General features: G+C 41.7%; 1 protein-coding gene, 1 long non-coding RNA gene and 1 pseudogene across 2 annotated transcripts; all 3 read left to right on the top strand.

Annotated features, from left to right (window-relative positions):
* The first annotated feature begins 20,774 nt into the window (after nt 1-20,774).
* On the top strand, nt 20,775-29,312 carry LOC134363136 (uncharacterized). The gene is made up of 3 exons (XR_010021687.1): nt 20,775-20,942; nt 23,073-23,219; nt 29,256-29,312. It is a non-coding gene; the product is annotated as an uncharacterized LOC134363136 (long non-coding RNA).
* Nucleotides 29,313-35,457: 6,145 nt separating this feature from the next.
* LOC134363135 (putative zinc finger protein 833) lies at nt 35,458-36,701 on the top strand (annotated as a pseudogene).
* A 29,253-nt stretch (nt 36,702-65,954) lies between these two features.
* Nucleotides 65,955-66,831, top strand: LOC134363098 (histone H3.3A-like). Its single transcript, XM_063078661.1, has one exon. It carries the CDS (start codon nt 65,969-65,971, stop codon nt 66,377-66,379), a length of 411 nt encoding a protein of 136 aa, XP_062934731.1. The 5' UTR covers nt 65,955-65,968; the 3' UTR covers nt 66,380-66,831.
* Nucleotides 66,832-72,089: the final 5,258 nt, after the last annotated feature.

Below are 72,089 nucleotides of genomic sequence, written 5' to 3'. Positions count from 1 at the left end.
GTCATGAAGCTCTCACCTCTGACACAAAGAGAGTTCAAAAGAATGAATAGATAATCACATGTTGAATAGAGTGTCTAGGAGAAAACATCAGAATTAAGGAAAACAGTAAAAAAGACTCCTTGAAGTTCAAAACTCGAGATGTCAGTATAGAAGGAAAAGTGTCCAACCACAGCAACCTTGCCGAGTGGTTCACTCCAGCTGAGAAGCTGCAGGGTCTCTCTCTGGAGTCTGAAAATCCAGCTGTGGCACCAGAAACCCCTCCCCCAATGTTGCCAACCCCAGCTGAAAAGCTAAAAAAGAACCCCAGATTCTCTGCTGAAGGTGCAGTGTCCCACTTGAATTCCTTGTGACCCTACCCAGTGTGCCAACTTCTGCTGAGGAGCTGCTGAGTGCCTGATTGTCTCTCTCAAAATCCAAAGTCCTGGTCCTGACCCCAACAATTCCTCGAGTGTTGCACATTTAAGCTGAGGAACTTCAAAAGTACCCAGCATCTCTCTCAGGGGCACAGATCTTAGATGCAACACTAGCAAGCCCACCCAGGGTCCCTCAGTCCAACTGAGCAGCTTCAGACCACCCCAATGCCTCTGCAGAGAGTCTGAGGTCCCAGCTGCAGCCCCAGCAACCTTCCCTAAGATGGGTCACTTCAGATAAAGGGTGAAGACTACTCCAGTACTTTTCCCAGAGGTCCTCAGTCCTGTCCATTACTCTGTAGATCCCACCCACTTTAGCCGATGAACAGCCAAGTGCCAAATCACCTCTCCTGGAACACAAAGTTTAATGGCAACCCCAGCCACCTTGTTGCACACTTCATCTGAGGAAGCACTGAGCACACTAGCACATCTCCCAGGAGTTCAAGTTTCCACTTGCAGCCTCAGGACCTCCTCCCCGTGTCACTTACTCCAGCAATAAGCTGCCAAGCACCCCATTGTGTAGGCAACAAAGGTTCCAGGCCACAAAACACACATTAGGAAGTTAAAATAATGGAAATCATACGACCCATGCTCTCAGACTACAATGAATTTAAAATATGTTCTCTGATACCACAACTGTGCTATCAGAGCAGAATGATAACTGGAAGATTGCCAAATAGAGTGGGATTAAACAATATATTTTAAATAATACATGTATCAAAGAAGAAATCTAAAGACAAATTTAAAAATATTTTTAACTAAATGAAAATGGAAGCAGAACTCACAAAAATTTGTAGAATACAGCAAACACAGTGCTTTGAAGGAAACATATGTAATTGAATGCATATATTAGCAAAAGGTCTAAAATCAATAATTTAAGTTTTCATTTTTGGAAATAGAGGGGAAAAGAGCAAATTAAAGGGCAGAGGAATAGAAATAATGAGAATTAGAGCAGGAATCAATAAAATTGAAAACAGAAAAACAATAAGGAAAATCAACAATAGCAAAATGCTGGTGCTTTAAAAAGACCAATAAACCTGACAAGCCTATAGCCCACTTAACTAAGAAAAAAAAGACAGAAGACAGAAATTACTATTATCAGAAATGAAAGAGGAGACATCACTACACATCTTGTGGACATCCACATTATAATAAAAAGAGAAATACTGGGGCCGACCCCATGGCGCACTTGGGAGAGTGCGGCGCTGGGAGCGCAGCAGCGCTCCTGCCGCGGGTTCGGATCCTATATAGGGATGGCCGGTGCGCTCACTGGCTGAGCGCGGTGCGGCTGGTCACAAAAAAGACAAAAATAAAGAGAGAGAGAGAGAGAGAGAATTACTGTTAACAAGTGTCTGTGCACATATTTGATAACCTGGATGAAATGGACAAATACCTGGAAAGACACAATTTACAAAAATTCACACCAAAAAAATACCTACGCAATCTAAATAAGCATATGCCTATTAAGGAAATCAAGTAAATAATTAATAAACTGCAAAACAGAAAGCACCCAGCCTAAGTGTGTTCACTGGTGAAATCAAGCAAATCTTCTAAAAAAATTATACCAATTTCCTACCACATGGAATACTTCCTAATTCTAATTAATAAAAACAGGATTACCTGTATACCAAAACCAGATGAAGGTATTAGAAGAATAGAAAACTATAGACCATTTTTTATCATGAATATACATGCAGAAATCCTCATCAAGATATTAGAAAACCTTATCTAACAACGTGTAAAAATTATGAAAAATCCCAAAGTATAATTTATCACAAGCATGCAAAACTGGCTTAACATTTGAACATCAGTTAATGTAATCCATCACATCGAAAGATTACAAAAAAAAAGCAGATGATCATATCAATAGAAGCACAAAAGCATTTGACAAAATATAGCACCTAACATGATTAAAAACTCTCAGAAAATTAGGTATAAATGGAAAGTTCTTCAACTTGATAAGGACTATTTACATGAAACTATAGCTGATATCTTTAATGGTGAGAAACTAAAAGTTTTCCCACAAAATCAGGAATAATACAAGAATGTACCTTCTCACCACTCCTTTCAATGTCACACTGGAAGTATTGGCTTGTGTAATAACACAAGAAAAGAAAAGAAAATGTATAAAGATTGGAAATAATTAAATAAAATTGTCTTTGCTCCCGGGTGACATGATGATCTATGTAGAACAAAAAAGATAAAAACAACAATAAAAACCCACTTGGAACTAGTAATTGATCATAGCAAGATTACAGAAAACATAGTTAATATACCAATGTCATCCTCTTTTCTATATAACAGTGATGATCAAGTTAATTTTGAAATGAAAAACACAACATTATTTACATTAGCACCCAAAAAATAAAATTGCAAGTCTTTAGAAGTTAATGTTTAGAATACTTAAAGAATTCCCACAACTCAACAACAACAAAAACAACAAAGACAGACGACAACCTCCTTAAAAACTGGGCAAATGACTTGGATAGACATTACTCCAAAGAAGATATTAAAATGGTTAACAAGCTTGTGCAAAGATGCCTAACATCATTAATCATTAGAAAAATGAAAATCAAACCTCAATGAGATATCACTTTATACCAAATAGAAAATAACAAATGTTGGTGAAATTAGAACATTTGTACAATGCTCATAGAAATATAAAATGGTGCAGCCACTATGGAAAATAGTAGAATGGCTTCCCAAAAAATTAAAAATAGAATTACCATAATATCTATAAATATAACTTCTATGTATGAGGGTACTTCAAATCATTCATTAAAAAATAGAAGTAAACTATAATATGAATCTTTTCACGAACTTTTGAAGTGCCCTTTTATATATCCAAACTAATTGGTAGCATGATCTCAAAAATATATTTGCACACCCATGTTCATAGCATCATTACTCACATAGCCAAGAGAAGAAATCTAAATGTCAGTTGATGAAAGAACAGATGAGCAAAATGTGGTATATACACACACAAGAATATTAGTTCATCTTAAATACAAAGAAAATCCTGACAAATGTGACAACATGAAAATATGAGGATGTTAGAGTGAGCAAGACTGAAGCCATGATGGGACCTAGAAAACTGCTTAGGCTTTAGAAAATTTTTTAAAAGACAGCGTTATCTATTCTCTTTCCTCCAACCCTCTAACTTACCTTTCTTGCTAAGTGGGAAAACAAGGCTGCTAAAAGCTAATCAGTGCCTTGAAAAACTAACAATTCTTCTTTAAAATTTGCAGAATTCTGAGAAAAAGCTGAGCAGAGGCACCAACAAGGAAACACACGACTGACTATGAGAAAACAGCTCGCTGGACTGTGCAGAAAAGGAGGGGCTGGCTCTCTGTTAAAACTTCCCCCTGTTCACTCCCCTCACCTTCTCCCCTAAACCCCTTTGATAAATCTGAGCCTTTGAGAAGCATTTGCCGACCATCTCCTCAGGTCACTGGTGTTCCTCAATAAAGCTCTCTTTCCTTTTCACCAACATTTGACTTTTGAGTATGTTGTTTCTGTTTAGTGGAAGGCAGCCAGACTTGGGCTTGGTTAACAAGGACAATTTTTAAACTAAAACAAGCAACTCCCAAAATGACAATATTCTGTGGTCCCACTGATAAGTCAAATTTTAATAAATAAAATGTAGAACAGTGGGTGCCAAGTACTAGGAGAAGGGAAAATTTGAAAGTTGTCACTTAATGGGTACAAAGTTTTAGTTTTCCAAGACCAAATACTTAGGGGAGCTGGCCAGTCAACTCAGCCGGCTAGAGTATGTTGTTATGACAAAGGCCGAGGGTTCAGATCCCTGCACAAGCCAGCCACCCTCCACTCAGATGTTCGGAATCTTGCCGAGCATTTGCTGTAAATGTCCTCAGGTGTTCCTTGTTACTTCTTAATGTAATTGCATATGGGCACCCAGGTCTCCAGGGTTGTGGACTTAAGTATAAAAGACTCACAGCTCTGATCCACAGTGTTTCTCAGAACTATCAGAGAAGCCCCTAGGACAGTTGCTCCTAGATCTGAATAAAACCCATTCATTTTTCTATACCCATGGCTCCTAGAACTTTTTTTCCCTATTACCTAACTCACAGACCTGAGTGTGGAGGGTTTGTAACCCAATCTGTGCAACAGACTCGAGGGGTCTGTAAGCCCTAGCTTTACAATGTCTCAAGAATGAAATCTTATGAAGTATGTTCTCTGACCACAGTGGAATTAGATTAGAAATGAACAACAAAGAGATATCCAGAGAAGACTCAAAAATTTAATCATCCGATGACAAAATTCCAAATAAACTGTGACTAAAAGAAGTACTCACAAAATAAGTTGAAGTGTTTTTGAAACAAAAATATTGTAACGATAATATTTCTGGCAAATTAAAGGTGGCTGCAACTTCTTTCCTACTTTTCACTCTGTGGTAGAAATTAATTCCCCTTGAAACTTGCCTAGACCTGTCAACTTCTTTGGCCGACAGAATGTAGCAAAACTCATTTTGAGACTTCACAGGCAAGGCTGCAACAGCTCCTGCAGCTTCACTTCTGTCTCTAGGAATGTTAATTTTGGAAATCATCTTGTAAGAAATCCAACCACCCTGGTGGAGGAGCACATGGAAAGATGACGAGCAGCTGTGCTCACTGACAGCCCCACAAGTCTCCAGCAGCCCCTGCAGCCACCAGTGAGCCTTCATGGGCAGCAGCCCAGCTGTGCTTCCACAGGATCCACCCCAGCTGCCACCTCACTGCACTTGTGTGGGAGACAAGCCTGCCAGCCAGACTACCTAAGCCAAAGAAGCAGAAATAATAGTAAATTGTTTTAAGCATTCAAGGTTTGAGTGTCAACTTTTAAGCAGAATAAAAAACTGAAACAGAATTTGGTGCTTGGGAATTGGGTGTTATAGTGATAAAAAGCTGAAACATGTGGCATTGTCTGTGAGATTGAGCAGAAGCTGGGCCTCAAGGAGAATGTGCCAGCTGGAAGGGCACCAAGACTCTTGATGAAGCCTGAGAGACAGTGAGATAAATTGCACTGGAAATGAGAAAAAACCATGTGGGTCAGGTACTGGAGGCTTGTGAGCCTCACTGTTGCCTCCCACAAAATGGAAAATTGATGGGGTGTCTCACCATCAGGGGTTTGCTAGAAGACACTTCTGGGAAGAATGTGTGGAATTTGCTATCTGATCTCCCATTTCTGCCATTAAGAAAATATGAGAGGAGAGAGATGAACTAAAAGAAAATTCAATTTTTGAATAGAATTTAGAGAAAATATAAATGAGCCAGGGAGCCACCTGGTTAGCTCAGTTGGTTAGAGCATGGTGCTGTAACATCAAGGTTCAGGGTTTGATCCCTGTACTGGCAAGCCACCAAAAAAACAAAACAAAACAAAACACACAAACAAACCAAAAACAAAACAAAACAAAAAAATGGGCTAGGCCTTGCCGGGTTTGAAACAAAACTGTTTTTCAAGACCAGCTCCACCTCTTTTCCCTCAGAAAAGTTTTAAAGTAAGAAATGGCTTTGTGGCAAGGATCTACCCCAGTGTTTTGCAAAACTATAAAACATCAAAAATATTTTCAGTCTTCTAAGGATCTTAGGGTGTGAATGAGAGAGTGCCTGGTAAACAATAGGGCTTCTGAGGACATTATTTCATTGCAGCCTTGGAAAGAAGGGGAGGCCACAGAACAAAGGGTTTGCCTCAGAGTGTGGGGGGTAGGTTTCATCTAATGGATTTCAGGACATAGGAAGCCCATGATTTATGAAGAAAAGATAACACTAAATCATTTCTTATATCAAAAGGCAAGAGTCAAAAAAAATAATGAGAAATAGGACGTTGGATCCCCAACTTCCTATAAGCAAGAAATAGGCAAAACAACATCTCTTGCTTTATGTACATAAACTTTATGAAAAGTATGCATCTTGAAACCAAACATTTTTGGTCAATGATGTATAGAAAACAATGTACATAATACATATTTATTGTAATACAATTTTCCAGTAGTGGTTGCCAATGAAACATCTTTCTGTGTCCATTTCTTCATGAATTTTCCTCCCCAAATGACCATGGGCTTTTCCATTGCACTTACTTTGGCCAATGGGACACCAGTAAATGAAACACAAACATAGTTTTGAAAAGTATTTGCCCAAACAGAGTTTCCCTTCTTGGAATACTGTCATCTTGGGAAGAAGCTCAGTATTCACCTGTTGGATTTACAGGGACCAACCAAGAGTCAGCACAAACCATCAGACATGTGAGTGAAGTCCTCTTCTAGGAACCAGCCTCAGTCAAGGCACCAGAAGACTCCAGCCTCAGCTGTGCTCCAGGTGACACCAGCACAGGTACTGCCCAGCCGAGCCCAGCCCAAAAGGCTGACTCAGAATCATGATAAGATAAAATGGTTGTTTTTAAAGCCAGGAAGTTGATTTGATATACATCAAAAGCTGGTAGCTCTAATTTCCCAGAATTCAGTATGTTTTTAACATATTGGTGAGTAGGAGAAAGAATTAACTACATGCCAATTACAATCAATAGAGCTTCACAGTCATACATGGAGGTTTTCATAAGCATGATAAGTGTCACCAGGATGGACATCAGTGAGGTGCTGGCACTAAGGCAGGTCATGTGAGTCACACAAAGAAATTGTCATGAGATCATTGCGACTATGTTTTAAATGTTCACATCATAAGTCTCTTACTTATACATGAGTGTGGTATTATTTTATTTATATTTTAAGAAAGTAAGTAGGAGTAACAATGTGATTCAGTCTAATTTTCTCATTTTAAGTAGTGGAACAAACTTCTAGTAGTCTGCTGTAGAATTTATGGTTTTCAAGAACAGATTACTGACATTAAGTGAGAAAAAACTTGTATTATTAACCCCATGAGCTCATACAATCCACAGAAAGCACTGGGGAAAAACAGTAATGTTCAAGGCAAAGTTTTGTAAAACACCATTTGTCCTAAGTTGACTGCAGTTTCTCAAATTGATCTCAAAAACAAACATGAGTTTTGACTTAATTGTGTAAACGCAGATAACACTAGTCAAAAAGTCAGGATGCCTGACATCTACAAATCAAGTGACCTTGGGCAACTTGCTCCTCCAACTGTTTATTTATTTATGTTTCTTATGCAGCAGAAAGACCCTGGAAAACCCTTCCTGAACCACCAGGAAGAACCATCAGGACAGAGGAAGCATCAGCACATCTCTAGATACAAAACATGGTGCCAGAGTAGGTCTGAGAGAGCTCCAATTCTGGAAAACGTGAGGGTAGAGTGAGGTAATGGGAGTGTGCTAGGAAGCAATGTAGTCACATCTTCTCAGCTGTGACATGTCATTCCTCCATCCCAGACCACACCCTGAAGACCCCTCCAGTGAGTCACATTTTCTAGGCCCTTGTCTATCCCTCAACCAACTCACATCTCCCTTCTAAAAGTTAGTCCGAATGTTCCAATATGACCCAGTCTCTGGCAGCTTCTGGAGAAGGCCGTCACACTCACGTCCTGCTCACTCTAGGCAGGAGGCTCAGTCGTTACTTGGGTCACGTGAAGATAAGATCTTCACCTTTCTGCAGTTCTTCATCTGCTCTGAGGGCTGGTGAGAGGGCTCAGCTCAGAGAGATGTTCTCTCAGGCGGAATTCCTATCCACAGGGTCCCCCTGTAAAGCTAGGGCTTACAGACCCCTCAAGTCTGCACAGATTGGGTTACAAACCCTCCACACACAGGTCTGTGAGCTAGGTAATAGGAAAAAAAGGTTCTGGGAGCCATGGGTATAGAAAAATGAGTGGGTTTTATTCAGATCTAGGAGCAACTGCCCCAGTAGCGTCTCTGAGAGTTCTGAGAAGTGCCGTGGATCACAGCTATGAATCTTTTATACTTAAGTCCACGACCCTGGACACCTGGGTGCCATATGCAATTACATTAAGTAGCAACAAGGAACACCTGAGGATATTTACAGCAAATGCTCGGCAAGATTCTGAACATCCGAGGGGCTCTGACATTTTCCTATTTTTCCCAACACCCCCTTCACAATGCATAAGAATGACTCTGTTCCAAAGCAAATGGGACTGTCATTCTCTTTCATAGAACACACTGTCCCTGGAAACAAGGCCTTCATCCATTTTTGAAATGTCAAATCAGGGGAGCTAAGCATGGTATAAACTAGAGGAGGAAAACAGAAACTTCACTGCTGGAGAGAAACCGACACCCACAGACACAGCTGTCACACGGCAACTCAGTCTGCACACACTGCACAGTCACTTCTCTGGGAATTTGGGGCATTTCCTAGTATTCCTAATATGCTCATGTTACAGATGGGCAAACTGAGTCTCATGTACATTACTAACAGGCTCCTTCATGACAGAGCTGGAATGTGGCCTCACTGCACACCTCCGTCCCCTCCACCATTTTGGACTTGACCACCCTGTTCGTGAACATTCTGGAACCAGCTTTTGTAGCACACACCTGGCCTAGCAGTGCACCGTCTTCTGACAAAGCATTTATTGGAAGCACAGCCTGAGTCGCCCCTGCCCCAGCCCCGGCCTGTGGGTCCAGGTAATGTCACTGCTCCATCCCCCTAAGTTCCTACTGTCCCCTCCAGAAGCCACCAATGCTGGATGTCCCCATCATCCCCTCTAAACTTCAACACCTCCTCCACACCGCACTGTGCCCACGACCCAGCTCTGGTCTTCCTGCCCCTTCCTCAGCTCACCCTCGTCCCACCCACATCCTCCAGCCCTTGGGGTTTGGGGAGGGGACGGCTCATCACCACCTCAGCCTTGGGCAGATGGTGCCAAGGCACAGTGGGAAGGGCTGGGCACAGGCCCAGGCGCAGGCGACAGCGGCTGCTCACCTGAAGCTGTGGGATGAGAGACACGGCCGCGGAGAGAGGAACACAGACACACGACGCCACCCGGAGCTGGTCACAGGCACGTCCAGAGTCAGGGCCGGCTCGGAGTGGGCCCCAGAGAACACGGCCACAGAGACGCCGTCACTCCTGGAGACGGACAGCCAGGGCCGCTCCTCCCGGGCTGTCCCCACAGACCCCGCAGCGCTGCAGGTGGAGGTGGCGCGGGCTCGGCACCAGCTTCCCTGGGGATGAAGGAGTTGGAGGCCTCCCTGGCGGAGGCGGCCCGGCTGCCCGCGGTTAAGAATCGTCGTCAGCCCGAGAGAACCTGCTCTGCGTGGCCGCAGCCTCATCCTCGGGAAGGTCAGTCCTCATGTCTGCAGGGTGCTGGCTGCCGTGAGGGGCACAGATGGTGAGGTCGCCCAACTCTTTCCCTTGTGTGCCCCTTGTCCCTGATGGCTCCTCTTCACCCTCCATCTCACCGCCTCGCCCCTACCTCAGATGTCCCGGGGCGGGTGCCTCCTCCCCACCCCACTTCTCCAGGGCAGGCAGGGCTGTGCCATCCCTGGGGCTGCTGTAATAGGCTCCTGTGTTTGGTGCCCAGTAGTGGGGTTGTGGGGATGGACCTGGGGGGAGGGGAGATTGTGAGGGGAAGGGACAGCCCTCGCGGTGGGGCCGGCAGGCTGCCATCCACTAGGCAGAGTTGAGTTCACTGTGTCAGTGAAAAAGGGAAGGACACCCACAATTAAGTGACTGGGATGATGCCGACCATGCCTTAGAGCGCCCACCTTGGCTAGAGGCCAAACCCCAGGGGCTGCTACCCATACGGGTCATATCTGCTGTCACAAGCCGCCCCAAAACCATCTCATTTGCTTCTGATTCTGTGGTCAGCAATTTGCTGGGGCTTGGCTTGGGTCTGTCAAGGGCGGCTGCATCATCTGGCAGCTGCACCAGGGCTGGGGTCTAAGGTGGCCCTGTCCACATCATTCCAGAGCCTCTCGACATCTCACCGGGAGCATCAGTGAGGGTGGGCGTAGGGAGGCTGCTCCTGCCACTCCTGCCACAGACTCGTGTCACTACACAGGGACTCTGGAGCAGAGGATATGTTCACCTGCCCATGTACTTCTCGTTTGACTGACTGAATGACATCTGGGACCCTCTGGACATGGACGATGACCACTCTGTCCCTGCAGGGCCATGCTGAGGGGTGGGGTGGGAGGCGTGGCTGCTCACGAGGCTGTCATGCCAAGGTCATCAGGAAAAGAGAGGACACACTGGGCTGTGGTGTTGGAGCTGGGGTGCGTGTCCCTGTGTTCCCCATGAGTGAGGGTGCCCTCTACTCAGAGGCCTGGGGGCTGCTGAGCTCTCAGCTGCTCAGAAGCAGTGAAGCCTGCAGCAGCCCCGCCAGGCAGGAAGGAGGAGCTCTGGCAGCCAGGTGTCCTTCCATGCTGCCACCTTCCACCCCTTCCACTGGCCCGTCCACACCTGCAGGAGGAAGAAGTGCTTCTTGATTCCTCTGGGGCAGGAATGAAACAGAGCTCCCTACACCCTCATAACTACGCTATCTGCTTCTGTAGAATTGCTTGCTTAACCTAAGTAACTCCATTATGCCCCCTGTCTGACCTGCAGACTACCCCCCTTCTACATGAGAAACCATTGACCTTTTCATAGAAACAAAAAACAATTAGAAACAGGAGCCATACGCAGTGAATTATTACCTGGGAACAGGAACCAAACACAATGAAAACCGGTATGCTTGACTGCTTAAACAGCTCACTCCTGGCCCCTGTGACCTAGCTCCCTAGCTTGCTTTGTGCACCTGGACAAACCCGTGTGCCAACGGGATGTAGTTTTCACCTTTAAAATCCCCACAAGACCAAAGCCCAATGCCGCTCTTCCTTGGTTGCTCTTTGGGAGATGGACACTGGCCGGCTGGATTGAATAAACTGCCCTCTTCTGCACAAGTGGTGTGTAAGTGCCTTTCTTGTGGGAGGTTGCCTCACAACAGGAAGAGGCCCGATGGCACTGCTGTGGTGGCCTGCACTGTGACATGACCTCCTCCAAGCACCTCTGTGTCTTCCCACAGTGCTGTGCAGGCCAGGTAGCTGCCCAGAGGCCACGCAGGAGGCCACGGTGTCTGTGCCCAGTGGGTGGCAACAGCCAGTGCACAGCCCAGGGAGGTGGGCACCCCACCTGAGATAAGCCTGAGGCTGCAGGGGCCCCTGCTGGCAGCAGCCCCTGTCTGCAGCAGGACAGCAGAGCCGACCTCCTGACCATCCCTCTGGGAGATGTGGCATGGGGAAGGGCTTCCCGCAGCATTGCTGAGGTCCTGGCCCCTCTATGTCACTCCCTACCATGTTCCTGCCATGGGCTCAAATGCTTGGGGTCAGCTGTGGGCTGCGGGACCCCAGCTCAGCACCCTCTTCCCTGCTGAGCTTGCACCATCAGGAGGTGACAGAAGGCTGGAGCACATGGCATGTCCCACGTCAGCACCCCAGGGCACTGGGCCTGGTACAGGAGGCCTTGGTTGGTGCCCACAGAGATGGCGGGGATTGAGGCAGTGCTGGCTGTGAGCTCCTGTAGCACCATGTCCCTTTAGCACCTGCCAGAGAATGGGGCACCCTAAAAGGGGCAGCCAGAAAGCAGCCTCCCTGCTTCAGGGCCCCCCAGAAATAAAACTGGTCCTCACCTGTGTGACCTGAGACATGCCCCCTACTGGGCCTCATGGCCTCAGCATCCCCAGGGACAGCTCTTCTGCTTAGTATCTGATGGGGTCCTGGAGACCATGGACAATTCCTGATTTCCTGTTCTCAGATGAGGCCCAGCAAGGATGGGGACTCTGGATACACTGAGAGGGTGCCCAGGTGAGAGCATGTTGGTCCCTGTGACCTGCAGCAACCCTGCCAGGGACCAGATGCTGGGTGGTGGTGTCAAGACTTGGTTTTTTAGACCCTCCCAGCATTCTCTCAGGTGAAGGCCAGTACATCTGAGTCCACAGGGTTTGGTCTGCATGCTTCTGGAGGCTCCTCTGTGTGGTCCAGTCCCGTCCCCTCATCACATGCACCTTCCCTAGCCCTCTTGCCCATCTGGCTCTGCCTCCACATTCCCTGGGGCTGCAGCAAGGCAAGGAGGAGGTGGGTACAGTGCTGCAGGCCCACATTGGGCATGTTGAGCTGGAGTAGGTCACCTGCATCTGGAGGCAGAGGAGCTGGGGACCGAGAAACACCTTCCAGGTCCTGGTCCAGCTGTACACCCAGGATGGAGAGTTGGTGCTGTGGGTGGTGGGTGGGCGGCACAGTCAAAAGCCTGGGCTCTCCTTCCCCATGGCCCCACATGACAACTATTGTGCGGGCTGTGCCTGACCCACCCAACCACAGTCCAGCCCCCCACCCTAGCCCACAGGCTGTCCTGGCAGTGGCAGTGCTGGCCACCAGCCAGGGGCCGGCAGATAACCTCCATCGAGGGAGTGCTCCATCAGTGCCCACCTCGCCTCATCATCAGGGAATCCTGTCACACTCCTGTTTGTCTCCTGGACAGGGAGGGGTGGTGCCTGCTCTGTTCCTGCACTGACTGCACACAGTAGGTGACTTGTCACTCTCTGAGAAAGAAAACAAGCAGAGTCCATCCCTGTCCACCCTTCACAGGGACCCTGAGGCATCTCAACCTGCAGTTGATGCACCAATGTGCTCCCTATTATGTAGATTCTCATCTTCCCACTGAGGAGATTCTCAGGACAGGTGGGTGCAGCCACCCCAGCCCCATATGCAGCTGGGCACAAAGGACTGAGGTGGATGGCTGATGTGAGAGGAGGAGGCTCACCACGTCCCTGTCCTGGGCCCCACATCAAGTCATGGGTGAGGATTGATATTGGCAGGGCCTGGCTCTCCTCCCCAGGGCACCTGTGACCCCATTCTTAGGTCTATGACTCCTTCCCTCTGGCAGGAGGAACCCCAGACCTCAGCCCTCCGGTAGGAATGACAAGGTGTGTGGGGCCAGGGTACTGCCAGGACCCTCCGTCATGACCCAGAGTCCACTTACATTTCCAGCTGGTCCTGGTGTTGGAGCGAGCAGGACTGAAGCCATGTTGGGAACTAAAACCCTCTGGGCTGCAAGGGGCAGGGGATCTTTAAAAGGACAGTTTTTTCTTTCTCTCTCCCCTCTTTCTTCCCATCCCCTGACTTTCTTATCTTGCTTGTTAAAGAGGAGAACAAGGCTGAGAAGCTAATCAGTACTTTGCAAAGCTAACAGTTCTTTCATTGACACTTTTAGAGTTTTGAGAAACGATTGAGGCCAAATGACTGGAAGCTGACCTTGGGCACCAGCCAAGTCAACCAGAGCTCTGTGAAGTGAAACTATGCAAAAGACTGCAGGAAAGATGATTCTACACTAGAGTAAATCAAAATTTTGCAAGGTCCTGAGATAACAGTGAAGGTGAGAACTGGAACCAGAAGAAGTCTTGGTGAGACCTCCTGACTCATAGACTTGGAACCATCGTAGCTCAGGTACCCTTCTCTCCTGCTTTTCAGCTCCCATGTTCCATTTCTCAAGCCATCATTTAGGAGCCCCTAAGTAAATCTAAATCTTTCAGATGGGATAACCTGCCATCTCCTTCAGCTGAATACATCTGCTTTTCTAACACCAACCATTTGATTTCTGAGTGTTTTTTCTCCTCCAGGGAGTGGGCAGGTGGACCTGAGTTCAGTAACACTGAGAGCAGCCATCCCCATCACAACAGGGGTGGCTGCATCCAAATCTACAGAAGGGTGGCACATCTGTGCTCTGGACAAGACCTGCTATGACCCCTACTGGGAATGGCTGACTCCCAACTATAGGGGAAGCCCAGGAGGACAGGAATTTGGTCTGTCCTGTTTGATGGCTTATGCTAAGTGCTTACAAAAGTGACTGTACATGGCAGGCACTTCATATATGCTTGCTGAATGAATAAACCCCAACCAGCACCTCCCAGATACCCGAGTGGACCTGGGCCCATCTGCCTGCCCCCCAGAGGCCTCTAGATGGAATCCCAAACCTCTTACAAATGAAAAACCCAGTGCTAACCAAACCCAGTGGCCAGTGTGAGCTGAGGCAGGGGCTTCTTCATGGGGGAAAGGGAAATAGTTAACACGAGCAAACTTCCAGTCCTTTCTGCAGGGGCAGACACTGGGTAGGCACTTTCCATGGCTCATTCTATCTGATTCCTGCAATGACCCTCTTGGCCTGGTCCTTTTGGTATCCACTTTTCAGAGGTGCAAACAGCTCAGGTGCAGTGACAATCTTAAGCCACAGCTAGTTGGAGTCAGATCACCTCTGTGCCATAGAGGAGTGGTGCTCACCCTTCCAGCAGCAGGTCCAGCACCCAGTGGGTGAAGGTTAGGGCTCAGCAGGAGCACAGGAAGGTGGGGGTGTGGGAGGGGTCACTGCCCAGGTGGCCGCAATTGGTGCTCCAGCAGCTTCTCCAGCGTGTCTGGCTGGACCATCCCGATACAGCAGACCTCCCCTCTCTGGGGTGGGACAAGGTGGGGTCACACTGTCAGGGCAGCTTGGATGCCCAACCTCCTCCATGGGAACAGAGTCACTGACCCCATGTCATAGAAGGCACTGAGGCTCCAAGAGGTCTTGACATGAGCTGACTTGCCACAGGGCTGAGACGTGGCCAGCTATGAGCTGCAAGAGTAATAGAACCACACTTGTGTCACTTCACATGATGTGCAGCTAAAGGCAGAACACTGGCATGAGTTGCAGTGAGGGAAATTAAGCTTTCATTACAAGGCCAAGTAATGGAGTGCAGGTGGCTAAAGCTCAGAAACATCCTGATCTCTGAGAATGCTTACAGGCAGGGAGTTATAAAGAAAGTGCTGGGGGTGGGGGAAGGGGCTGTGTTAGTCACCAGTTGACTGTTCTTAGCGGCTGGATCTTTGAACACAAAGAAACAGGATCTCCATGAACAAAGACACAACTTTTAGTTTCCTTTATCACTTACCAGGCTCCTATCAGTCTGGGTTCTTGACAGTTCACCTCCTCAGCAAATTGCGAGGGCTGGGAATGTTCTGGATTTTTGTCCTATAAAGACATCCTGAGGATGTGTGTCAAGATAATGTCTCCTGTCCCTGGAGCTTAGCAACTCTGTTTTATGTGGCTCCTCCTCCTCATCAGTTAGGTTACATCCCGTCCTGCCCAGCTGTCTTCTTTGTACTTCCTTACTCAATTGCTAGTTGTAAATCCCAACTTCTTAATTAGAGAGTCTGTTCCCAGGTCCTAAGTCACACCAGCTTGAGGGACCAAGGCCACAGCTCACTTTCATTAAACTTTTGGGAGGGATTTACCCAAATGGGGTGTCCACTCAGTTATAGAATCCAGGATAACTTGACCACAAGGCTGTGTTCAATAATTATTCAACAATGACAAAAATGAAAATGGTAATAATTACAACGGTGACGATTTTAACAGTGGCAGTGACCATGTTGGTGATAACAACAGGAATAAATGTATACCCAAGGAGGTGGCAGAGGAGCACAGACCTCCCCAAGTGAAGCAGGACCAGGGGTGCTCTGGGACCAGAGCAGAAAGAATGCAGTGTGAATCGGTTCTGTGAAGGTGAAGGACAGAAGATAGGTGGGAAAAAATGCAGGAGAGCGGGGGACAACAGGAGACTCGTGTGGAAAACTTCGGGTGAGCCTTGGGAAAAGAGGAAACCACTCCCAGAGCCCAACACCACCCAGGTAGAGTGAGGGTTAGGGTTGGTGTTGATGTTGAGTTTCGGGTTGAATTAGGGATGGGGGTTGGAGGTAGGATTGGGGGGGTTAGGATTAGAGGTTATGGTTGGTTTTGGGGAGTAGGGTTAGGATTAGTGGTTAGGGGTTAGGTAGGTTGGGGTTAGAGATTAATGTTACAATTGGGGTAGGGTTAAGTGCTAGGGTTAATGTTAGTGGTTAAGGATAGGCTTGCTGTTGGGGTTAGATTTAGAGGTTAGGGTTAAGGCTTATTATTAGAGTTCAAGGTTTAGATTTAGGGTTAGGGTAAGGTTAGGGTTAGGTTTCAGTTTAGGGGAAAGAGTTGGGTTTAGGGGTTAGAAGGGATTGGAGTTAAGTGGTAGGGTTTAGGGATAGGTAATATGTATAACCTGTTAGGCATTAAGGACTATGGTAATAGGGTTTGTTTATTGTTTTTTGGCTTAGGCTCAGTGGATAGAGTTGAAGATAATGTTGTGTTAGGGAAAAGGTTAGGGGTTAAATATTAGGTGTTAGAGGTTAGGGTTAAGAATTAATAGAAGGGGCTGGGTAGTTAGCTTAGTTGGTTACCACATTTTGCTGATAACATCAAGGTCCAGGGTTTGATCCTTGTACTGGCCAGCTGCCAAGAAAAAAAGAGAGAGAGAATTAGATGCAAGGCCAATTGGAAGTTGGTATCATCCCAATCACCAAAGACAGTGGCCAAAATGAGAAATTTATGGATGGAAAGAAAGCTCTTTAGGGCAGAACTGGTGGCTATACAGGTGTGGGCAGTGAGGATAAAGGAGATATTGGAGATAAAATCTGGACATCTATCTCCACTGAGTGGTTAGATGCTGGTCTTGCTGTCTGAAGAAGGGGATACTGACAAGGTCAGATTCAGGTAAAGAGCTTGAGGGCCTGTTTAGTGACACTGAGGTCCAGGTGTCCTCAGAGCACAGATTCCCATTCTAGAAAGAGCCAATTAGACAGGCTCTGTTCTTCGACCCAAGGGCATGTTTAATTCATGGTGAGAGGTACTCAGGACTTCTGCATCCCACCATGCCTGATGTAATCACTATCCAGTGAAGTCCAGCCTGAGCACATCCACACTGTAGGTGGAAACTCCACTGCCCAAGTGGCCACCATTGTCCTGCATGTCCAGGACCCAAGCCTTCTGGGGCACCAGAACCTTCCATGTGTAGAAGGGCCTGGAAGTTGAAGTGACCAGTGAGGAGTGGCATAAGTAGGTGAAGAGAGATGCTTAGGGGGAAGCCCCTATTTATGTAAATGAAGATGGTCCTTTTCAGGTACATGGGATGACTCTGAGTCAAGGGCATTGGTTGCAGGGAAGCCAGAGAGAGTAGGTTCTGAAGGGTAGGACCACCAATCCTCCCAGGAGGAAGTCCTGCCCAATGGAACCCTTCATACCCATGAAAGATCTTGTTAGACCAGGATATCAGGAACTTCTCAGAACACAGACAGTTTGTACAAAAAAGAAAGATGAGACATTTGCCTAGTGAGAAACACAGCAGCAACCACTAGGTGGGAGGTAGGGAAGTGTGGCGATCTGGGTTTACAAGACTTCTGCTTGAGAGAAGAGTGCCACCTCCAGGAGAGGGGTCACAAGAAAAGTGTGTGTCTGAGTCCAGGATATGACCTGCTCGGCCTGAGGGGCCTGGCAGATATCTGAGCGGATGGGCATAGTTATAATCTACCTAAATATTAGTAATGACACAGACACCACCCTGACTACTGTATGGGCTAATTTCTGTCCTATCCCAACCCCCCTGAAAAAATTATTTTACAATCTTAAACCCAGGAACTTCAAAAGGTGATTGCATTTTGAGATAGGGTCTTTAAAGAGGTGGTTAGGTTAAAATGAGTCTGGGCCCTAAAACAATCTGACTGTTGTCCTTACAAGAGGGGATTAGGACATACGTAGACACACCAGGGGTGATTGTGCACAGAGGATGACCATGTGATGAGGAAGAGAGAAGGCAAACATTTGCCAGCTAAGGAGAGAGCCTCAGAGAAAACCAATCCTGCCAGCACCTTGATCTTCAACATCCAGCCTCCAGAACTGGGAGAAAATACATGTCTGTTGTTTAAGCTGCCCAGTCTGTGGTGATTTGTATGGCAGCCCAAGCAAACCCATACAAGTAGCCAACATGAAATCTAGAGTAATGTGATGGCTGTCTCTATTCATACCAACAGGAGACTTGTTATATTCCATTCAGTGAGGGGGTGCTATCATTCACAGCTTCTGCCAAAGTTACTGATAAGTGTCCATTATGAGTTAAATTGTGTTCGCCCTTCCCCCAAATTTATATGTTAAAGTCCTAAACCACAGTACCACAGAATGTGATGTTATTTTGCAACACTGCCATTGCAGTTGTAATTAGTTAATCCAGTATGACTGATGTCCTTATAAATAGGGGGAATTTGTGCACAGACCACACAGGGAGACCATTATGGGAAGATGAAGGCAAACATCAGGGTGATGATTCTACAAGCCAAGGGATGTCAAAGATTGTCAATACACTGCCAGAAGCTAGAGGAGAGACATGAACCAGATTCTCTAGGGTCAGAATGATTGAGATGACCTCCTTTTTGAACTCCCATGTGAATTTTAATTGCCAGCCTTATCGATTTATAGAATTAAAATTTCTGCTTACAGACAAGACTCAAAACATGAACCCTAAAGTGCATGAAGTGTTAATCTGAAACACACTGTATCAGGTGCCCTTGCTGCAAAGGAAGTGGTTTCTAGTAAGAATATAGGGAGACCCAGGAGAAAAGGGGGTGTTCACAACAAGAGACAGAAACCAAGGTCTCATGTTAACTGGGTTACTATGAGCCTGGTTAGTATTAGTCTGTTTCAGGTGGCAAATACATGGCACATTGCCCTACAATGGCTGTAGGGTTAAAATTTAGAATTTAATAGGTTCATATCAATAGATTGTAATAATAACCAGTTCTTTATCTGGGAAAGAGGGACAAACCTTTTCCAACTGTGTAGTACTATGAAGACAGACAAATTAGTTTATTGGATGAGAACAAACATTTTCTAATGGCTTGGAAGAGAGCTACTGTAGAGCTAGGGCTGGATCTGAAGCTCACAGACTCCTCGAGCTCATTCACAAACCCTTCACATGCAGGTCTATGAGCTAGGTAACTGGACACAACAATCCTTGGAGTCTTGTTTGAAGAAGGAATAGTCTTTATTCAGCACACACTACACTACAAGCTAGGCGGTAAAAAGCAGAAACTCAGAAACTCAACTGCTACTGGCAAAGTCCAAAGGAAAACTGAAACTGAGCAGCTGCCAGCAGGGTAAACATGCTCTATTGTTAGACATGAGCTCTCTGCCACCAGCCTGCTTCACAAACTGCAGAACACACAAAAGCAATAACTAGAAAGACACACGGGTGCACACGTGCACTAACTCCACCCACACACAACTTGGTTACAAGAAACATCAAGGAAGCCTGACTAAATTATCCTATTTTTCCCACTGCTACCATATTAATTTCTCATTTGTTTAACCATTTAAAAGAAAATAGATACATGATTTTTTCTTCCTCTAAAATGCATCTGCAAAAATAAACATGGGTTCTATAATAGTAATAACTATATGACAACTAAAAACAGTAAAATTGCTTGTTATATATTAATATCATGCGGTAATTGGCCTACACTCGAATTTCCCTGTTATACCCACAATGCCTCAGGTTGTCAAACCAGGATTTAGTAAAGAATCAGAATTCTACTTCGTAATAACGTGGAAAGACACCAGTCTTGATCCATCAGGTCCTGCTCTCCTGGTAGCAAAAATCCCTGCTGGGAAAAGAAACAAAATCTTCTCCTTCGCTCCCTAAAGGATGATGACAGAGGCTTGTGGGAAACGTAGTCTTGCCCTCCCGAACGTCACCAGCACAGGCGCACTGAACAGCTGCTCCAAGTTCCTTCTGTACTTGTGAGGCTCCGCTCGTGCTGCCATCTGGGAAATGTAGTTTCGCCCTGCAATGAGATAACAGCACAGGACTATGGGAAGGGCTTTTCGGGGTTCTTTCTGCGCGCATGTGCGGCTCCTCCCACTCCGCCATCTTTTGTCTGGAAATTAGGGAGGCTTCTGCTGTCCTCACTCTGCTCCTCAGATCCTGGGGTTGGATTGTGAGTCCCTGAAGGTGGGTGGAGGGTGAAAGAGGAGCCCGCGGGCCTCGGGGGTCCTGGGGAGTGGGACGGTGTCCCGGCACCTGGGGGCAGAAGCGCTGCGGGCCTCAGGTGGGCGGGGCCTGACGTGCAGCGCGAGCGCGGACCTGGGCCGGGTGGGGAAGGGGCGCCCGGGCCGCGCTTTTCAGATGGTTCAGTCAGAGGACGGCGATGCCGGAAGGAGGGCGGGCGCTGCCGGGTGTGCAGAAGCCGGTTCCAGATGTCCCAGGACGGGGGCTCAGGTCCCTGGTGGCGATGGGAACGTGGTTGGGGGTGTCTGAAGACCGCAAGCCTGGGAGGTGTGGGGAGGTCAAGTTCCAGCTCCGCCATCAGGGACCTGGTACCAACCTATGGGACGTTCACTTCACCTATCTGTAACGTGAGCGTGTGGACATTAGTGTAACACCCCAGATCCCAGGGCTGAATCTGAGGATTGTGAGGTGTGTGCAGACTGTCACTCTGTGGCTGCTGTGGTCGTGGGTGTCTCCGTGTCTCTTCAGCAAGTCACGTTTCTGGTCCCTCCTGCCCTGTGTGGCCTGCCTAGCGCTCCTGGTTTGAGTTTACAGAAGTTGATACACAACCTTGTTTCCAGGACAGTGACTTCTAGGAAGGACATTGGGGCACTGGATGTTGGTTCCATTTTCTTTGGAGTGAAGGAGGTGTGACAAACGTTGAAGGACGGTGTCCTGTGAATATGAATCCCACCTGGGGGGGCATCATTGTGCCCGGAACCCTCTCAGTACTGCTTCAGGGCAGAGGCAAAAGAACCCCAGAAAGGTGAGGATCCCAGCTTTGAACAGTCTAAACAGTGATTGTGTCTAGTGCTTAGAGCGCACCAGAGTTGACTGATAATGGCTCATTCAATGGATATGTGAGACTGGATGGTATCGGAAGGTTTGGGCCAACTTTTGGAAGGGAGAAGTGAATTAGACTGAGAAAGAGAGGCAAGGACCCAGGAGCTGTTACTTATTGAAAAGGGTTTGAAGGTGTTCTGTGGGGTGCAATAATAACCTGTCACAATTGAGAGGATCTGTCTGCAGTGCTCTCTGAACACACTCCCATTCCTTCAGTCTTCCCTCATTGTTCCCAGTGACTGAGCTCTCTCAAATCCAGCCTATGGCCAAATTTGGCAACTAGAGATATGCTTATGGTTCTCTATCTTCATAGTTCTTTTCTGGTCATTCAGGAATAGTTTTCCCCCATATTTCTACCTTGTAAGAAAAGTCAAAATAATTGGATATGAGGAAATGTGACTTGCTCAGGGTCAAATGAATTGTTGATGTTAGACATCCTGACTTTTGGGCTAGCATTTTCCAATTTGCCACATTTAAGTCAAAACAAGTGTTTGTTCATTTTTGAGATTATTTTTGTAATGCTGAAGTCAACTTAGAGCCAACATTGCTTTAACATACATTGCTTCAAACATCTCTATCCTTTTTTAACTCCAGTACTTAGGATTATGTCACCTCAAAGGGTAAATTATGTAAGTATTTCTTACATAATGTCAGTAACCTATTCTTTAAAATCAGAACTTTTGCAGGAATATATTGGAGGCAATTTTACATTATTTAAAATGGGAAAATTAGACTGCACTTCCCTTCTACTCAAAATCAGTTTCCTAAATGTAATTAAAATGCTAGTGTGCTTCAAAAAGTTCATGGAAGGATTTCTATTCTCTTCATTCTATTTTCCCCCAAACTTTTGAAAGTACCCTGGTACAGTGCATTACTCACTTTTTATGTTGTATGTTTTTAAAGTAAACAACTTGTATGTGATGTAAAAAAAAAAATACAAAACAAAACTTACAACTTAGTTTACTGATGTGCAAATAATTGTGTTTTATGAATCCCATAGCCTCTATTAGGGCTAGAAACTTCACTGAAATACACGTGGTGAACATTCATTGTGATCTTTCAAAACTTCTACCTGTGGTTGTGAAGGTATATTGAATGTATTTGACTTGTAATTTAAGACTTTCTTCTCCACATAATTTTGTTAAATATGTTTTGAGTTTTGGGGACTTAGATGTATCATTCAGTATTTGCTGTGTAAGAAACAAGTCAAACATCAATGGCTTAAAAAACCCAGCCATCTAATTTTTTTTGAAGTTCTATGGATCCCCATCTTGGGGTGCATTTAGCAGGGCAGTTCTCATTCTAGTGTTCCCTTGATTACACGTGTGGATTTAGTCACCTTGTAACTTGACTGAGGCTGTTTGGTTAAAGATGGCTTCACTCACATGTCCTGTGGTTTGTGCTGACCCTTGGGCCCTGTGTCTCCCCAGCCTTCTTCACAATATGACTCAGTTTAAGAAGCAAGCACCAATGGCCAGTACTTTACAAACGTATGTTTGCATGACATTTTCTAATGTGCCAGTGTCCAAAGCAGGTCACATGACAAAGACTAGTTTATTGTCAGAACATGCTATATGAGGGCTTGGGTACATGAAGGTCAGTGTACCAGAAGAAATATACATTATATGTATTTTGTTTACCTATATAATCATGGGCAGCGTGTGCTGGGTTACAAGATGCACACTATACAGATATTTACATACATAAAAGGAAGATGTGTTGTAATGGAAACAATTTTCTGGAGTCATGTGTGAACTTAATACATTAATAGGATAACAGTTAATACAGCCAAATGATTTCTACGACATTAATTCTAGTGATGTCACAATGTGTTTTTCTTTGGTTTCAGGTGTTAAGTTATATGTTTAGGTAATATTGAGTTGTGCTAAGTCAGTAGGCTACGTATGTTTTCATTGACCCAAAAATAAATTGTATGTGTAATGTGTAGCTATTAATGTTCTTGTAGCCGCATCTTTAATGGGGTCTTGTTGCCCCTTATTGAGGCATGAAGGACTGTTCTCTCACATGAAAGCTTTTTGTTTCTCTTTTTCAGCTAATAAATAGAGAGTTTTCAGAAGGAGAATGTAGAACCAAGCCACAACAGTTCTCTCTTTAGTCCGTTCCATTCTCTTTTCTCCCAGCTATGCTGCCAGAGTGTGCTATGGGTTTACAAGAGCAACAAAAGATTAATAAATCTCTGGTGAGTTTTTTTATTATTTATTACTCAGTTTTTTTTAATTATGTGAGCTTTATGGCATGAATAAATTAAAATTGAAAAGTATAGATGAGAAAAACTCAACTTGAAAGAAATGTACATTCATAAGATAAAGTTGGCATGTAGATACAGCAGTTTCTAAGACCTCAGAGTCACCCAAGTTGAAAAAAAAAATAAAATTTTTTGCCTGATCTTTGTGATGTCGTGGAAAAAAGGCAGACACCTTGTTTACATGATTGGAATGGAACCTGAGAAGAGAATCTGCCAAATTCTCTTGGGATGTGAAGACTTGGTGGCACCAAATTCTGCAACACCATCAATGTTAGAAAGTTTTTCACTGTTTACCTGGAAATAAACATTTCTCACTTTCTGCAGTGGAAATTGTTACCTAGTTCTAAGGCACAAGTAGCTTGGTAAGCTTTTTATAAAGTTTCTAAAATAAATCTAGTTCCATATGGCTTTGGAAGGCTGTACTAGATTCCCAGGCAAAACCTAGAATTATAACCTAAATTACAGTCAAATCCAGTGACTATTCTCTAGTCTTTTTCTAACTTGAGTCTTCTGCTACATTTTGAACTACTGTTCATGATATTCTCCTGGAAATTCCTCTGTGTTAGTTTATTACTTTCTCTCATGACTTCACTGATGGTTATTTCTCTTCTGAATTCTTCCACTTTCTTCTTTAAAACATAGCTTATCAAAGTGCTTCATCCTGGGCCCTGTTCTTCTCATGTGAAATTCTTTGTCACTGATTCAGTCCTCTGTACTTTACACTCCTCTTTCTCTCCAGGTGGTAATTCCTCCCTAGTCTTTGATCATAGGTTGAACTCTGTTGAATACTCATTTGTAACTATTCATAATGCACCTCAAGGGGATGGCTTGTTAGCTCAGTTGTTTAGATCATGGTCTTTTAACACCAAGGTCAAGGGTTCAGATCTCTGCACCAGCCAGCTGCCAGGAAAAAAACCCAAAATATCACCTCAAGGTCAACAAATCTAAAATTAAAAACACTTCTTCTTCTGTTATATGTGTTATCACTACTACCCAACCACTGACACAAGCCACCAAAATGAAATTTCCCCTGGACTCCTTCCTGTTTCTTGTGTCTAATTTTATCTTGCATTACGTCCTGCTACTTTTGTTTGTTTGGTCTTTTCATTTTATTCTAATTTCTATATACACTGCCCGTATAGGGAGAGATGTTTGTACTCATAAAGACAGTAACTTTGTTCCACTGGAAATATCATTCTTGTAAAAACCTGAGGGTAATGTTTGCTGGGCTATGAGGTTCAATCCCTAGTGAGCTGTGCTTCTAGCCAGCACCTGTGGTGACATCCTTAGGTGTCCATGGGGAGAAAGCCTTCAGGAGTGACTGGGACATGTTTGAACAACAGTCAGTAAAAAGACATGAAATAATAAAAACAAAGTACAGATTTTTATAATGTCTACTTTTTGCTTCTATAAATGTAGAGCAGTGATTCTATTTGTAGTTTTTATTAATATACAGTTATCTGTTTGCAGTTCAATACGACCCATCATGTTTTCAAACTTTCTTACAGATTGTGTTTTATTCTTCTCCTATTTCAGTTAATTACTTAAAAATGAATGAGAAAAATGTGTGTGTGTGTTAGTCATCAGTATGTTTTTAAAGTAGAACTGTAGCTAACAGCTAGTTAAGAATAAAAATTGACAAGCCAGTTAACTGAACATTTTCATTCACAATTGTAGTTTGAGACCTAACATAAGATGTGAAATGCTTTCATTCTTTTTTTAAAATCTAATATTCAGTGTGAATCTACAGTCTGCATGTTTAGAATCAAAGTACTACCTAAGTTCTCTAATAACTTTTTTGGTGTTCCAGTGATCTGCTGTGCAAGAAAGTGTCACAAAACTTCATGGCTTAAAATAAGAACATCTTATTACATGTCACAATATTTTCAGTTAGTAAATGAGACAGAGTGGTGTGGGTTCACTGCTACACAATATCTTTTCTCTGAGCTGGAAAAACTAGTGGCTGGGAACACTGAACAGACATCCAACCCTCTCTTTGTGGCCATGTTGGACTTCCTCACAGAGTGGCATTCTCAGAGTAGTCAGGTTTCTCTGGCTTCTGCCAGAACAAGTGTCCAAGAGGCCCAGGCAGAAGCTGCAAGGATTCCTGTTATCTCCACTCACATACCAAAGCATCTCTTCCAGTGTATTCTTGTAGTCAGGCACATCACTAAGACCAGCCTTGATTCAAGGGGAAGGCAATTAGATTCCACCTGTCAATAAGAGGAATAGCGAGACTTTGCAGCACTGTTTAATAGACCACAGTCTGCTCTCTGATCATAAATTTCTACTGCATGCAAAATGTACTTTGCCCCTCTCAAGAGCCTTAGAAATATTTTGGCACTGTGCAGTTGACAAAAAGCCAAACTAAATAAGCTCCAGTGTCCTGTCATCTTTTTAACACACATCCAGCTTACAGTGAACAGACAGGCATGACCATGTGTGCACTTTTCTTCAGACAGGGTTGGTGAGAAGGGGCAGCACCCTGAGGGCACTGGTCTGAGTAGTTACTTATTCCCATCAGGCGCCTGCTTTAGTATTTCATTAGGGCCCAGTCCTGTCCCTGTAGAAGATGCTTTGTGCCTCTTCACTGTGTCCTCTGGGCTCTCCCCATTCTCTGTCAATCTCTTCCTTGAAGAGTTGGGTTTGCAGTTGACTGACTTTCTTTACCTATTTTTGGTTATTATATGTTGGATCCAACATCCTTCTTTATTTTACTTTTTTCTGACTCTGGCCTTTTGATACAGGAAATTATCTGGTGTATTCACTGCCATAAAAACATGGGTTTCCATTGTGCTAAAATCCATTAGACCAATGCTACCCTCACACATTCTGAGTCAGGCCCTTTGTTCTCTGACCTCCTCTTCTCTCCATGGTGGCTATTTCCTTAGAAGTTTTATTGTTTACTAGGCACTATCTATGTGTCAGATCCTAAGGTACTTAGAAAGCTAGAAATGTTTTTAGTCTTTTATCTTTTTTGGAAAACAATGGATTTGATTCTTGCCACAAAACAGTTTGGAAATATTTTTCTGGGAAAAATGGATGGAAAAATAGCTTTATTTCAAACTCAACAAGTCCTGGCTCCTTCATATTTTCTCTAAATTCTGTTTGAAAATTGAACATACTTCTTTTCTCACTGACAGAGAGAGGAGGCCAGGTAGCACTTTTCCTTTGTGCCCAAAAGTCTCCTTTGGCAGACTGAGATGGTGAGATACCCTGTCCATTTTCCAAGTTATGGGAGGTGGTAGTGTGGCCCACATCTTTCAGTATTCCATTTATTTCTAGTAATATAATTTGACTTGAAGATTCTTTTGCTGGTATCAATATTTCCACTTAAGCTTTTCATAATTTATGTTGCTATGTTAGATATGTTTCCATTATTTTACATTTTGTCTGTTTCTTTGTATTTCAAATGTAGTTCTCTAGACAGCGTACTGTTGGGTCTTACTTTCCTATCAAGTCTGACAGTATTTGCCTTAAGTAGAATATTTAATGCAATTACATTTAAACTAGTTATTGTTAAGGTTTAATTTAAGTGTGCTGTTTTGCTGTTTTCTATTTGTATTTGCCTCATCTGTCTTTTAATCATCTGCTTTTCATTTTCTAACTTTTTATCAATTAATTCTTAAAAAATGTTTTATTTTGGTTCAGCTATTGGCTTTTAAAATAATTTATTTTTAATTTTGGTAAAAAGCATATAGCATAAAATTTACCATTTGAATCATTTCTTAACCTTTATGTAGTTTTAAGTATATTGACACTGTTGTTCAGGAGATATCCACAAGTTTTTTATCTTGGAAAATTAAAACTCTATATCCATTAAATGGCAACTCCCAATTTCCCCCTTTTCACACCCTCTGGCAACCACCATTCTACTTTGTGTTTCTAATACTTTGACTCTAATCAGTGGGATCATACAATACTTGCCATTTTGCAACTGTCTTGTTTCACTTTGCATAATGTCCTCAAGGTTCCACGTTATAGCATCTGTCAAGATTTCCTTTCTTCTTAAGGTTAGATATTATTTCTTTGTATGTATAGACCACATTTTATTTATCCATTCATTCATGGCTGAACATTGAGTTGCTTTCACCTCTTAACTCTGAGTAATGCTGCTGTGAACACAGGTGTGGAAATATCTTTTTGAGATTCTGCTATTAATTATGTTGGATATTTTTGCAAAACTTGGATTTATGAATCCTATGGTAATTCTGTTTTTAATTTTTTGAGAAGTCACTGTACTTTTTTCTAATAGGGGCTGCATCCCTTTATATACTCACATAAAGCATACAAAGTTTCCAATTTTGCCAATACTTGTTATTTTCTATTAGGGTGAAATGATAATTCATTGTGGTTTTGCATTTCTTTAGTGATTAATGATGTTAAGTGTCTTTCCATGAGCTTGTTAGACATTGGTATATCATCTTTGTAGAAATGTCTGTTGAAGCCCTTTGCTTATTTTTTAATCAGATTATTTGTTTTGTTGTTTAGTTGTAGGTGTTTTTAAAATGTATTCTTGATGTTAATTTCTTAGGAGGTAGATAATTTTCGACTTTCTTTTCTCTTTTTTGGTTGCTAATGTGAATAGTATTGTGTTTTTTGTTTTAAATTTTACTTGGTCATGGCTGGGGTATAGAAAAGTGATTGACTTTTGTATATTAATGTTGTATCCTGCAACCTTGCTGTAATCAGTAATTAATTCCAGGAGGTTTTCTATTTACTTGCTAGGATATTTTATACAGATAACCATATCATCTGCAACTAACAACAATTTTATTTATTTATTTCCCAGTCTGTAAATCTTTTATTTTATTTAGTTGTGTTATTGCACTACCCAGTACTTTTAGTATGATGTTGAAGGAGTGATGAGGATACATTCTTGCTTTGTTCCTGATTATCTGGGAAAGCTTTGAGTTTCTCACCATTTAGGGTAATGTTAGCTGTAGTTTCCTGTAGATAATCTTTATCAAGTTGTGATGTTCCTCTCTATTCCTAGTTTTTATGAGAATTTTTATGATGAATCAGTGCTGTATTTTTTCAAATGCTCTTTCTGCATCTATTGATGTGATTATGTGATTTTTTGTTTTTTCTTGTTAGTGTTTTTATGTTATCAGTTACACTAATTGATGTTCATATGTTGAACCACCTTTGCCTATCTGGGATAAATACCACTTGGTCATGGTGCATAATTCTCTTTAGACATTGTTGGATTAGGCTTGCTCATATTTTATTGAGCTTATTTGCATGTATTTTCATGAGAGATAACAGTTTGTAGTTTTCTATTCTCATAATGTCTTTGTCTGGTTTTGGTACTGAGGTAATGCTGTTCTCATACAATGAGCTGGGAAGTACTTCATCTTCTATTCTCTGCAATAGATTGTAGGAAGGTGGTATATTTTCTTCCTTAAATGTTGGCTTCAGTTCTCCTGTGTACATGTCTGGGCCAGGTGCTTTCTGTTTTGAACATTATTATTTTCTCAATTTTCATAAAAGATACTGGCCTATTCACATTGTGTATTTTTGTTTGTGTGAGTTTTGGTAAACTGTCCTTTAAGGAATTGGTCTGTTTCCTGTAGGATGTCAAATGTGTGCAGAGTTGTTCATAGTATTTATTATTTGTTTAATGTCCACAGGATCTGTAGTGATGTCCTGTCATTCTTTTCTCATATTAGTAATTTTTGTCTTGTGCTCATTATCTTTTTAGTTAGCCTGGCTATAGGCTTTTATTTTCTCTCCAGGTTTTCATTTTCAATTTTATTTCTTTTCTAGTTTTTATTTTCTTCTGCTTCCTTTCAATGTAATTAGCTCTTTTTTCCCCTTTGTATCCAAAGGTGGAAACATAGATGATTGATTTTAGATTTTTTTTTAAGTACACATTCAGTGTCATAACAATTTGTGAGAACACTGTTATTTCTGTATCCTACAAAGTTTGGTGTCATTTTCTCTCTCTCTCTCTTTTTTTTCTTCCAGTGGCTGTCCAGTATGGGAATCAAAATCCTCGACCTTGGCATTACAAGGCTGTGCTCTAACCAATTGAGATAACTGGTCAGCCCCATTTTCACTTTCACTTATTAAAACTATTTTTAATTTTCTTAGTTTTTCATTTTTTTTCTTTTTTTAGCCCATGTATTAGAGTGTGTTGTTTAATCCTACTCTCTTTGGGGATCTTGTAGTCATTGCTCTGTTAGCAATTTCTAGTTTATCTTTTGTGGTCTGACAGCACATATTGTATGATTTCTATTATTGTAATTTTCCTAAAGTGTGTTATGTGAATCTGAATATGGTCTTCTTAGAGATTTTTCTTATGTGAGTTTGAGAATGTCTATTCTGTTATTGTTGGAAGTACTTTGTAGATATCCATTATATCCAGATCATGTTATTGAGTTTAATTATGTCTTTTATGGCTTTCTGTCTGCTGAATTGGTTCATTTTTGATAGAGGGTGTTGAAATCTCCAGTTTTGATGGTGGATTCTTCTATTTCTCCTTGAAGTTCTATTACGTTTGGTGTCATGTAGTTTGATGATCTATTGTAAGGCACATACACATTAAGAAATGTCCTCTGGGAGAACTAACTCTTGTATTATGATGTAATGCCCCTTTTTCTTCCCCTCTATCCTGTGTTTAAAGATAAAGTGTTTCTGCAGATTCTGTACTTGTTCTTTTTTTACTTTCAACCTCAGGTTCATTCACTCTGATATCTTCATATAACATGGAAATTTTGATACTTTTCAAATCTTTGTTGTCAGCTTAACTTTCTCTCTTGAATGTTGGAATAATACATCCAATTGCCACTTGGGCAATTCCACAGATATTTCAAGTATTATGTATTCAAGTTTGTTTCACTTTTGCTCTTTGTATTTTCGTCCCATTTTTCAAACGTTGCTTTGCAGTTCCAGGACCTAACTAGCTGTACTTACGTAGACAGCCTGAGAGTAAAACTCTTCTTTTTAATTTCTGCACAGCAAATTACTATCATGTTCTGTTTCTGCTTTTTCATTCCCTGTTTCTTTTTTATAGTGTTGTCTCTCTTCTGTGTGCTTATTTCTCTTGTGTTGTAATGTAGTTGGTCTTCTGTCACCCTGTTTTCTTTTTCCTTCTGACTCTCTGTAAAACCCTTTTCCATTCTCCTTGTAGTGTATGACTATTAAAATACAAATAAAGTTATGTACTTACAGGACCACATTATTTGCTCCCTGTGGTTTAGAAAGTTGCAGCGTGTACAACCTGGTGTGGACACAAGCAATCCTTTGGCACATAGGAAGGAAATTTTGGAATGCCTTTTTAATGTACTTTTAATTCATAAGTAGTTAAAAAACAATTACATAAAGTGTTTTACTGTTTGAAATAGGTCCCATATTTAAGTGAAGAATCATTCTATAATCAGTTGTTTCAATATTGCTTTTCCCTTATGCTGCCCAAGATCATTCACTCAGACATGGTGCTGTGTGTAGTTCCATTAATGTGGGGTGTGTTCTTTGTGTTCTTGTGACTGGGCTTTTGCTGTTGCCTCATATTTATGAGACCAGGCAGTTCACATGGAAGAGTTTAACATCTTTGGCATTTCAGTGAAGTGCAAACTGAATACAAAATAAAACTATATTTTCTATTTCTTTCTTGTGCCAGTCTATATTGAATTTGTGTTTAAATTCGTTTAACACAGTATTTCAGGTATGTATGTATGTATACTTATGCCTTCATTCCTGTTTATATTTTCCTTGGAAGAGATAAATTTCATTCACACTTTTATCACTAGCAACAAGGATATTTATTAAGGTATAAACTAAGTTTTGTAATATTGTATTTATTAATTGATAACTTATTACAGTGCCTGGATATTTGTTTTTTGATTTTTCTTCCCATTCTGTGGAGTACAACAAAGTGGCATCTTATATAAGACACATACAACACATGCAGACACAGAGGTGTGAACTCCCAGGTTTCTGTTTTGTGACCCAGAAATGTTGACTTGAGTTGAGAACAATGTCATTCCAGGACGTGGTATCATTTGAGGATGTGGCTGTGGACTTCACCTGGGAGGAGTGGCAGGAACTGAATGATGCTCAGAGAACTTTGTATAGAGATGTGATGCTGGAGACCTACAGCAATCTGGTGTCACTGAGTGAGTAAAACTCCCCAATAACTTTCAGGAGAAACAATTTCTTTTTTGTTCATAAATATAGGAACCATTTATAGGATTTTATGCTGTTTTGGGAAGATTACATTTCTTGTAAAAGTGTGCTCTCTTTCTCATGAGGTTCAAATTGGCCTCTTTATCACACAACAGCTGAAGCTGAGCACTTGCCATTCTTCTGAGGATAAGACTTAGCAGTTTTACAATTACTTCCCATTAACAGAATACTGCATTAACAAAGCTGAGGTGAGGGCCGAGCCTGTGGTGCACTTGGGAGAGTGTGGCACTGGGAGCACAGCTCCCGCCGCGGGTTCGGATCCTATATAGGAATGGCGGTGCACTCATGAGTGCTGGTCATGAAAAAAGACAAAAAAAAAAAAAAACTGAGGTGATTGTAAACTTAGAAGGAGGAGCAGAGCCATGGGCAATAGAATGCCCAAAGCAGATCCTGCAATATTTGTCAGCACATATAGTGCAAAAGCCAAGAAAAGTAAAGCTCATTACATATTGGCAGTGTTCAGCTGTTTCTAGCAATCTTTCCCGTAAGTCCCAGATTTGAGGATGGCTCACCTGCCATCCTGTATTACATAATGTCCAAGGTGGGGTGTCCCATGTACATCCCAATATTTTATTTGGCTGAATCTGTTTTGTATATACCCAAAATCTATTTCCTAAATTTCTCTTCTTTGACATTTATTTTTCCTATTTGCTTTCTTAACATTTTCGGTTGTGCTTGTGTCTTCAATTCTCATGTACTTTTTTTTATATGTATGTTTGTTTTCTATTGTTTCTGACAGAATACCTGTAACTGTAATTTATAAAGAAAAAAATCTTTTTCTTACAAGTCTGTTCTGGAGGCTCAGCATTCTAAGTTCAAGGGGTTGCATCTGGTGTGGGCCTTTGTTCTTGTGGGAACTCTTCACAGAATCCCAAAGTAGTGCAGCATATCACATAGCAATTCACTAAGAGAATAGGAAAAGAGGTACAGCAGTGAGCCTTGTACCACATCAAAAATCATGAAGTTGAGGAGAACCCTGCATGGGAGAACAAAAGGGGTGTCCATGATTTTGAAGGAAAACCAGAAGATTCTGGGTGCCAAGACCATGTGAACTAAGGGTTCCATGTTGAGGGGATAAGATTGTTGATTGGGGGTGGTTTTGTTTCCTTCTTGGAAATTATTCAGTTTTCTGTTTTCTTCCTGGAAATTATTCAGGAAAAAAACCAAAATGAGAAATGTGCAGGAGACTCATTTTATGAGAATAGAAGACCACCAAAACTTCACTACACAAAACAAACGATTTCACAAGAAATAAATTATCAAGTGGTGGTCCATGTACCAGAAATTGGGGATAGAGTGCAAGTTGATTTGAGAAGGAATCAGAAGAACATATTTCAAAGATGGTGGGAACAGCCTTGGATAAAGAACCAAATATTTTAGAACAGAAGTGGATGTCTAGGGTGGAGAACTGATGTTTCCTTTATTCTAATGGTTTATGAGAAGTAGAGGAAGTCAGGTTAAGTGGAAAACTTGGAGGAAGCTATCTTTATCTAGGGTGGAGAAAAGGATATTTTATTCTTTGAAAAACTTCCACATTCCTATAGTCATTTTCTAAGGAAGGAGTGTAAAGCATATAAACATAAATGCAAAGTCCTTATCCTCAGCCTTGTTCCTGCATATGTGATAAAAAATTGGCTCACTTCTGTACCTGAAAGTGGCTGATGATGGAAAATCTAGCCATCTTTGTTGTGAAATAATGAGAAAATATCAGCAGGAGACACCATTCTTGTAAAATGAAGCAGAGAAAATGGTGTAAATAAATGAAAGGTTCTTAGTTGAAAAGTATGTGTAGGCATAAATTAAAAATTCTTAAATATTTACTCGTAAATTAAGATTTAAAAATCAACAGCAAAGGAAAGAAAAACATGATATAACATTAGAAAATAGTACAATATTACATTGTCAGTAAGAAAAAATTCCATAAACTCATGAAACCAACATCTATTATTGATTTTTAAATAAAGTCTTTTGTTACTAGGATTGGAAGGCAGTTCTGTACCTTTACTTGAGTAATCAATGAGCTGTGCTTATGTGTAGTTCATTATTAGTTACTTTTTTCTCATTTCAGATGTCCAGATAGATGATGACCTCATGGAGAGGAAGCATGAAAATCACAGTAGATGCTTTCAGCAAGTTGTAATCACCAACAGCAACACATCAGCTGAGGAGAGAGTTGTGTTAGGAAAATCATTTTATTTGAATTCATATCATGTTTTAAATCAGATTATACATAGTGGAAAATATTCAGGAAAGGGAAATGAGTTTTACATATGTCAGAATGCACTTCTTCCTAGAGAGCCTGATGAGATGCCTGCTGGAGAGAAATCTGATGATGATCATATAACTAGAAAATTGCCCAGACATCATGAGCATCTTAGTCAGCATCCCGATATTCAAATTGGGAAGCAGATTTTAGAATACAGTGGAAAAGGGAAATCCTCCAACAGAGAGCCAATAATATTTACACATCAAAAGATTCATATGGATGAGACCACCTATAAGTATAATGAGTATGGGAAAGGTAAGTCAGCTGTCATCGTCCAAGAAATAAATCAGGTAGAAAGGAAAGCTCTTCAATGTGGTATATGTGGGAAAATGTTCTGTAAGAAGTCTGAACTCACTAAACATCAGATTACACACACAGGAGAGAAACACTATAAATATACTGAATGTGAGAAATCTTTTGCTAAGAAATTATACCTTACCTCACACCAGAGAACAGCTACACAGGAGAAGCTTTATGGTTGTAATGAACATGAGAAAAATTTTTGTCAGAAGTCAGACCTTACAGTGCATCAGGGAACTCACACAAGAGAAATGTATTATGAAAGTATTAGCTGTGGAAAAAGCTTCTGTCAGAATTCACTCCTCAGCCATCCTGAGAGAATTCACCCAGGTGAGAAACCATATGAATGTAGAGAATGTACAAAATTTTTCTACCATGTGTCAGCCCTCACTGTATATCAGAGAGTTCACACAAGTGAGAAACCACATAAAGAATATAATAAAACATTTTACAGTAATAAATGTAAAACCTTTCTCCAGAAATCACACTGCAACGGTCATCAGAGAACTCACACAGGTGAGAAACCATGTGAATGTAAGGAATGTGGAAAAACTTTTAACCAAATGTCAAGCCTCAGCATTTATCGCAGAACTCACACAGGTGAGAAACCATATGAATGTAAAGAAACCAGAAAATCTTTTAACCTAAAGTCAGATTTCAGCAGGCATGAGAGAATTCAGACACTTGAGAAACCATATGAATGTGGAGAATGTGGAAAATCTTTTAACCAAAAGTTTTACTTAAGCATTCATCAGAGAACTCACACAGGTGAGAAACCATATGAATGTAAAGAATGTGGAAAAGCTTTTAGCCACAAGTCAAGCATCAGGAAGCATGAGAGAATTCACACAGGTGAGAAACCATATGAATGCAGAGAATGTGGAAAAGCTTTTAGCCAAAAGTCAAGCCTCAGCACTCATCAGAGAACTCACACAGGTGAGAAACCATATGAATGCAAAGAATGTGGAAAAGCTTTTAGCCACAAGTCAAGCATTGGGAAGCATGAGAGAATTCACACAGGTGAGAAACCATATGAATGTAAAGAATGTGGAAAAGCTTTTAGTCTAAAGTCATACTTCAGCATTCATCAAAGAACACACACAGGTGAGAAACCATATGAATGTAAAGATTGTGGGAAACCTTTTGCCCATAGGTCAGACATCAGGCAGCATGAGAGAATTCACACAGGTGAGAAACCATATGAATGTAAAGATTGTGGAAAAGCTTTTACCCACAAGTTATCTTTCAGCATTCATCAGAGAATTCATACAGGTGAGAAACCATATGAATGTAGAGAATGTGGAAAAACTTTTAACCAAAAGTCAGGACTCACCATTCATCAGAGAACTCACACAGGTGAGAAACCATATGAATGCAAAGAATGTGGAAATGCTTTTAACCAGAAGTCACACCTGAGCAGGCATCAGAAAATTCATGCAAGTGAAATACCAGAAGGATGTGATGAACATATGAAATTTTTCTACCATGAGTCAGCCCTTGTATATCAGACAGTTCACACAAGTGAGAAATCACATAAAGAATATAAAAAAAATTTTTACAGTAATAAATGTGGTAAAACCTTTCTTCAAAAGTCACACTGTAGCAGTCATCAGAGAATTCACACAGGTGAGAAACCATGTGAATTTAAGGAATGTGGCAAAACTTTTAACCAAAAGTCAAGCCTCACCATTCATCAGAGAACTCACACAGGTGAGAAACCATATGAATGTAAAGACTGCGGGAAAGCTTTTACCCACAAGTCAGGCATCAGGAAGCATGAGAGAATTCACACAGGTGAGAAACCATATGAATGTAAAGAATGTGGAAAAGCTTTTAGCCAAAAGTCAAACCTCAGCATTCATCAGAGAACTCACACAGGTGAGAAACCATATGAATGCAAAGAATGTGGAAAAGCTTTTAGCCAGAAGACAGGCCTCAGCAGGCATGAGGTAATTCATACAGGTGAGAAACCATATGAATGTAAAGAATGTGGAAAAGCTTTTAGCCTAAAGTCATACTTCAGCATTCATAAGAGAACTCACACAGGTGAGAAACCATATGAATGTAAAGCCTGTGGGAAACCTTTTGCCCACAAGTCAGACATCAGGCAGCATGAAAGAATTCACACAGGTGAGAAACCATATGAATGTAAAGACTGTGGAAAAGCATTTACCCATAAGTCATCCTTCAGTAGGCATCAGAAAATTCATGCATTTGAGAAACCACATGAATGTAAAGACTGGACAAGCTTTTACCCACATGTCAGACATCAGGAAACAGAGAATTCACACAGGTCAGAAACCACATGAATGCAAAGAATGTGGAAAAGCTTAACCAAAAGTCACACCTCAGCAGCCATCAATTCACATAGGTGGGAAACCATGTGAATGTAAGGAATGTGGGAAAACAGTTTACTGGAACTCACTAGAATAGACATGAACATATTCACACATGGGAAAATCCCAATTCATGTAATGGCCATGGAAGAAGGTTTTGCCATAAATCACGTCACATTTCATCAGAGAACTCACACCAAGAAGATGCTCTATAAATGCACAACTGTCCCTTGGTATTGGAGGGTGTTTCCAGGAGACTGTTGATGAAAACACTTGCAAATGATGATGCCCCTTCTATAAACGGTGTACTGTTTCAATATTACCTATGAGCTTTTTTCCATGTCCTTTACATCTTGAGTAGAATATGTTACTGAATACAGAAGAATTCCTTATAAATAGTTGTTATACTGTGTTGTTTTTTAATTGTTATAGTTTTTAAGTTTTTATCGGTGGTTGAATCAGCAGATGTGCAACCCTCAGATATAGAAGGGGGACAGTAATTCTGAAAACATCTTTTTTCAGCAGTTACAGGGCTGGCTACAGTTAGTGTACTGTTGGTTAGAGCATGATGCTGATAACACCATGGGTCCCTTTACTGGTCAGCCACGGGGGGAGGAAGAAAAGAAAAATAAAAACTCACACTGCAGCAATCATGAAATAATTTACATGGGAAATTTTGCATGGATGAGACTGAGTATGTATTTTCTAAAAACACCTTTTTTCTCTTGTACACATGCCTGCAATCTCAGCATTTAATTATTGTGTGTGGAACCATGTAATTTAGCTGTGTTCAGGGGAGTATAGTGGTTATAAACATTACTTCCAGGCCAGGCAATAAAAAAAAAATGCCATTGTCCCTGATTTCTCATTCTTTGGGACTGAAGGGCAGATGACTCCTAGGGTAGAGTTAGGCCATAGGTGGGAAAAATTCACCCTAATTTAAGACAGACTGAATTGAAGAAATGATAGTTCTTTCCAACTCTATCCCCAAATCTTGTATTCATATTTTATGTAAGAAATGCTTACTATTGTTTGACATTTCATGTGTGATCTCTTTGTGTTCCAACACAAATAGCCCATTGTGGTAACTGACTTTATGAACTTTCTGAGAGAAGTTACCAGTTCTTGAATGAGAATATTCACACAGAAGAGAAACCTGTATTGTCACCTTTTACACCCAAGTCTGCTTATGGGAACGTTCAATTATGGGGAGAAACAGTGCAATACATATGGAACAACTTACCAGGCAGGGACTTCTCATTGAGCAGTGACACTAAGTTTATCTTTATTAGTATCTTTAATGTGTCAAAGCTTTCAACATAACTTTCATTTTTATATATCAGATAATTTGAAATGAAAACTCTATGTTATGTGAATGCAAATTTTCCAATAGAGTTGATAAATGTAGGATCAAAACTATTTTAAAAGTTTTGACTATCTAACAAAAGTTAAATATAAGTGGTGATATTACCTGCTGAGGGACATTTGGCTATGTCTGAAGACAGTTTTTTTTGTCATAAAGGGAAGTTAAAAGGTCTAGTGGAAAGAAGCCAGAGATGGTGCTACACAGCCTACAATGCACAAAACAGCCCCAAGTATGCTGCACTTATGCATATGAGTAGTATTTGGTAAAAATTTATCTTGATAGAAGCCAGCACACCTACAGATTGGAAATACTTACACATAGGATAATAGTGACTTAGATCAGAATTTTTCATTAGCCTATTATTCATTGTTACAAATCATACTTATTCTTTATGCCCCTTATCCAATCTCTACCCTTCCCCTTCCCCTCCCATTTCTAGTCACCATAGATTTGTTCTATCCATCTGATAGATTAGCTGATCCTCTGTTGGCTTGTTGCATAGATGATCTGTCCAGTACTGAGACAGACGTGATCAAGTCCTCCCATTGTCATAAATCAGATGCTTCTTTTACTCTGTAGTGTGCTTTTTTTTTTTTTTTTTTTTTTTTTTTTTAAAGAGATGACCGGTAAGGGGATCTCAACCCTTGGCTTGGTGTTGTCAGCACCACGCTCAGCCAGTGAGCAAACCGGCCATCCCTATATAGGATCCGAACCCGTGGCCTTGGTGTTATCAGCACCGCACTCTACCGAGTGAGCCATGGGCTGGCCTTGTAGTGTGCTTTTTGAAGAGAGTGTTGCTTTTTTTTTTTTTTTTTTTTTTGTCTCCACTGGTGCCTCTCCTTGTGTCAATGCAGTTGGGAGTGTGGTGTATCATGCACAGTGGCTGTGACTGCTGCTATAGAGTGTAGCTGATTTCGCAGTAGCCATGGCAATTGTGTTGGCTATGTGGGCTGCCTGCATGAAAATGGTGTTTTTGGTATGCTCTGTACCTGATTGTGGCTGGGTTCATCTTCCCTTGACTACATGCCTTAGTACCCTGGTGTGGCCCAGGGTGGTGGTGGTGGCCTTCCTAGTTCCAGCTTGGTTCAGCTTTCCCTAGCTCCAGACCTCTGGACCCTAGCAGGGCCCAGACAGTGGCAGCTGCTTGCCTAGTCATGGCTGTGTTCAGCTTCCTCTGACTCCATTCCTCATTCTAAGATGTTGTGGAGCAGCTGGGGAGGAGGGGGAGAAATAGGGTGGGAGGAGGGGGAATGAGGTGGAGCATGATTGAAGCTCGTGGCCTCTGTCATTCCTTCAGGGGAGGCCAGGGGGCTTCTAGCAGTGACTGGATTGTCACTGGGCTGCATGCAGATGTTGGGGGTGTGGTTCCAGCCCTTGGCCCCCAATTGCCCCAGCTCAGGAGCCTGGGGTGCTTCCTACAGCAGCTCACTGGTTGTCACTGGGATAGTTTTGATGTCCAGGTGATGTGTCTGAGGCCATTGACTCACCATTGCCCCAGCTTGGGAGACCAGGGCACTTTCTGTGGTGGCATGATGGTCATCCCTGGGCCGGTTGCAGATGTTAGGGGGTGTGGCCAAGGCCCTCAGCCCTCCACTGTCCCAGCTTGGGATCCCAGGGCACTACCAGCATTTCCTCAGTGGTCGTCAGTGGACAAGTTATGGATTTTGGGGGGGCATAGCTGAAGCCCTTGACACCCTACAGTCCTGGCTCAGTACCCCAAGGTGCTTCCTGCAGCAGCTCGGTGGTCATCACTGGGTTCATGGATGTCAGGGGTAGTGGTGGTTGAGACCCTTGGTCCCCCACAGCTCCATCTCAGGGGCCAAGGGTGCTTCCTGTGATGGCTTGGTTGGATGCAGATGTTGGGGTGTGTGGCTGAGGCCCTTGGCCCCTCAATGCCCTGGCTCAGGGGCCCAGGATGCTTCCTGTGGAGGCTCAGTGGGTTATCACTAGGCTGGTTGTGGATGTTGGGTGGGCATGGCTGAGGCCCTCGGCCCTCCCACCTCCCTGGTTTTGGAACACACGGGCTTCCAGTCCTTCTAGGTTTTATAGGTGTTCTTTGGTGGTCTTAGACCTTGACTAGTAAAGATCAAGCTTTGTCTCTGATCTGAGGATATATATTTTTTTCTTCCACTTCTGTGTTGGATTACTCACTGTTCCCACCACTCAGACTCTGCACTGGAATTAATTTATTGTCTTTGGCTTACTTCTAAAATGGAGGAACTTCCTGTGGGGACCAGCACTTGAGCCCTGTGGTTTAGCTAAATTGCTGCTTTGCTGCTGATTTCCTGGGAAAGGCTTTCTGTGCAGCTCATATTTAATGGTTGACCTTGTATGTACTTCCTAGTCTCATGAGGTCTGGTTCACCTGGGTTGTGTCGAAACTCTTGTCTGGGCCTGAGTCTTTTCAGCAAACTGCAACCCCAGCAATTTTATATTCCTGACCAGTCTACAGAGTGGTCCTGTGCTGACTGGAGCAGATCAGCTCTCTGTGCTGTGCACCAATGTTCCCCTGCTGAGCCATCTCTCCAACTGCCCACACTCCAATCACTTCCCATACAACAGACCATGCACTGGTTCCTTTTCATGACTCACTGGCCTCTTAGTGGTTACTTTTTTCTGTTGTCTGTGGCTCCTCCTATATGGGTCCACAGAAACCCTGTTAGTTGTCTTGCTGACCTGGTGGCCACTAAGTTCCTCTTCTCCCTTGCCAATTTCAAGCAACTTCATACAAAGGGCACAGCTGTGGCTTTTGACATTTCTCACTCCATGTGTTCACAAGCTCCAGCCTTAAAGTGGCTGGGGCTCAAAATGGTGGGAATGATCCTTTCTTTCTCTCATTATGGCTTCTCCTGCCTTCATGAACTCCATGGATCTCTCCTCCTCTTCCCCTGAGCTCTAGCAGCACCAGCTTGGCTGTCATTGCTTTTTAATGGTTGTAAATTTGTTGATTTGCCAGACAGAGTGATGCTGGGGATCATCTATCAGCACCACACTCTCCCAAGTGAGCCATGGGCCAGCCCGGGGATCATCTATTCAGCCATCTTGACTGGAAGGCTTACCTCAGAATTTTTGATATTAAATGCCTCTTTATATTTTGTTAAATTTATTGCCTAAAGTACTGTTGGATCTGCTGCCGGCCAACCCGAACAGCCCTAGCCTCATTATCAGTCTCTCCCTTGGTGGGCAAGCAAATTGCCCGGATTCCTCTTTCCCTCCAGTCCCTGTTGGGAGGAGATGGGGGAAGAGAGCTGTGAAGAGAGGTGAGCACAGCCGCCGGCCCCAACCAGCCCGTTAAAGGACACTCAGATGCAGCAGGTATTCTGTTGAGCAGTTCCATTTATTATCACACAAGCACTTGCTTTTAAAGGCAAATGGAAAAGGGAGGTTTGTACATCCTTCAATCAGCTTAAAGGTTACGAGAGCATGCATCCTGTCTCAATGCCTAGCTATTGCAATCACACAGTGTTCACGAGCACGGAAGCGTGTATTTGGCCAATAAGGGCTAAGGCAAGGTTCCCACAGACACTCCCACCCTACTTCCTCCCAGCACTGTCTTAGGCTGCTGTCGGGCCTTAAAAATTAATGCCACCTTAAGTGACATTACAAGTGGCACCATTATGGGCCCATAAGGGCGTATTAATGTGGCAGCCTAAGATGGCGCCAGGAGGAAGTAGAGTGGGGGTGTCTGTGGGAACCTTGCCTTAGCCCTTATTGGCCAAATATGTGCTTCTGTGCTCATGAACACTGCGTGGTTGCAATAGCTAGGTGTTGAGAAACGATGCATGCCCTTGACCTTTAAGCTGATAGGATTATGTAAAAAACATTCCCTTCCCCATTTGCCTTTAAAAGCAAGTGCTTGTGTGATAATAAACGGAACTGCTCGACAGAACCCCCACCACTTCTGAGTGTCCTTTAACTGGGCTGGTTGGGGCCGGTGGCTGTGCTCACCTCTCTTCATGGCTCTCTTCCCCCATCTCCTTCCAACAGGAACTGGAGGGAAAGAGGAATCCAGGCAATTCACTCGCCCACCAAGGGAGAGACTTATAATGAGGCTAGGGCTGTTTGGGTCGGCCGGTGGCAGACCCGACAGGCTGCCACATTAATACACCCTTGTGGGCCCATAATGGTGCCACTTGTAATGTCACTTAAGGTGGGGTTAGTTTTTAAGACCCGACAAAGTACTTTGCTTCTTACCTTATTCCCACCCTCCTATTGTAGGTGATTTGTAGGAAATTTGTATGGCCATTATTACAAAACTCTCTCAAGTAAATGTATGTTTTCCTAATGTTTGAAGCTAACACAGAACTAGTCAGTGGGTTGAATAGAAATACTTCCATGAGAATGCACACATCAGGCACATAACTGTTAAGAGATTAAATCTGCAATCATTTACACTGCTATGAACAGTAGTAGTTATCATATTCTATTTAGTGGGAAGTAGTGTCTGGAAGGAAGATGCATCCTTTATTCCTATTACTCATGTTTTTAAATGAGACCACATAATAGATATGCTTCAGGAATATCTTTTGTTTACATCCACAGTGATGGAGTGCTATGTTTGTATCTTGCCACTGAGGGGCAACAGAATAAATCCCAGTTCTACTTTTGTATTGCCTTGTGCGTGGTTCTACTTGTACATAGGTCTGCAGACATAGCAATGGCCCCAGAGCCTGTTTTCGATGAAGGAGCCTCCTGGAGTCTGCAGTGGCCCCTTCTCTGTCCTCAGACCCCTAGTGAGGGAAGGAAACCCAGGCCCCAAGGAGGAGTAAAAGTAAGACAAAATGGGGTCCAGCATAGAACCTGAGGTGTGGCTGAATGCAGGTGTTACAGGTCCCTGTTGGGCAGAGAGGTCACTTCCACCCACACCCTTCTGTCCCCTAATCTCTAGTAACAGTGGGCAAAAATTACAGCACCGGTATTTCTTTATCATTATCCACTCTGTATTATTTTCTATATTTACAGCTATAAATTTTATTCTAACCCCTTTATAAGTTTTGGTATGTCATGTTTTTGTTTTCAGTCTGAAAATGTTTCTAATTTTTTTGTGTGTGACTTTATGGCTTACTGGCTGTTTGGAGTTTGTTGTTTAATTTTCACATAATTGTGAACTACTGAAATATTCTTCAGTTTATCATTTGCATTTAAATCTATTGTAGTCAGAGAATATACTTTCTGTGATTTCAATACTCACATTTATTGAGGCTATTTTATGGCCTAGCAAATGGCGTTTTCTGGGATCCTCCCATGTGCACTTGAACAGAGTGTATGTTCTGTTGTTGGGTGGTGTGTTGTATGTATACATATCTGTAAAGTCATGTTGCTTTATAATGTTGTCCAGGACTCCTAAACTATTGTCAGTGCTTTGCCTAGTTTTTCTATCCATTAGTGAAAATTGCCCTAAACTTCTTCAGATATTTATATAGAATAGTCTACTTCTCTCTTAACTTCTTTCCTAATTATTTTCATTTAATGTTGGGTTTCTGTGTTTGATGCTTGTGTATCTATAATTGTCATGATGTTCTCATGACTGACACTTTTGTCATTGTAAAATGTCCCTCTTTATCCCCAGTAACACTTCTGTTTTAATATTTATTTTGCCTGATATTAGTATGGCCAGACTGTGTAGCTGTCTTTGGGTTCTGTTTACATTTCATGTCATTTGCCATCCATTAACTTTCAACCTATTTGTGTCCTCGAATTTTTCCTATGCACAATATTTAGGATTTTCTTGTTTGTATTTTTAAAAAATTCATTCACACCATTCCTGCCTTTTAAAAATTTTATTTTATTTTGATTGACAGATCATCACTTTAAATGTTCACAAGGTACAATATGATGTTTCAACACATGTATATATTGTGAAATGATAAAATAAGACTGGTTAACATTCACTACATCACATACTATTTCATGGTGAGAACATTTAAAATCCACTGTTAGCAACTTTGAAATATGCAATGCATTACTCTTAGCTATATTCACCATGCTGTGCAGTACATCACCAGAAGTTATTCATCCTGCCAAATTGAAACTTTGTACCATTTGAACAACATGCCCAAATTTACCCTTGACCCCCAACCTAACCCTCAGCTTCTGGTTATCTCCATTTTATTTTCTGTTTCTCTTAGTTTGACTTTTTATAGACTACATATAACTAAAATTATGTGGTATTTGTTTGTTCTTGAGCCTGGCCTATTTTACTTAACACGATGTCCTCTAGATTCAGCCATCTTGCCACAATTGACAATGTGTTTTTTCCTAAGGCTGAGTAGAATTCCATTTTTTATATGCATGACAATTATATTTCTTAGTCCATTTTTGTTGGTATAACAGAATACCCGAGACTGGGTAATTTACAAAGAACAGAGGTTTATTTGACTAACAGTTCTGGGACAGCTGCATCTGGCATGGGCTTCAGGCTGCTTCTTCACATGGTGGAAAGTGGCAGGCAGCCAGTGGGTACAAGCTGATCACAGGGTGAGAGGAAATAAGAGCAAGAGGAGGTGCCAAGATCTTTTAAACAACCAACTCTCATGGGGACTAAAAGATCGAGAACCCACTCACTAACCCTCCTCCCCCAGGGAGAGCATTAATCCATTCATGAGGGACCCAACCCCATGACTCAAACAACTTCCAGCAGTGCCATATTGGGGATCAGATTTCCACATGAGTTTTGGTGGGGACAACACATACAAACTATCAGTTTTATCTGTTCATTTCTGTTGTTTTGATATGTTGCCTGTTAAGAATAAAGGTGTAATGAGTATTGGAATGGTGACATCTCTTTGACAAACTGATTTCAATTCATTTGAATGTATACTCAGAAGTGGAGTTGTTAGATCTATGGTAGATTTATTTTTAGCTTTTTGAGAAAACATTACACTTATTTCCAAAATGGTGATCTAATTTACACTCCCACCTACAGTTCATGAAGATTTCTCTTTTCTTCACATGCTCATGAAATTATCTATCATCTTTTTGATAATAGCCATTCTAACAGGCGTGATGTGTTCTCATTGTGGTTTTTAAATTGCATTTCTCAGCATTAGTGAACTTGAGGATTTTTTTCATACTTCTACTTGCCATTTCATGTCTTCTTTTGTGAAATGTCTATTCAGGATCTTTGCTCATTTTTGAAAAGGGTTATATACATTTTTTGTTATCAAGTACTTTGAGTCTTTTATATGTTTTGTGTACTAACCATTTATCAGACATACAGTTTGCAGATATTTAAATCTGTGATGTCTCCTCACTTTGTTGTCTCATTTTCTGTGCAGAAGCACAAGTTACTCTAAATATCAGTTTGTGCGTGTGATTTATTTATTCTCATTCACTGTATTCTCTAATTTCCACTGGATATAAAAATGTTTTGATAGTGTATCAAAACTTCCTGTCTAACACAGGTGTGATTAACCCATGTCATAGAAAACTGAGAGGTTGAGTTTTAAGTTTGTTGCTCTAGGTCTCAGGCTGGCTGTAGAATCTGTCCACCATGCTGTATTCTCCCATTTTCCATGGAAACCACGTTATCCAGTCTGGAAGCCTGGGTGGGCCACTCTCATTAACCACATCATGTCACTGACCTGCCTGATGTGGAAGCCTGTCCAGAGAAGAAATCTCTTTGTACTTAATTCAATGTATTTGGGCCCAGGAGGTGCACACCTTGACTCCCTTCATTGATTTTCATTGGGTTTCTTCATATAGGGGGATTTGAAATCTACCCGAATTACATACATCTGAAGACAAGTTTGATCAACTTTCTGCACACGAAGAATTACATATTCCTGTTGAAAATGCCAGTTATGTATCTTGTGCCCATACATTGACAAACTACACATTTCTATTTCTCAGTAAACCAGTGGGAACTACAGCATTAAACTGACTGGCTTTGGATTCCAGCTTGTTCACCCTCTTTTTAAAAAAAATAATGAGGGTCTGGTGGGTTTTAGACTCTCTGGACTCATGTCAAGAGCATTTCAGGCCTTATCTCTCTGCTTTGGGGGACCAGAATATGAACAATCCAGAGACCAGGAGGTTTGGGAAACCCTCTGGCTCAGGCCACTGGCAGAGTCAAGCCAAGGCTTTATCCAGTTTCAGGACCCTAGAAATGTGTTATGGTTCTTCCTTCTTAAAGCATTCCTTTGGTCTCCCTAAGATATTTTTTAAATGTTATTGAAACCAATCCCCAAAGGAGTCATCATTAACAATATATAGTAATAAAACTAACTCCTGGCTTACATATAATAATTCACAGAAAGCAGAATTGTCTGTCCTTGCATCAGGCACATTTCCTTCTGTGGGTGGGTTACCTCAATTTGGGCCTCTAAATGTTTAGTCAGCTGGACAGAAGGAGGCCAGTGTGGATTGGGATGTTTGACTGCTCTGTTATCAATACATAATGAGTCTAAAGCTGATCAATGGAATATTCATTGTACTAGTCCCCACCCCCTACATCAAGGGGTCAAGTGTGTTTTGCTTGGTGAATTATGGAATTCTAGATTAGCTTCCTTTGGCAGATCTCTTCAACCACATATATTAGACACTAATGAAGGAATGATAAGAAACCTAGCTGCTGTTCTATGAATTTTTGCAGATTCCATTGTAAAAGCTATTGCTGAGCAACAGCACATTAACATCGATAGCCAGGGTACCCTCAGATAATAGAATTGTTCTTGATTATTAGCTCAAGAAGATGTTGTCTATGTTATTGCTAACAATACATATTGTGCCTTAGTAAACTCCTCTGGGGCAATTGAGATTCAGTTGCATAAAATAAGAGAACAAGCCACAAGGCTACTGTAAGCCTTACCTAGTTCTCCACTGCCATTGGATTTATTTAATCGAATGCCTTTAAGTCTAATTAATGGCTTAAAACCATTACACATCCTGGAATGATCATGTTTCTGGTATTTTTATTTTGCATTTCTTTTTTAAACTGTCTACTCATTTATTAAGTCTGTATAGAAATGCCATTCCTGACAAAATAATGTTTGCCCAGTGCTGTGAGATAACAAATGCCTAAAAATTACATAAATCAAACTTACAGATAAAATCCAGACAACCCAGGCCATAAGGAACTGTTTAAGTCCTCTTCACTTCTCACATGTAATTAGAAGGCTCCTGACACTGACTTACAGCAGTTTATTACCCCCAATTGGAGACCAGATCCACTGACTGGAACATGTTTATCCCAGAAACAAGGGACACATAAAATCTGACATTAGACCTAGTTGATGAAATTAATTTCTGTAAAAGACAGAAAAATTAGAGCCAGAAAATGCACAAGAGGTGGGGGCTCATGCTTGCTTGTCTGAGGTAAGAAGTTTTCCAAGGACCTTCTAGACTTCAAGGATAAACTCACTTTTGGCTTTTCTACTCCTGATTCCCCACCTTTAATTATGAAGGTCCTTCTTTCCCATTCCAGTGAACGTCTCTCAAATCTGTCTTTCCTTTGACTTCCCACTACCCCAGATAAGAAACTCATTTCTCCCTGGACTACTATGCTAGCCTGCTAATGTAGAACACTCCCACTCTCTCTCCCCTTTGATCACTCCCTCACAGTGGTGATAGGCTTTTCTTCCCCAAACACATCTATTTATCTCCCTACTTAGAAAGCTTTCTAAGTTTACAGCATAATACAGAGTACGCCGTCTGCATGAATCCTTCCCTATCTCCTCCTTCAGAACAATTTCCCCATGCTCCTGTTCTTCATTAATTCTGCCACTGCAGCACACATCACAGAATTCCTTACTTTTTTTTTTTTTTTTTACTTAGTTTTGTATGTGGCTCACTCCCCAACTGGACTATAAACTCCTTGAATGTAGTGGCTTATATTACTCCTCTTTATATCCCATATAGCAACTAGCCCAGTGCCTTGCACATGAAATGGGAGCTCAATAAATACTGGGATGAACTGCAAGTGATTAAACAATACTACACCCAGACAAACTAAAGAAAATGAGAATCTTTAAAAGCCCATTTCAATACTGGGTTGTTTTCTAATAGAAACCTTTTATAACAAACATTCATTCATTCAACCATATATTTAGTACCTATTATATACTAGACACAAGATGCGTACACTCATGCAGCTTATGTTTCAGTGTGGAGATTAAAAAACAAGCATATAGATAAATTGAAACATAATTACAAAACATAAATAGGATGCTATCACAGAATATAAATTAGGAGTAGGGCTAGTGATTTTGATAAGGTGATCAGGGTAGTCCTCTGAAAGGTGACATCTGAGCTAAGATCTGAAGTAAATGCCTAAAATTTGATACTATGCTGCAGGAGAAATGTCTAGTGAATCATGTGTTCCTTGTAATTTTTGCAAAATAGACTTACTAAGAGATCATGTATGTGAATTTATTGGTAGTTTAAAAAAACATATCGATATGAATCAATATAAGAAGGATTTAAAATTAGATTATAATACATACAAAAACATGAATAAGAAGTAACAAACTACATTAGTTCATTATTCCTAAGTAGAAAATAAAGCTTTACATCTACTTCAACGTATATATTCAAATTTTTAATTAATACATACTTTTTCTGAAAGAAAACAAAATTTTAGTACTTACCCTTACTTTAATAACTCCATGTTGTATAGCTGGTGATGGGTGGTTAGCAAGGACTAGCAGTGTATCTGCTTGAATAAGCTTGTCCATCACATCTTCAAGCATAACATCAGACAGGATGAGAACTCCACTTAATAGTTCATATAAGCCACAGCACATAGGTACCAAACAGTCTTCAGTTACACTAAACCAGAACCCAATATAAGTGAGAAAAGTTCATGAATTGCCTTAGGAACTGTGCTAAGGAGAAATAATTTTCACATGTGAAACATGTTCAGATAAAAAACACTTCCTAATTTAACCGTAATTAACAAAGTAACAATATCACTGATATTTTTAGTCATACAGTCTACTAAACACTATTCTATTCTACCTGTGATATCTAATACAGTAGTCACTGCTACTTATGCTATTTAAACTATTTAAAATTAAATAAAAATTCAGTTCCTCGGTTCCACTAGCCATGTCCCAAGCACTCAGTAGCACATATGGCTAGTGTCTACTCTACTGGACAGCACAGACAAAACATTTCATCATCACAGAAAGTTGCACTGGACAGTGCTACTTGACGTGCTATTGGAAACAATAATAAATCTTATAACTTCCCTGAACTAAAGAATTTTTCTCTAATAACTAAAAGGCATTAAATAAACCAAAAGAGATTTTTTCTTTGAGAGCTATTTATGGTTTAACCTTTGGTTAAATATGGGAAAGGTTAGCCCAAGGCTTGCAATAGTGCTGTGGCTTTGCTGTAATGAGGCCAGTTCCTTTAGGTAATCTGGTCAGCATGGGCAGGACTCGTCCCTAGGACTGTCACTGTCTGATCTGGGTTCTGCTCCCAACTTTTTATGATCTACTTTGACTACTAGAAATCCCAATGTTCCTTTTGGGACACCATCGACACACACTTGGGCTAAGAGGACAGCTTCCCTTTCACAAAAGATTTTTGCAGACTCACAGCTACTGATGAATGTATTCTCTTTGCCTTTTTTCAGTGTGTTGAAACTCCCCAAAGCACTCTGTTTCTTTAGTTGGGTAGTAACAAGAGTATATGCAATATTTTGTAACTTGTCAATATTATGACCCAAACTTCCAGTCAGTTTTCATGGCTGCATTGGTGGTGAAGAAGAGAGAAATGCTGGTAGGCTTCTGGAATGCAGCATGTGGGCAGCCGTCTGTTGTGGTATAATATTGGAGGAACTGTTTCCTGGTAAGAGCAGGTAGATTTTTAAGTGGGACCATTTCTTTTCTGCACAATAAGTCACAACCACAGCAAGAGAACATTTATCTAGCACTGTTAAAGAATCCACATAGGTTAATTTCCCTAGTAACTAATGCTTAAAATTCTTAAATGCCAAACTATCTCTCTTTTAACCACTTTCTTTTACAGTATTCCCAAAACAAATGTCTTTTCTAGTCTCCTTAACAAAATATAATACTGACTGAATAATTCAAAGGCATTAGGATTAATGGTTCTATTGTGGTGAAATTAAGTGAGTGAAGTGAAGCTTAGTTTAATCTCAGGATGCAGTGACTAGGATGCAGTTTGACAAGTGGAAAGAGTGTGGGCTTTGCAACTATATGTAACCGGATGCAAATGACAGTGCTGTTAGTGAGGTGGCCTTAGTTAAATCGCGTACTTGTACCAAATGAGGGTTAGTTTCTACAAATGAAAAATGAGCGTTCATAATATCCACTTTGCAGTGTTGCTTTAAGGATTGTTAGAGCATATTTGTGATGCACCTGCACACTGCCCAGTATATGACAGGAACTCAATAAATGGTAGTGCTTGTTCTTATTATGAGACTAAAGGGCTCTAGACTGTTCTCTCTCCTCCATTTCTGCAGCTACTTCTTGCTGCTATTGGAGAGTTGTAACAGTTTTCTCTTTTCTTGCTACAATTATCCAATGTTACTTCTTATAGTCTATAGAGGAGGAGATCAGAAGAATCACTCTCCTTGTAAGTGTAGTGTGAGAGTAGTGCATGCTACCTGTAGTGGATTGAATTATGTCACCCCCAAACTCACTGAAGCTTGAATTGTGTCCCCCAAGTTTTATGTATCAGAAACTTGGCCCTCACTGTGACTGTTAAGAGGTTGGAGAGTCCTATTATGGTAATTGAAAGGTGGATCCCTGAAGAGGTGATTAGATTGTAAGACCATGTTGTAATGAATGGATTAATAACGGTGGTCAGGAGCATGGTTCTGAGGGTTTTAAAAGAGAGGAAAGTCTGTCTCTCCTCTCTCTACTCCTCCATTTTTCAATGTGATACCCTGCCATCACTCAAGTCCCCATCAAAGAAAGCCTTCATTAGATGTGTTCCCTGGACTTTGGACTTCCCAGCCTCTGAAAATGTAAGCAATAAGTTGTTTTCTTTATAAATCACCCATTCCAGGTATTTTGTTATAAGCAATAGAAACGGACAAATATACTACTCGAGGTGTGGTCCGTGGACCAGCAGCACAGAATCAGCACCACCTGTGAGATTGCTAGAACTTCACATTTTCAGGCTCCACCCTAGACCTAGTGAACATGTAGAAGGGAGGGTCCCAGGAATCTGTGTTTTAACAAGCTCTACAGGTGATTTTTTTGCATGTTAAAATCTGAGAAGCACTGATATAGATTACATAAGCATTGAATGAACTACTTTAGAATGTAGGCTTTGTGACAATAAAATAGTTCCATGGCTCAGAAGATTTCCAGTTATTTCTGAATTTTGGCTGGAGAGCTAAAGCTGCCAAAAGATTCCATTCAAAAGACAGAAAATATAGGTGCATGATTGAACCTGAAAATGTTTCAGAGTGATGCATTTGATTTATAAAGATATCCTATAGATAGAATAGAGAGTGTGATATGAGGGTTGTACAAGTGCTTGTAAGCATTCCTGCTGATGATAAAGTCCAGGACAGGTGTGGGCAGACTGCTAGATAAGGAGAGGCGACAGGCCCCAAATCAAGGAATGTGAGGCTGGAGTACTGGATGGCCAGTCATATGGCAAGTGAAGTTGTCTAGAATGATTGGTTTAGGTAGAAAGAAGAGACAAAGACAAAAAAAAAAGCTTTTGAAAACAATGGAAAATTAAATCAGAAGCTTAATAAAAGACAAATGACTATGATAAGAGGAGCCAGAGAATGCCCAAGTAAGAAGGCATGAGCCTCACTTGTTTTTTAAGTTCTCCTGAGGACCTGTGCTGTAACTCTTCAAAAAACAAATGTACTTCACAGGGCCTGGTTTTCCAAAGCCTTGCAGTTTCAAATATTAACCTTACAAAAAACAGGAAATTTTCCCCAGGCTATTTAGTCTCTGTGGTTAGATAAAGAATGGTAGCTCAGCAGGCTGCTGGCTCAAAGACAGATTAGTTACTGTTGATATGTAAAGTTACTGGGAAGCTACTGGAGGGAGAAGGAATGTTTGCTAAATCAAGACTGTGTTAGTGGATCACTTAATTGTCTAATAGAATGTCATCTGACTTGTTTTTACTGAATGTTACCAGTTTCTATTGTTAAACTTGTTAACTGTACTTAGCAAAACCCCACCTATGTCTGTTCCTGTAATTTCTTGGTCTGGAGAATAAATGCAGGAAGAGAACCCCAATTCGTGGTTAATTTCCCAAGTGAAAGGAATGCCTTGCTGTTGAGGGCAATCAGAGATTAACCCCTTTCTGGGGCATCTCACTGCTCAGAAGAGATGGGCTTTGAGTAATCTTTGGCAGCCCCATCACCCAGGGGAAAAGGGGTGACAAATCCTTGGGAGGCAAAGCAACACTGTTCTAGGTCTCTTGTTAAATTGAGTGTGAGTTACTGATACCAGAAAGCAGTGAAAATGGATCCCTTACATATATTCTATAATTTTAAAGTTTAATCTTCTATTTATTTAGTCTGAATATCAGATGTAGCTATATTGCTAAAACATATACAATTGAATTGCCTGTAAATATTCAGAACTATAATGGGAAGGGTTGTGATTTCATTATTGCTATTTTTACCTTCAGGTGGTGAAACAGTAAAACCCTATGGATTTATTTCCATAAATCCAGGGCTAGTCAGGGACTTTCCTCTGCTGTTGGAGTGCCTCAGATATACACGATTGATTTTATTTTCTCCTGAAAAATCCTGCCATCTAGAATCAAAAAAATTTTTGAGACATCCAAATTTAGCAAAAGGATAAAACAAAATATAACTTCAAAAACAATTAGATTTTGACAAAACAGATGTGCAAGGAGAAAAAATTACGGGAAACTTTATACTAATGCACACTCGTGTGAGTTATTGATTTTTGTTGTTTATTATTCCTGGACAGATTTTTGTTGTTGTTTATTATTCCTGGACACATTAACTTTTCTTTGAATTTCAACTGCACTTAGTTATTTCTATGGTTTAACACTTAAATGTTCATTCTTTTATATGTTATGATTTCTCAAGGACATGGTTCTTCTGTCTAGTCCTTGGGGATGGGACTGTGTCTTATGTTTTCACACATCCCCTTCAGTGTCTAACATGAGTCCTGGACTATTACTCCCAGCTTAACCTTCCTCTCTGAGCAACACACTTGTAAATTCGATGGCTTGGTTTCTTCATGTACCACAGATGCAACCCATCTACACTGGCATCATCTTTCTGCCCTCAATGCACTCCCCATGTCTTCTCTGCTTAGTTTGGCAGAAGCCCACTCCGCACGCACAACTGGAGCCACCATCAACAACCACCTTTCCTTTATCCATGGCGAGTCATCGCCAGGTTCTACAGACTTTATTTCCTGCATCTTCAACTCTTCTCATCCCTACCACAGTGCTATGGTGCAGGCTTTGTCATGTTTCTCACCTGATTACCATCATGGATCTCTAAATGACACCCCTAATGGACATCTCGTCACCCTCAAATCCTCACAGCTACCAGAGTTCTCTCTCTCAAAGGTTGGCTCCTTCTTAAAACCCGCCAGTAGCTTTCTGCTGCCTCCTGACCACCTTGGATAAAGCCTAAGCTTCGTGTATACAAGTATCTCCATGATTTGTCACCAGGCTGCTCTCCAGTCCGACTTCTTACATGAGATTTCAACAATGCCAACTTCTCATGGCTCCCTGTTGTTTCCTTTGCCTGAAAGGCCTTCCCTTGGACTCCCAGGCATCCTTTCAGACTCAGAGCCACAATCACCACCTGCAGGAAAGGCCCCGTCTGCCCTCATCATGTTCTGTGCTACCAGAATATGAAATATTGACTTCTTGCTATGCTTTTCACACGGTGTCATGCAATTATCTGTTTATGTCTCTCTCCCCTCGACTAGGCTGTAGGCCTCTTCACATTCCATTCATTTTCATGACTACCCAGCTCCCAGAATCTCACACAGCACTTTCTCCACTAAATGTGCTGAGCCCACCACAAAGATAAGCCATCTAATTTCATTTGAACTTTTACAGCTGCTCAGTCACTTCATTCGTGTACTACATTTCTTAAAATGGCTGTTGACAACCAGTTTTCTACTCTCAATTTACTACCTGGCTTTCTCACAGGTTCACTCTTGCTTGCTTTCTTACCACATTACAGTTTCCTAGTTCTTTAAAAACTCTGATTATTCCATCTTTCTCTTATACTGACTCCTCTTTCTTGTCCCATCCTCTAAACAGTCATGTTACCAGTAATTCTGTCCTTAGCTTCCTCTTTCCTTCTCTCTTTAAACACTTTTCTTCAGTGGCCTCATCTGTTCCCAGGGCTTCAGCTCACTTCTACATGGGTAGCTCCTTGTAACTCCCCCCACATTATAACCCTCCTTTCCAGTTGTCTGCTAGATAATTATGCTACGAATAACTACATGGCACCTCGAATGCAACATGTCATTACAGTGTCCCCTTTCCTAACATCCCAGAGCCATCCTCCTACCTTCCCATTTCTCCACTTACCCCTCCTTCCAGTTCCACCGCTACTATGCCCAGATTCTATTATTTTGTTTCTTACAGAGTACTATAATTGGTCTTACTTAACTTAGTTTCTTATTACTCTATTCTACTGCAATAATTTACTTACATCATATCCCTTTGCTCAAAACACTTTCAATGACCTCTAACTAGAATGCAAGTTCAAATTCTCTGGCCTTACATTCAAGGACCCATTTATTATGCCCTTATGGGAAATAAATAAATACATGATAATCATAAACTATATTTATGGCATAATTTCTCATTTCTCCTTTGTAGATCCCCCATACAAAGGTAGAATTCATTAGTCCTTATTTTTTCCCTTTCTATTTTTCCTCCCTTCAAGTCATTCTGTCTGCTAATTCTTCAGACTACTTATCAAATTCTACCCAAATTCTTTAATGCCCATGTCAGAAATTATGTAATCTATTAAATATTCTCTCTCCACTGAGGTCTGATAAAACCCTCTCTCCTTTTGAAATCTCATTTGTTGTTCTTTTGTGTCTATTAGGTACTTACCAAATATTATTTTGTATTGTAATTATTTGAGTGCATGTCTCCTCTCTCCTCTTGGCATTTAGGCTCCCTGAAGACAGAGACCATGTCTGCTTCATTCTATAACCCTTGGCCCTGTTCCAACTTCAGTATGTAATTAGAAAATCATTCAACAGCTTCTCTGTACTAGAAACTTTTCTAGTACAGAGAAGCCATTGAATGAATATGAATCAAGTGTGAAGAATAAAATGAAGGTACAGATAGCCAAGCTCCAACAAAAATGACTGTACCTACCTATGTGCAAAGAAAAGGAGAAGTTTGTGGGGTTGTGACAAATGTAGGTATTAGTACAAACTGCTAAAAGGAAATTGAAGGTAACTCAATAATTCCAAATCTGGAGGCAATCCACAGATTTCTGCTATAATTTTCACAAATGATCTACACACCTCTCGGGGCATGGATGGAAGCTGCCCCTCTTTGTGTTCCTGAAAAAATAAAATCAATCTCTCTAGATTTAAAGGCAACTGCCAACTTAACTGAGGTTTTTCCTTTAAGCAAGATATTCTTCGTAAGATAGAATTCCATGGGTTTGCTACTCTAGTCTGACCATATTTACCATTGAGCTGCTATTTCTCAATTCAAGCAAACTTGCTATTAAAAATTCACTAAAACTGATGGCAACTTATTTCTGGTCCATTTATCTTTACTAACTGAGGCAAGGTTATATTACAGCACTCACGAGCATGGACTCAGAAGCCAAAGTGCCTAGGTTTGCATTCTGGCCCCTCCACTCACACTAGCTGTGTGGTCTTAGGTATGTTATTTAACATCTCCATGCCTCAGTTTGTCTATAATATGGGATAATATGAGGGTACCTCAAAAAGTTCATGGAAAAACAGAACGGAAAGATAATACAAATTTTTCCATGAGTTTTTTGAAGTACCCTTGTACTAGTGCTACTTCATAGGGTTATTATAAGGATTAAGTAACATAAACTATTAGAACAGTGCCTCACACAGTAAGCTCCATATAAATATTAGCTTCTGTTAGTGCTATCATTACTACTATTAATATTACTACTTCTTTTTCTTCTGCTACTACTACTATCACCACCGTCACCAGCACCACTACTCCCACCACCACTACTATGGGAACAGGAGGGAAATTTTCTGATAGACAAAACTAGTTACATCAACATAATGTGCTCCAGATTACAAAGCTCTTTCTCACAAGAGCTCTGTGAGAGGTTTTATCCCTCATTTCTAGAATATGAGGCTCAAAGTGGTTATTTGACTAGTTTAAACCACACAGAAAATAAGTAGTACAAGTAAAATTTAGACTCAGGCCTCTGAACTCTTTCTACTGCATCATCTACTGCCTGGAATAATGAGACGTGGTAGAATGCCAAGTAATTACTAAAAATAAAGAGGGATATAAATAAATTGTTTGGATCCTCCAATTCCGCCTCACCAGTGGGTAGCAGAAGCCTCTAGATCAAGGGTACGGGAGGTAAATCTCCTCATCTTCCCTGTCCCTATGTCCAAATACACCTCCCTACATCCACTCTTCTTCATTTACCCTTGTGTATTGCAGAGTCAGAGGACTTATGTTAGCTCTGAAACAATTTAGTCTGACTACATCAGATTTAAGAAGAGAACACTGAGTCTACAGAATAAAACATAAAACCCCTGAAACTCCCATTTAAGGAGAATCCAGATCTATTAATTCTCTTACTATATTGTGTTTCATATTTGCTCCCTGTTTTTACATTGCCATTTTTATCACCTTTATTTAGGTTCTTTATGTTGTTCTCACAAACTAATAAAACTGCCTCACATCCAATACACTACCAATTTATTAATCTTCCTGAAATACCATAAAGACTCTGAGACACATTAAAGGCAAAGACTAAGTTCATTTCTTTATATACTTCCCACAACACCTAACATAAAGCTATGCTTAATACATAGCTATTAATTTCAAAAATGAGGTCCTTGAAGGAAGAAGGGTAAAGAAATACACTTTTCAGGAAAAGGAATTGGTACCAAGATTTTTCTGGCATTTTTATAAATAATATGGAAGTGAAAACAGTAAAAATATTGAAAATATTGAAATCTCCAAGTTTATAAGTGTTACTTTTCTGACATGAAAAGACAATAAGAACAACCACTGTAGTATGAACTTACAAAAAAATTGGCCAATATACAAAGAAACAGATTTAGAGGAAAACCGATGCATAAATGATGCATAAAACATTCAGTAAGCAGGGGCCTCAGAGACCACCACATTGTATTTCTGAAGACACTAGTCTAATTTACCACAGAGGCCACAAAAGGAAATAAAATGTTTTCATTTTTTTAGAGTTCACTCATTTCACAAATATTTTTGGGGTGCTTATGTGTGCCAGGTACAGTGTGATCAACAACAAATATATCCCTGTCCTCGGGAGGTTTACAGAGGAAACCTGTTTATAATCTCATAAACAACATAAAACTAGCAAATTACATGTGCATGGAGTGAGAGTAAGTTCATAAAAAGGGGAAGGAGTTAACTTAGATGGGAAGGGCAGAGAAGGCTTTTCCCTGTAAGTAAGTTTTAAGTTGTGCATGAAGAATCAGCAGGAGTTGGCCAGGAAAGAATGAGATCAGAAACTTTTAAGGCAAAAAGAATGTGGTGCACTTGAGGTGGGAAAAAGCCTCACTTGTGTAGGAAGGAAAGAAAGCCGGGAGCGCCGAATGGTATAAGATGAGGCGGGAGGGCAGCCAGGTCACAAAAGCCTTCCTATGGATGTTGTCACAGATTGTGGATTTTAGCCCAACTACAATGAGAAACCCCTAGTGCCACTGAAGAAAAGGCGCTAAAAACATAAATCATTACTGATCCCATGGAACATCTATAATTATCTAACCCGACAAAATTCTACTAGATGCCTCATACATTAAAAAAAAAAACTTGGAAAACAGTCCAATATACCAACCAAGCAGATAAAAAGGACATCTATGAAGACAGAGAAAAAAAATTTAACTAGAAGCCAGGCCAGAGCAAAGACACCACAATATAACTGGTAAATTTAGTGCCATATTTTAACATAACATTTTGGATATATTTTCAAGATGCTAATTCTAGCATATAATATAGGCCTTCAGCAAATTCACATTTATTAAAATAATACATATTTGTAAGGTGTTATTTAAGGGACATGGAACAAGTTAAAATTCCTCGACTATTGTGGCTGTTCAAGGGACCACAAAATTATTACTATATCCCCATATAAAGAAACATCTCAGAAATTCAGTAGTAGTTGTTCTTTTGTAACTGAGTTATGAACGATGACAGCGTAAAGATTAAGGTGTAAGGGGCAGGAGTTGAAAAACTCCTATTTCTTGAAAGAAGACAACCAGGAGAACAGAGAGGATGAAAAGGAGCAAAAAAATCCCATTGAAAGTCCCACAAAAATCTGATATCCATAGCACAGAGTTATTAATCAGAAACAACTACAAAAAACATATCTAAAAGTAAAGTAACACGAAAAGTACCTGCAAAACCTGACGGGTCAGTAGAAAGTGATGAACCACTCGAGATTTCAATAACTTTCATTAACGGCTTAATGTTCAACATCTGCTGGTGGTGATCTGCTCCGATGGGGACTTCCAAAGCCGCGAGTAGGGTTTCCCAGACACCTTGCTGAGAAAATAAACACACTCCAATTAGCACACAGTTACTGAAAAACATGCTTTTTAGAACACACACAATATAACAATTTAACACTGTGTATATATTTAGTGTCAAAGATTAAATTTGTCTGAAAAAAACAAATCATAAGATTTATTCTCTACTGTGTTTTTTTGTTGTTGTTGTTGTAACAGGTCATTTCTAAACACCTATGTTGAATGCAATGCTGTATTCAGTACTTTAGTATGTTACCCTTTCTGTGATGTTAAATGATATGTAAGTATTTTCAAAAGGTGAGTGATCTTGAGAGAATTACTCAAATTAGAGAAGCCTACACATGACCAATATAATTGCTTACAAATAATTTATGTTCAAATAGTGTTATCGAAAATGTATAAATTTCAATTCTAATTGGCATATGCATTTAGCGAAATAATTTTGGAATAGTACTAAATTGAAAAGTCACAAGCAATGTGAAAATTCTGCATTTTTGGATTTATTTCTCAGTCCAAATAATAAAATTCTCTACACAATTACAAACTGCATCTTCAAAGATGCATACTTTAAACGTGCTTTAAAATGCTCCTGCCATATCTAGTCAACCTTAAATCATCCACAATACTAGAGAAAAAGAACTTACATAGACAACTAATATTGAAAGATAATCTTCACCTCACCTTGATACCCTAATTGACTTTTCAACACAGCAGTTAACAAGAAGCAAAATTAACCAGCTTGGGTTGCAGGTCTCACTATTTCTCCTGCCATTATTGGACTGTAATGAACAATGAAAAGACCAAGGAATTGATGGAATTAATCACACGACACTCACCAAGGCCTCTCTCTTCACAGATGGAGCCAAGATGCCCTAAAAGAAAAAGCCACATGAAAACTGGGAGACAAGGCAGCCCAAGTAGGAAAACTCGATTCGAACAGGTTTGAAAAATAGTGCCAGTGTAAACAAGTCACCACCACCAACAACAAAACAACAAAAATCAAACTGAGCTCAAAAACAATTAATTAGATAAATATTTCAAATCTAAGTGTTTTATTACTTTTGAATTCAATAAAAAATGTTTTATCAGAAAACTCCAAATTTGCTTGTTCTTTCAAAATAATAAATAAGTTCATTATCCCTCATGATTCAGGTTAGATTTCCCAATCTGCAACTGAGCATATTCTTTATTATATATTTATACTGCCTTTGATCTAATTTGTTTACGTATGCTATCCCTGAATTTATTTGCTTTCTCTCCCGGCAATATCACAGATATTTTTTATCTATCTACCTATCTATATCTATGGTTATTTTAGGTTTAAAAGAGAATATTCAAAATGAGAATCGAAATCACAATAAATTACAAAGTTAAAAAAATTGACAAATACCATAAATACAAAATACAGAAAAACAGCAATAGTTTTGTTAGCTGCTTTTGAATACCTTTCTCTTATGCTCTGTAGCTGCACACTTTTTGATTGCCTCTTCATATAACAGTAATTTAGTACTATATTTTTCTATAGGAAGAATAGAAAAATAATTCTTTTCTCTAGTACATTTGAGCTAAATTTATTTTTAATAATGACAGATAAGAAAACATTTTTTTAGCTTCACAACTTGTTATTGATACTGTTGAATTTTTAGAGACTGTTGCCAAATTTGCAAGTAACATATTTTTTAATAATTCTAAAGGTATATACCTTGAATTGCATTTTTAAAAATTATGTTTGATGATAATGTTGTTATATTATACTTCTAGACAATCTAGTTTTTTGCAAAACTCACCAATACCTACTAGAACCCTGCCACACTCCAGGGGTGGCTGGGGGGACACAGTCTATATACTATAACTAAGAAGACTATGTGAGCCTATATGATTAAGAATGTTTATAACTAGAGCAGAAAGGAAACAGCCCTGCACTCATTTCCTGGCTGGGACCTTGTGAAGACCAGCTTCTCCATTCCAGGTGTTGAGATTCAATGCTCAGATCTAACATCTATCTATGTTGCTTACTTCATGCTTATGATGAGGCCTTGCCCTACACACCAGAATCCCAGCTCTGCCTTCTGGCCAGCATGGCTCCTGAAAGGAAAAAATTCAGCACCAGTTAAAGGATGAGACACAAACGCAAGGCAGCTCACCAGAGAAGGTTTTTTTATTCAGCGGGCACATCTGCTTTTATAGGGTTAGAAGAGAGCTAATAGGTTTGCTGAGGACACGGGGCGTTCGGGGATTGGATGGATTGTGTAGCTAAGGGGCCAGGAGCAGGGAGCCTGTGCTGATTGGCATGTGATTCGCACCGGCAGGAAGGTATTGTGGTGCCGGTGGGAAGGAGAAGGCGGAAGAGAAGGGTAGCCAGCGCCATGATGGGGCATGGCCGAAAGGGTTCTCATACGACCTAATATTCCTCCCTTTTTGTTTTGTTAGGAAAAGGGTGACGTTTCTCTTTCTGGCTACTTCCTGCTGGTAGGGGGCGTCATTTGGGAAGGGGTTGGAGTGTCAGGGAGGAATATGGTCAGGAGACCCCATAATATGGTGGAATATAAAAGAACCTCCTGGGGGGTGAAATGGATGAAAGTTCCCTGCAGCCATAAGTCGATAATCTGTTGAGTCCACTCCTGATGTGTAAAAACTGGGTGTAGTAGCCAGGCGTCGGAGGAAAGGGCATCTAGGAAGGCAATCCATCACATCCTGTATGTTTCATCAGCATGTGGTGAGGAGTTTCCGAGAAGAGACGGAGGGTTCATCAGTAGCTAGGAGTTGGTAGTTTCTAAGTAAAAGCTGGTTAAAAGTCTGGTTAGAAATTTTGCCCACTTGGGTTTGTAAAAACTTGAGTATACAAGGTAAAAAAAAGGCATACCAGAAGGATTACAGAGAGGGGGCCGAGGATGGGCCAAACCCAGGTTAGGAGAGGGTTGGACAATAGAGAAGAGAATGGGCTGGAGTCAGGTGGGGCACACAGGCTGGTAGCTAGTTCAGTGAGTTTAATGAAGTTATTTTCTAGCACACCTGATTTGTTAATATAATAACAACATTCTTCTCTTAGGAAGAGGCAGGTGCCACTTTTTTCCACTGTGAACAGATCAAGGGCTCTCCTGTTCTGGAGGGTCACTTGGGCAAAAGAAGTTATTTGTTTTTGTAGGGAGGCTAGAGATTCTGCCGTGGATGTGAGGGCCCTTTCTAACCTGGATTTAATATCTTCAACAGCCCACAGAGAGTGGCCCAGGGCTCCTCCCGAGAGGGCGGCACTGGCGACAGAAATGGTTAAAGACATACCAACCAAGATAGGGAGGAAAGCTGCTCTTTTCTGTCGGTCTGGGGGATTAAGAAGGTGAAACATTTCTGAGCTGGTGTATAGGGTGAGCTGGGGCACAACAGTTACGAGAAGGCAAAGAGAAGTTATGGTGGAGAGGAAAGTGGTGATAAGGGTTCCATTGCACCAAAAAAAGGTTCCAGGTGATGCATGAGTAGTATTTGTGAGGTTAAGACTGTACTGGCAAAAGGGGTCATTGAAAGATTTAGAAATAGTGGGGCCACAAAGGCATGTTCTAGGGAGGAGGGTGTGGTTGCCATCCTCAGGCTCCCACAAAGGAACATTGGGTAGGGGTGAAGAGGGCAGTGGGGCCTGGGAAGGGTTTGGATGGAGGAGTGAGTCTGTGTTGTTGACTGGGACAGTGGCAAGCAGGGGGCGAGCCAAGGAGGCGCACAAAAAGCAATTTCCGGGGGAAATGGATGGAACAGTCTGGTTTAAAAAGGACAGGGTATCAGAGATGATCTGTAACCATGTATATATAGGGGAGCCAGGGGTATGAAGGGAAGGGGCATTTTCTAAACAGGATATGATGTTCTGTTCATGATGTTTTATGTCTGTAGAGACAAGAGATATAGGGTCGTGAAGAGGAACATACTCGTGGGATATTTCAAAAGTTCCACAGGGGTGTGAAGCATAGCCATTACAGTAAACAGAAGCAAGGACCTTGGTAGCCCGTCAGCTCTCCCATGGGTCCTGGATAGTTAAAGAAAACTGTCATTTGCTGTCATACTGAAAAAGTCTACCAGTAGGCTGTCCCATATACCCTAACCCCCAGTGGATCTTACATGACCAATACGGACAGCCGCCATAGGTGTCAGGCCACCAGCGGCAGTAATCACAGGTCTGATCAAAGAGGAAGCAAAGGTAAGGGCAGTTGGCTTGTTTAACTAACTTGGAATTGGAAAGAGTGATAGTGACAGCCTCGGAGCAACCTTTGATGGAGCAGTCCACAGTAGCGGCCAAATGGGTGACTTTGGTGTTTTTTTGTGTGTGTGTATGATTCTCTCACCTTAAATCTCCATACATAAGATGGAGAAGAAGAGGAACTTTGAGGAAGTATAGAGAGAAAGAGGAGGAGGATATAAAAAGTGTTAAGAATACTAAGAGGGAGCATCCTTGTGGTTGAGGAGAGGAAAGGCAGGAATGCGGGAAAATCGCAATTTCAGGGGATTAGATGGGTCAGGAGTACAAGAATAAGAGGGATAAGGAGTAGATGGAGGGGAGCCTCGGGACTCTTCTGAGGCTCTGGGCGCTGGTGGGGATGAGGTTCCGGGTGTCTGGTTTTAATCTAGAAATGTGAATCCAGGGAGTAAAATGGTTACCAGGTAAAGAGAGTTTGGCGGCTGTAGGGGTGCAAAGAATAACTGGGTGGGGGCCCTTCCACTTGAGTGTGAGAGGTCATTTTTCTTCCAGGGAGTTGTAATATACTAGTTGTCCAGGGTGGAGAGGCAAGAAGTTTTGAGAGGAAGCAGGGTCAGGAAGAAGCCAATCTTGAAATTTCCAAAGTTCAGAGCGGAGATGGAAAAGGAGAGGTAAATTGAGGTCTGGCGGTATTGGACCCTGTAAGGGAGTGAGCCCTGGAGGCAAGAGGGTACATCCATACATTATTTCAAACGGAGAAAACAGAGAGGGTTTTTTGGAAGAGCCCTTATCCTGAGTAAGGCCAACGGGAGTAGCTGAACCCAGTCCAGGTGTAGTTCTAAGGATAATTTTGTTAAAATATTTTTAAGAGTTCTGTTGGATCTTTCTACCTTTCTGGAAGCCTGGGGATGATAGGGACAGTGTAAGTGCCACTGAAAAGAGAGAGCTTGGAAAACTTTCTGTGTAATCTGAGAGATGAACTCAGGACCATTGTCTGACTGTAATGAAGTGGGCATTCCAAACCTAGGGATAATCTGAGAGAGAAGGATGGATGCCACTGTAATAGCCCTTTTATTAGATGTGGGGAAGGCCTCTACCCATCCAGAGAAGGTATCTACGAACACTAGGAGATATCTGGTGTGTCATGCAGGCGGCATGTTAGTGAAATCCACCTGCCAATCAGCTGCAGGTGTGTGACCTCTGGCCTGGTGGGAGGGGAAAAGTTTAGGTTTTAAAGGAGTGTTGGGGTTAGTGCGCTGGCAGACTTTACAAGTAAGGGAAATTTCCTGTAGGAGGGCTTTATCTAAAGGGATGAGCATAAAGAAAGTTTGTAAAAAGATTGTTAAAATTTGGGGCTAGTGTGGAAGAGAGCATGGAGAAGCTGGAACAGGGTCGTATTGTCCGCGGGGGGTATGTCAGTGAGGGCGGCTAAAAGGTGAGCAGGTTTATGTTCAGGATTCATGGCCACTGTTCGTGCAGCCACGTCAGCCCTGGAATTGCCCTGTGTGTTAGGGGAGTTGTCTTTCTGATGAGACTTGCAGTGAACTACCACTAGCTGGACAGGCAGACAAGAGGCCTCTATAAGTTTGGTGATAAGGGATGAATTAGTGATTGAGTTTCCTTTTGTGGTGAGTAGGCCCTGTTCCCTCCACACAGCAGCATGGGACAACAGGATGTGGAAAACACATTTGGAGTCAGTGTAAAGCATGAGGGATTTACCTTGGGCTAAAATACAGGTTCTTGTAACTGCTATAAGTTCAGCCTGTTGATTGGTAGAGCCTGGGGGTAGGGGTTTGGCTTCTATGATTTTGGTGAGAGAGGTTACAGCATATCCTGCATAATGGGCCGAGTCCTGTCTGAAAGAAGTACTGTCCATAAACCAAATGTAATTGGGATGAGAGAGAGGTCCTTCTGAAATAGAGGAGTGACAGGGCAGGAAGTTTTCTAGGGCCTCCAGGCAATCATGGGAAGGGGTGCCTATACCTGAAGGACAAGGTGTGGGAAGTAAAGTGGCAGGATTTAAGGGGGGGGCACAGAAGAAAGGTGATGTCAGGGTTTTCGAGGAAGGAGGTGAGAAGGGACAAAACCCTGGACAGAGGGAGGGATTGAAGTCCCCTGTATGTCAGGAGATCCTTTAAGTGGTGGGGGGAAAGGATAGTTAATGGTGCCCCGAAAGTTAATTTGTATGCCTCCTTTTGTAAGAGCTGTCTGGCAGCTAGGGCCCTTGTGCAGGGTGCCCATCCATGGATGGTGGGATCTAACTGCTTAGAAAGGTATGTTACGGGAGCAAAGGTGGGTCCATAATTTTGTCCCAACACCCTGAATGCCTGTCCTCCCTTCTCATGGATGTACAAGAAGAAAGGTTTAGAGAGATCAGGAAGATGAAGTGCCGGCGCCTGTACAAGGGTCTGTCGCAATTTTAAAAATGGATGGCGGGGGGAGGAGAGTAGGGGTTCATCAGGGGGACCCTTAGTTAGGTTATACAGAGGTCTGGCCAGGAGGGAATAATTTGGGACCTAGGCTCTGAAGTATCCAGCTAATCCCCCAAATGACAATATTTCAGCCTTTGTTGGGGGAATGGGAAGGTCCATGAGAAGTTATTTTCTGTTAAGTGTAATTGACTTTTTCCCTGGGGAAAGGGTGTTGAAAGGCGAGTGAGTGGGCCAGAGATGGCCCTTTTTTGTAAATCCTGAATGATGGGGCAAAGGCCAAGAAGGGCTGTGGTGGTCAGGGGATACTGGGCCTGGCATATAAACTTAGTGGGGTCCTTAAGCCTAATGTGTATTGGAGAACACTTTGCAGTGGAGGGGCTTGACGTGTCCCAGACAACTGTGTTGACAGGCTCAGTTAATGTTGGAAAAGGAGGCTGTGAGTCCGAGTCATCGGCCAGGAGTGCTGTAAAAAACCGTGTGGTAGGCGAGTCAGGGGAGGTGATGCTGATCATAACCCTGAGAAGGGAGAGAATATCTCTTCCCAGTTGAGGGATGGGACATTGGGTCATGACAAGGAAGGAGTGTGAGAAGGGTGTGGAAACATCTTTCATGGTGCATGTTAATAGGGGGGTTTTATGAAGGAAAATCTGTTTACCTCCTACCCCGACAATAGGAGAGGTGGAAGGTGTAGTTGGGCCCCAGAACTTCCTCAGGACTGAAAAAGTGGCTCCGGTGTCTAAGAGGAAGGAAATGGGGCACCCATCCACCACAAGCCACATCCTGGGTTCCTGTGTCATGATGGTCATGGTCGGGAACAGAGACCCAAAGCCCCATCAATCTTCTCCTGCTGGTGTTCGCAGCCACCGCCGCACCGCCGTTGCTCTCTCCAACGCCAGCGCCGCCTCTTGCTCGCTGAGCTCCAGCCCGAGGAGAAGGGGGGGTAAGTAAGGAGGTCTCTATACCATGGCTCGTACAAAGAAGACTGCCCGCAAATCGACCGGTGGTAAAGCACCCAGGAAACAACTGGCTACAAAAGCCGCTCGCAAGAGTGCGCCCTCTACTGGAGGGGTGAAGAAACCTCATCGTTACAGGCCTGGTATTGTGGCACTCCGTGAAATTAGACGTTATCAGAAGTCCACTGAACTTCTGATTCGCAAACTCCCCTTCCAGCGTCTGGTGCGAGAAATTGCTCAGGACTTCAAAACAGATCTGCGCTTCCAGAGCGCAGCTATTGGTGCTTTGCAGGAGGCAAGTGAGGCCTATCTGGTTGGCCTTTTTGAAGACACCAACCTGTGTGCTATCCATGCCAAACGTGTAACAATTATGCCAAAAGACATCCAGCTAGCACGCCGCATATGTGGAGAACGTGCTTAAGAATCCACTATGATGGGAAACATTTCATTCTCAAAAAAAAAAAAAAAAATTCTCTTCTTCCTGTTATTGGTAGTTCTGAACGTTAGATATTTTTTTTCCATGGGGTCAAAAGGTACCTAAGTATATGGTTGCAAGTGGAAAAATAGGGGACAGAAGTCAGGTATTGGCAGTTTTTCCATTTTCATTTGTGTGTGAATTTTTAATATAAATGCGGGGACATAAAGTATTAATGCAAGTCAAAATGTTTGGGTGAACAAGTTTCAGCAGTTCAACTTTATAACAATTATAAATAAACCTGTTAAATTTTTCTGGACAATGCCAGCATTTGGATTTTTTTAAAATAAGTAAATTTCTTATTGATGGCAACTAAATGGCGTTTGTAGCATTTTTATCATACAGTAGGTTCCATCCATTCACTATACTTTTCTAACTGAGTTGTCCTACATGCAAGTACATGTTTTTAACGTTGTCTGTCTTCTGTGCTGTTCCTGTAAGTTTGCTATTAAAATACATTAAACTATTAAAAAAAATCTTCTCCTGCTAGTTCCAACAGGTTGGGCTTAGATTGCGGGGTAATTGGCCCCTCTCCCCTTCGGGCGACAGGGCAATCAGATCCCCAATGGCCCCTTTTGTGGCATTTGGGACAGGGAGTGGTTGGAGGCCGAGGAGAGGGGCAGGCTTTTGCCCAATGTCCTTCCTTTCTACATTTAAAGCAGGTTCCAGGGGGCGGCTTATGGGTTTGTGGGCGCCTGGGTTGCGGCTGTTCTTGGATTATTTGTGCAAGAATCGGAATATTTGCCTGATCAGCTCTCTGCTTGCGGTGTTCCTTTTCCTCCTCTCTATTATGGAAAACCTTAAAAGCCACCATAAGAATTTCAGTCTGAGGAGTAGCAGGCCCCTGCTCTAGCTTTTTAAATTTAGCCCTAATGTCGGGGTAGCTCTGGGCTAGGAAATAGGTCATTAAAACATGACAACCATCTGGGGTTTCTGGGTCTCGATTGGTATATTGTTGAAGGGCCTTGGTTCCTTTTTCTGTATTACTTCCTGAGCCTTTTGGAAATTTATTGTTGTGCCAGCGGGAAGGAGAAGGTGAGGCCGGCTACAAGGCAGGAAGCAAAAACATCACGGGAATTTATGCCAATACGAGTGTTATAATCCCATTGGGGATCCTGTTCTGGAACTGCATTGGGACCTGTAGGGTGGTTAGGATTAGTTCTGTGTGTTTCATCTGCATGGGTTCGGGCCAATTCCCATACACACCTTCGCTTTTCAGGAAGGAGAGTGTTAGCTATCAACATGTATATGTCATGGTGTGTGAGACTGTAAGCCTGCAGGATCCACTGAAACTCCCTAACATAGGTGGTGGGGTCAGTGGTAAAGGAGCCCAGTTTCTTCTCTAATTGTGTGAGATCAGAGATGGAAAAAGGTACATGAACTCTGATTACCCCTCTGGGCCAGCCACCTTTCGAATCGGTGCAATAGTGGGAGGGATCGGAGGGAGCCCCTGTGATCTAGTCCATGGAGGACTAAAAGGTTTTGCAGGGGGAGGGGAAATGGGGGCAGCTGTGGAATTGGAGTGGAAGGGGAAGCTGAAATGGAAGAATGGTGGAGAGGAAACTGGGGCAGAGGGGGAAGTGGGAGCAGAGGGAGGCAGGTGGTATCAAAAGTAGGAGGGTCAAGAAGGGGTGGGGACTTACAGGCCAGGAGGACTTGGGAGAGAGAGCATGAAGAACAAAGATGGGGGATCTCCTTCCACTTTTTGAGGTGCTGGCAGTAGTTAAAAAGGTCACGAAGGAGGTCTGGGTCTAGGGATCCCTCAAAAGGCCAATGGTTTTGGTTGTCCAGGGGCTACTGGGGCCAATCTTGAGTGCAAAATCTGGTCAAGAGCTTTGGTTTAATATCTGGTGTAAGGGAGAGTACAGTAAGGTTTCTGAGTAAGCATTTGAGGGGCGAGGTTTCCGGAAGGGATGAGGAGGCTCCCATTGTGAAGTGGACAGAGATAAAGAAATCAAGAGGAAGAGAAAAAGAGAAAATGAGGAAATGAATCCGCTGGCTGGAAGTGGGTCAGCAAAATCCAGGAGGTGTCCCCTGAGGAGTTTGTGAGCCATGGAAGTTCTATAGGAACCAGATTAGGAGGACAGTGAGGGTCGTCACCCATACACACTTCAAGCTCCCAGGAGGCACAGTGCTGGAGGCCATGAGGAACCCAGTACTAGGATTTTTGGAACCCGTTTTAGCATCCAGAGAGAGAGCAGAAAGGAGCCTCCACCCTGAACCCTCACGCTCAAAGGCTCCTGGAGAGAAGGGAGTGGATAGCCGGAGGGTCTGTCACTACCATAAAGGTCTTTATGGGGTGTAACTTTATACCTCTTAAGGGTGTTGGAGTCTAGTTGGTTGATAACTGCTCCACTGTAGCCCAGAGGAGGGTGGCAGCCTTATAAGGCAGACTTACCTAAGGGTGGAAGCGGTGGTGAGTGTGAAAAGCCAGTGCCCGAAAAGGTGGACGACGGCGAGCTGCCTTGGTTGAGACAGAGACAGGGTCCACAGTGGACAATCCTATCCCAGTTTCAGCACCAATGAAAGAAATAAAATTCAGCACCAGTTAAAGGATGAGAAACAAACGCAAGGCAGCTCACCAGAGAAGGTTTTTTTATTCAGCGGGCACATCTGCTTTTATAGGGTTAGAAGAGAGCTGATAGGTTTGCTGAGGACATGGGGCGTTCAGGGATTGGATGGATTGCATTGCTAAGGGGCCAGGAGCAGGGAGCCTGTGCTGACTGGCGTGCGATTCATGCCGGCAGGAAGGTATTGTGGCACCGGTGGGAAGGAGAAGGCAGAAGAGAAGGGTAGCCAGTGCCATGATGGGGTGCGGCCAAAAGGGTTCTCATACGACCTAATAGCTCCCCCACTCAGAAGTATGTCCATTTCCTTCTCCTGGACCTGACTCCCCAGACTCATAGCAGGCTCCCCTTTCAGAGTTTATGAGAAATATAAGCTCCCAACAGATCCAAATGAGCCCATATGCTCTTGACCGAGTAGTGTTTTCAGCCAGCCCGAGTTCTGATCTTGACCTTCCAGCTCAGCATTACTTGTGGCTGTTCAAAACTATGAATTGGAAATACCTACAGATTTTCATTCATAATTAACATAACATTGAAGTAGTAAATTCATTCTTTTCTTCAGAAGAATTAGATGAGTATTTAAAAGTACATGTCTCTATTTATAGTAGCTAAAATGTGGAAGCTACCTAAGTGTCCCTTGAGGGATAAATGGCTAAGCAAAATGTGGTGTATCCATACAATAGAATATTACTCAGCTTTAAGAAGGAAGAAAATTCTGACATAGGCTACAACAGAACCTTGAGGACATAATGCTAAGTGAAATAAGCTAATCACAAAAAGACAAACCCCATAGGATCCCACTTATATGAGGAACTTAGAATAGTCAAAATCATACAGTCAGAGAGAGAATGGAGGTTTCCAGGGGCTGTGGAAAGGGAGGAGTGGGGAGTTGTTGTTCAATGAGTAGAGAAGTTTGGTTTTACAAGATGAAAATTGTTATGGAGATGGATGGTGATGAGGGCTGCACAACACTGTGAATGTACTTGATGCCACTTAAAAATGGTTACGATAGTAAATTTTATCTTATGTGAACTTTACCACAATAAGAAAAAGGGGGGAAAGTACGTATTACATGCCTCTGCTTTATTCCATATCTTCCAGTCAAGCAGCAGCTCCTCTAACAGTTTCACATCTTGGATTATAGCACTGGACTCTATATCCACCTTAAACTCTCCATTCTCACTGATAGGAGTAATATCTTCACCGCAGCAAACTTCAACAAGGGTCTATGGAAAATCAGCATTAATATAACATGTACTAACAATGACTAATCAAAGAGTCTAACAGAAACATTAAGCTTTCAATCTTAGCAGTCATAACATTAAATTCAGAGGAAAACTGGTAAATAATTCAACATTTCACAAAGTATCTTTAATTTGTTTTGTAAAACAACTCAAATAAATAGAAAACCCCAACCTTTCAAATATTTGTGATTACTCAGTTTTAGACATGGAATAAAACAAACTACATCTATTTTTATTTTTTCAATTGAATTAAACTGCTGTTAGCCCTTAAACCCTTTTCAAAAAAGTAGTAAGGATTCATGCCACACATGTGTGGATCTTGATAGTTTAAAGAGTTAGGTGTGGAGGGCAGGGTAGAGGAACCATCTTTTGCCTCAGTATCCCTATCCTCAGAGAGAAATACTTTCACAATGTTACCAAATGCTGACTGCCAGAAAAAAGTTTAAATATATGATGATAGCGGGATCATAATAAAAACTAACATGGACATCTGTGACTTTAAAACTAACTCTGTAGCAGCATTGCCTAATGGAATGGTGTGTCTCTAGGTATCTGGAGAACTGGGTTCTTTCCCAACACTGTGGGAGCTGAAGCAAACAATTTCATCCATCTACAGAATGAGGGGCCAGGCTGGCAGGCATCTGTGGTCCATCCAGATCTAAAATTCTATGAGTTTATTTTTTTTCTTACTTTTCTAAAACGCTTTAAAGAAAAGAAAAATGTAATCATTTAATGACAAAGAGCCAGAAGGGTACCTTAGTTTGAGTAAATGTACCCTAATGAGTTTCCTTCATTTACTTCAGGAACAACTAAAACATAAAAGTCTTCCACTATCACTGGAAGACTTTGATGAAGAGATGAGTATCACTGCATATGAAACTGTGAGAATAAATTTTGTGAGGTCATACATTCAAAATGTGATAGCCAATGGTACATTTTTATTTGATCAGCACCTGATGAATCATGGAAAGTCCATGACAGTTTTCTAACTCCTGTACTCTCTGTTGGTTGTACTTAATTAATGAGAGTATAACTCACAGCACTAACACTTGAGTTTCTTCACAACTATTGAGTCCAACAACCTAAAAAAAGTAGATATATTTTTCTCCTGATCTGTTGAGAGTAAAAGTTTAACATGTGCAGTTATTACCTTTATGTAATATCTAACAGTTTCTATGAAAGTTTATTCTTTAATACTCACATTATAACCATTTAAGAGTTGTGAATAAACAAAACTGAGCGAAAGGCAAAAATTCCATTCTCTTTAATCTCCTTAGTATATTATAAATGGACTAAAATAACATTAACAACCTTAGAGGTCAGTAGCATTTTATAGTTAGTGGTCTGAATTGTCAACAAAATTTTTCAAGTTTTCAGTAGAATAGTCGATCAACAAATAGACTCTACATAAAAAGACATGACGCTTGCCCCCCATGGGGCCTACTGTCTAGACAGAGATAAGATCTACACGTAAAAACCATGTATCATGCTTCATACTTCAATTCAGCCAACACTTTCTGACAACTGCTGTACATAAGAAACATACACCCATTACCATGATAAAAAACAAAGAAGAATGAGACAAAAGAAATGTCGTGAGAGCACAGAAATCACTTCTGACCCTTACCTGCTTGGTTTAGGAAGGCTATGAGGAGAGGAGATGGTCTGGAAGGAGAGCCCAATCCTGGAAAAGCAGAGATAAAGGGGTGGTTGAGATGCAGCCTGGAGATGGACAAAGGCCTGCACTGCAAGTCCATGGGACACCCAGGAGGCTGCAGACTGCCTGTTTGGCCGATGATGGACATTAGGCTCAAATGGCAGGCTATGCATGTAAGGATTTCAAGA

This window comes from Cynocephalus volans, chromosome 14 (assembly GCF_027409185.1).
Source record: "Cynocephalus volans isolate mCynVol1 chromosome 14, mCynVol1.pri, whole genome shotgun sequence".
Lineage (NCBI taxonomy): Eukaryota > Metazoa > Chordata > Mammalia > Dermoptera > Cynocephalidae > Cynocephalus > Cynocephalus volans.
Note: the sequence above shows the minus strand (reverse complement) of the source record. Positions and strands in the feature narration are given on the sequence as shown.

Excerpts from the sequence above, each read along its gene's own strand:
- LOC134363098 (XM_063078661.1), top strand. The coding sequence starts at position 65,969 with ATGGCTCGTACAAAGAAGACTGCCCGCAAATCGACCGGTGGTAAAGCA.